Source organism: Homarus americanus, unplaced genomic scaffold, assembly GCF_018991925.1.
Source record: "Homarus americanus isolate GMGI-L3 unplaced genomic scaffold, GMGI_Hamer_2.0 scaffold46583, whole genome shotgun sequence".
Taxonomy (NCBI): domain Eukaryota; kingdom Metazoa; phylum Arthropoda; class Malacostraca; order Decapoda; family Nephropidae; genus Homarus; species Homarus americanus.
This window is the reverse complement of record NW_024731675.1, coordinates 103993-176081: the sequence shown is the minus strand read 5'-3', so window position 1 is coordinate 176081 and position 72089 is coordinate 103993. Positions and strand designations below refer to the sequence as shown.

At 41.6% G+C, this 72089-nt stretch overlaps 4 protein-coding genes and 2 long non-coding RNA genes across 12 annotated transcripts; 3 read left to right on the top strand and 3 right to left on the bottom strand.

Moving 5' to 3' along the window:
• Positions 1-12346: 12346 nt before the first annotated feature.
• Positions 12347-23683, top strand: LOC121867683 (S-adenosylmethionine synthase-like). Of its 2 annotated transcripts, none has more exons than XM_042367703.1 (7): positions 12347-12672; positions 13838-13905; positions 14714-14846; positions 16816-16928; positions 19062-19228; positions 19839-20217; positions 20864-23683. In XM_042367703.1, the coding sequence occupies exons 1-7, from the start codon at positions 12558-12560 to the stop codon at positions 21107-21109; spliced, it is 1221 nt and encodes a 406-aa protein (XP_042223637.1). In that variant the 5' UTR covers positions 12347-12557; the 3' UTR covers positions 21110-23683. The 2 variants fall into 2 exon arrangements, with proteins under 2 accessions (XP_042223637.1, XP_042223636.1); XM_042367702.1 differs by lacking the exon at positions 16816-16928 and adding an exon at positions 16260-16372.
• On the bottom strand, positions 17389-18732 carry LOC121867690. Its single transcript, XR_006089218.1, has 3 exons — positions 18363-18732; positions 18301-18324; positions 17389-18269 (listed from the first exon to the last, which is right to left on the bottom strand). It is a non-coding gene; the product is annotated as an uncharacterized LOC121867690 (long non-coding RNA).
• Positions 23684-28022: 4339 nt separating the features above from the next.
• On the bottom strand, positions 28023-44016 carry LOC121867685 (putative protein TPRXL). Its single transcript, XM_042367707.1, has 7 exons — positions 43613-44016; positions 41872-41933; positions 39347-39425; positions 38950-39063; positions 34148-34267; positions 29470-29538; positions 28023-29041 (listed from the first exon to the last, which is right to left on the bottom strand). The coding sequence occupies exons 5-7, from the start codon at positions 34173-34175 to the stop codon at positions 28278-28280; spliced, it is 861 nt and encodes a 286-aa protein (XP_042223641.1). The 5' UTR covers positions 34176-34267; positions 38950-39063; positions 39347-39425; positions 41872-41933; positions 43613-44016; the 3' UTR covers positions 28023-28277.
• A 3966-nt stretch (positions 44017-47982) lies between these two features.
• On the bottom strand, positions 47983-53636 carry LOC121867684 (uridine diphosphate glucose pyrophosphatase NUDT14-like). Of its 2 annotated transcripts, XM_042367706.1 has the most exons (6): positions 53619-53636; positions 51270-51627; positions 50309-50417; positions 49563-49773; positions 49307-49383; positions 47984-48645 (listed from the first exon to the last, which is right to left on the bottom strand). In XM_042367706.1, exons 2-6 carry the CDS (start codon positions 51348-51350, stop codon positions 48491-48493), a joined length of 633 nt encoding a protein of 210 aa, XP_042223640.1. In that variant the 5' UTR covers positions 51351-51627; positions 53619-53636; the 3' UTR covers positions 47984-48490. The 2 variants fall into 2 exon arrangements, with proteins under 2 accessions (XP_042223639.1, XP_042223640.1); XM_042367705.1 differs by lacking the exon at positions 53619-53636 and having other exon boundaries at positions 47983-48645; positions 51270-52404.
• A 373-nt stretch (positions 53637-54009) lies between these two features.
• LOC121867687 (dolichyl-diphosphooligosaccharide--protein glycosyltransferase subunit DAD1-like) lies at positions 54010-67524 on the top strand. The gene is made up of 3 exons (XM_042367709.1): positions 54010-54138; positions 64163-64385; positions 67213-67524. Exons 2-3 carry the CDS (start codon positions 64172-64174, stop codon positions 67341-67343), a joined length of 345 nt encoding a protein of 114 aa, XP_042223643.1. The 5' UTR covers positions 54010-54138; positions 64163-64171; the 3' UTR covers positions 67344-67524.
• Positions 67525-68500: 976 nt separating this feature from the next.
• On the top strand, positions 68501-70201 carry LOC121867688. 5 transcript variants are annotated; one of them, XR_006089216.1, is made up of 3 exons: positions 68501-69160; positions 69229-69324; positions 69361-70201. It is a non-coding gene; the product is annotated as an uncharacterized LOC121867688 (long non-coding RNA). The 5 variants fall into 5 exon arrangements; XR_006089217.1 differs by having other exon boundaries at positions 68501-69165; XR_006089214.1 differs by having other exon boundaries at positions 68501-69176.
• The last annotated feature ends 1888 nt before the right edge of the window (positions 70202-72089 follow it).

The window sequence follows — 72089 nt, the reverse complement described above, 5'->3', positions numbered from 1 at the left end:
TAAAGAGGGAGAGAGAGAGAGAGAGCAACTTCAGGAATTAAGTTTATCTGAAGCACCTTGACCACCACCACCTCTCTCTCTCTCTCTCTCTCTCTGTCTCTCTCTCTCTCAACTCTTCCCTTAAACTCTCCCCTACAGATGTTAACAGTTAACAGGAACCTAACCTAATCTAGTGTAATATTTAACCTAACCTTAGTCTGAATTAACTAACCTAACCGAACTTAACGAAACGTAGCCTTAATTAGTATCAACTTTAACCTAAACTACCGTAGTGTAACCTAACCTACCCTAACCTAGCTTAACCTAAACCTAACTATAACTAAACCTTCCGTAAAAGTTTTGCCCAGCTGAGCGATCTGTCACGTGAGGCGTTCGTGAATATTTTAATAGCATGTATCAGCTATCATCTACACGAACGCTACCTTCTTTTGTTTTGATGTTGTGTAGATGCAGTAGTAGGGTAGTGGTAGTAGTAGTAGTAGTAGTAGTAGGAACGAGAACGACAAGATAAGGGCATATGGGGAGAGAATTCAGAACGTTGATCAAGGCAGCTTCACTCTTCTAGTGTTCACAACCTCTGGTGGGATGGGACCAAGTGCAAGATGTTTCTACGCCAGACTCGCGGAGGTGATCTACGAACAGAAGCAGCAGCCCAGAAGTTATGTTACAGCCTGGATGAGATGTCGACTGTCCTTCTCTCTCCTTAGGTCGGCTTTGCTCTGCCTCAGGGGAACGAGAGCATCGGCCCCAAAGTCGACAACTGCTGCAGATATTGACTATGAGGCTACAGTCACTGAATGCCTCATAGATCTGCGGCTCAACACAGATAGGATAGCTTCTTATGTATTAGGATATTTAATATTAAGGTAAAATAATAATAATACAGTAATAATAATAATAATAATAATAATAATAATAAATTACCATAAATCAATACAAAAAAGATGAATAGTGAGTATGTTTGATAGCTGCCTACTACATACATACATACATACATACATACATACATACATACATACATACATACATACATACATACATACATACATACATACATACATACATACATACTAGATTTTGTTATGGTATTTTTTAAAAGTTTTCAGCAATAACTTGATTTAATTTCTTGATAACTAATGAATCTAGTTACCTGGAATTGACGACATTAGTTGTTGAAGCGAAGTAATACATTAAAATAACGTGGACAACACAGCAGAGAGATACGGGATCACTGCAGCCAACACAAGTCTCCAACCCCCTATTGTTTTGCTTCATTCTCAACCCACCCACCAGAGCTAACTGTGAGAGGTTAGGTTAGGTTAGAGAGTTACCATAACATATAACAAGAATACAGTGGTCACATTCTTCAACAAGCTCATCGTATGCACCAGTTCTTAGGTATATTGAAGACCACCTGAAAGCCCATAGTCTGGTGAGGGAAGCCACGCCTGCTGTTGACAAGATCTAAGATGAGCTGACAGCTAGTTATTTTAGAAGTGACCTGACTCAGAGGTTCAATGGAGGTAGCTATGACCTATGAAGATCTTCGTGCGTTGTGTGCATAAGCGTTCGTCCGCACCTCAGCACCCAGTCAGGTTAGGTTAGCAAGGGGGCTACGTTAGCTTAAGACAATCTCACTTTTGTATATCATCGTACGATCTTTTAACACGCAATTCACCGCTGATAATAACACCGTAAGATATATGAAAGTTTACCATACCTTCGTTACGTCACTACGACCATGTGAAGGAAGACTGTTTGTGATAAAGGTACAGATAATGAGAGGGTAGGGGTCACGTAGCCATCTAGTGATTATACACCTTATGTAAACTCCCCACCCAAAAAAAAAAAAAAATATATATATATACTAATTACATTATTATTAACTTTACATTGAATCAGAAAATTAACGTTTTAATCTTACCTGTAATTATTGTACGGGGTCATTATGGCTATGGGTTATGTAATGGTGAAATTATTACATCATTATTTTGGTGTTCCTTACGTTACATTTTAATGGTAGGTGTTAAGTTATTTTGTTATTTCACACGTTGATGAGGGTTTGGATAGGATGTGGTGTGTAGGTGTAGAACGATGCTGTGTGTGTTAGTGTGGGTGTACAGAGCATGGGCGTACACTCAAATCTCTCTTAAAGCTATCATGGGCTTGGTGTGAGCGTGGAGGCTGAGTCAGCTTACTCGTTCTGCACCAGGAAATGAAACAAGGTTCAAGCTGACTCACCATCTTCTCACGCATTACCACCACCACCGTCACTACTACTACTACTACTACTACTACTACTACTGCTACTACTACTACAACAACTACTACTACTACTACTACTACTGCTAATAATAATATACAGTAGGATATAACCTAACAGCCTCTCAGCCGGTATACACTCAAACAGAATTCACTGAACAGACAAACAGCAATGTTGTTACCGTGAACTAGTCAATATTACCATCACACAGACGCACAAAGTCTCTCGTCTTTAATCTTCACTACTTGTCCAATTCACCTATTAAAAATTATCCGGCATTAACATCAACAACAACAATGTTTAATATATACAAAATGATGGTAGGTGTGTGTTTATATTCTTTCACTTATGAGTAAAACAGGACAGTATTGGTTAGGTTAGGTTAGGGACGCAGCCACACACGGTACAACTATAGGTGGTGAATAATTAATGACAGAATCGATAGATAGATTGTGGAAATCTTACGCCAGACTACCACCACTATCACCACCACACACTACCACCACTACCACCACCACACACTACCACCACTATCACCACCACACAGAACCTTACCCTACCACCACCACTATCACCACTATCACCACCACACACTACCACCACTATCACCACCACACAGAACCTTACCCAACCACCACCACAGGTCCTCACCCTACCACCACCACAGGTCCTCACCCTACCACCACCACTAGCACCACCACAGGTCCTCACCACCACCACCAGGTCACCCTACCACCACCACTACCACCACCACCACCACCACCACCCTACCACCACTACCACCACCACAGGTCCACACCACCACTACCCACACAGGTCCTCACCCTACCACCACCACTACCACCACCACCCACCTACCACCACCACTACCACCACCACAGGTCCTCACCTACCACCACCACCACCACCACAGGTCCCTCACCCACCACCACCACTACCACCACCACCCTCACCCCACCACCACCACCAGGTCTCACCCCACCCACCACCACCACAGGTCCCACCCACCACCACCACTACCACCACCACCACAGGTCCACCCTACCACCACCACCACCACCACAGGTCCTCACCCTACCACCACCACCACAGGTCCCCACCCCACCCACCACAGGTCCTCACCCCTACCACCACCACAGGTCCCACCCTACCACCACCACAGGTCCTCACCCCACCACACCACCACCACAGGTCCCCACCCTACCACCACCACAGGTCCTCACCCTACCACCACCCAGGTCCTCACCACCACCACCACTACCACCACCACAGGTCCTCACCCTACCACCACCACCACCACCACCACCACTACCACCACAGGTCCTCACCCTACCACCTACCACCACCACTACCACCACCACAGGTCCTCACCCTACCACCACCACCACCACCACAGGTCCTCACCCCACCACCACCACCACCACCACAGGTCCTCACCCTACCACCACCACCACCACCCCACACACCCACCACCACCACTCTCACCCCACCCACCACCACTACACCACCACAGGTCACCACCACCACTACCACCACCACAGGTCCTGCCACCACCACCACCAGGGTCCTCACCCCACCACCACCACCACAGGTCCTCACCCTACCACCACCACCACAGGTCCTCACCCCACCACCACCACCCACCACCACAGGTCCTCACCTACCACCACCACCACCACCACCCTCACCCTACCACCACCACCCCACCACCACCACCACAGGTCCTCACCCCACCACCACCACTACACCACCACAGGTCCCACCCTACCACCACCACCACCACCACTACCACCACCACAGGTCCTCACCCTACCACCACCACCACCACCACCCCACAGGTCCTCACCCCACCACCACCACCACCACCACAGGTCCCACCCTACCACCACCACCCACCACCACAGGTCCTCACCCTACCACCACCACTCCCACCACACCACCACACCACCACCACCACCACAGGTCCACCCCACCACCACCACAGGTCCTCACCCCACCACCACCACTACCACCACCACAGGTCCTCACCCTACCACCACAGGTCCTCACCCTACCACCACCACCACACCACAGGTCCTCACCCTACCACCACCACAGGTCCTCACCCTACCACCACCACCAGGGTCCTCACCCTACCACCACCACTACCACCACCACCACAGGTCCTCACCCACCACCACCCACCACCACCAGGTCCTCACCCTACCACCACCACCACCACTACCACCACCACAGGTCCTCACCCTACCACCACCACTACACCACCACTCCTCACCACCACCACCACTACCACCACCACAGGTCCTCACCCTACCACCACCACTACCACCACCACAGGTCCTCACCCTACCACCACCACTACCACCACCACAGGTCCTTTGAAGAGTTAAAAGGAATAATTTCAATTTACTTTTTGCGAGAACATCGATTTATTGTCGTCGTAAGTACTTAGTGAGCATTCCGGCCGCCAGAGCAGCTGACGTCGACAGAGTTTTAAGAAAAATTAAAAGATAAAATTTATTTGTTTGATCTGAATTAAAATAGTTTTTAAAGAAGTGATTTCAAATTTATAATTGTTGGTACGATTAGACCTAGTTGTTGAAGCGTAGTAACATTTAAAACAATAATAGCCAATTAACTGAAGATATAAGATTCTACCTAACTCGTGAACTTTAGCTAAATTGCAAAAAAAAATAAAAAAAACAACAAAAGAAACAAGAAAATTAAAAACCGAGTCAGCCGTAGATACAATGATTAGACACTTGATAATCTACAGTATATTACAGTAGGTAGCTAGCCATTGTATACTTCGAAATTTGTCTCCTAACTACATGGCATATATTTAAAGGAGAGTTTTAGTTAAATTTTTAAGCCTTTTTATATGTAATTTTATGATATAATTTACTTACGTTCATTTTTACTGTTGGTGTTATAAATATTTTTATTCGACTCGCAAAAACCAGTTGTTTAAAATTTCAAACTGCGTACAGCAATAATGCCCTGAAACACGGATGAAAAAAATTCCAAAAAGATATCCGTTTAATACATGTGTTTACTATCCCACAGCTTCAAAACACATAAATAAGAAGAAAAATACGGATTCTGTATATAAAAGTTGATATGAGTGCGTGACGATAACTGCGGCGACGTGTGGCAGCGTTGGGCGGGAAACGTTTGGCCTTTGACTGGAGAACAATGACTGCCTGCATGTTGATGACGGGGAAGATTACCTATTTAATTAATTTCACACAATAACTAATTCATACTGTATATTTTATCGGTAATTAATATATATCTACATTGAAATCAACTCGGATGATTAATACTACTGATTAAAGCCTAGCCTGGCGCTACCTTACCTTAGAGGTATTAAGAACATAAGGAGTCTGCAATAGACTGGTTGACAGCTCCTGTCGAGAGTTACTACCACTCTCTATCATCCATGAATCTATCTAACTTCCTTTTAAAACTTTCCAGCACTTACTACAAAGTTGTTAAGCTTGTTCCACTCGTCCACCACCCTCTTTGTGAACCAGTTCCTTCCTATCTCCCTCCTAAGCCTAAACTTATCCAACTTAAATCCATTTTTTTAGTTTAACAACTTTATTGACAAAGCTTGTAGTACAGGTTGCCTACTGTGAGTAATTCAGTCAGGTGTTGACACTGAGGGTGGTATCACTGTTCACTGACACACAGGACAGAGGTTGTGTTTGTTCATTGGAGGGATTATAAATAAAAATATAATAAAGAAAAGTTGTTATCGGAGAAGTCTTGTGTTTTGTCTACTGGTGTTATCGTGGCGTTATCTATTCCTTGTAGATGAGGTTATTGACCCTTCTATTCTCCTATTGACTATTTCAATACATTAATAAATATATTTTTCGGGATTGCGTGTGAACCTAAGAACATAAGAATGGAGGAAACTGCAGCGGGCCTGTTGGTCCATACTGGGCAGTCCCGTTTACACCCAACCCCTATTGCTCGTAAGAACATAAGAAAATAAGGAGTCTGCAATAGGCCGGTTGACAGCTCCTGTCGAGAGTTACTACCACTCTCTATCATCCATGAATCTATCTAACTTCCTTTTAAAACTTTCCAGCACTTACTACAAAGTTGCTAAGCTTGTTCCACTCGTCCACCACCCTATTTGTGAACCAGTTCCTTCCTATCTCCCTCCTAAACCTAAACTTATCCAACTTGAATCCGTTGCTCTGAGTCCTATCCTGCTCGGATATTATAAGAACTTTATCTATATCCCCTTTATTGATTCCTTTCACCCACTTAAATACTTCTATCATATCTCCCCGCACTCTCCGTCTTTCTAGGGAATGCAAGTTTAGTTTCTTTAACCTATCTTGATATGGAAGGTTTCTAAGTCCCTGAATCATTTTCGTCATTCTTCGCTGCACCGACTCTAGTGAATTGATATCCATTCTATAATAGGGGCACCAGAACTGAACCGCATAATCGTGGTGCGGCCTGACTTGCGCAAGATATAGTTGCAATAAGACCTCTGCACTCTTATTACTTACACTTCTATATATAAAACCCAATACTCTGTTTGCCTTATTTCGAACATTAACGCACTGTTTTCTAGGCCGTAGGTCCGGGCTTACAAGTACCCCTAGGTCTCTTTCACAAGTCGACTTCTCCAGGTTGATGTTGTTAAGGCTGTATACATTGTCAGTATTTGTTCTTCCAATATTAAGTACGCTGCACTTGCTGGCGTTGAATTTCATTTGCCATTTTTCAGACCACCCCTGCAGTTTATTTAGATCCTCCTGTAATGCATTTGCATCCTGCCCTGAATTAATCTGCCGCCCTATTTTGGTGTCATCCGTAAACTTACTTATGTCACTGTTGATCCCAGTATCTAGATCGTTTATGTAGATTATGAACAAGAGTGGGCTCAGTACTGACCCCTGGGGAACCCCACTGGTTACACGGCCCCACTCAGATTTAACACCATCTACGCTGACCCTCTGTGTTCTATAGGTGAGCCATGATTTTATCCAATTTAAAACTTTCCCCTCGATACCATGAGCCTTAACTTTTCTCAGAAGCCTCTGATGCGGTACTCTGTCAAACGCTTTGCTAAAGTCTAAGTAAATAACATCGTAATTTTCGTCATTATCTACTACCTCGAACTGAAGACCTAACCTAACCACATCTGTCCAGAGAATTTTGTCTCCATCTATACGTAGACATGTTACAGTACAGTGACTTTATTAGGTTACATATATTAGTAGACGGCCCAGTATATAACAGCACCGATAATTGAATATTTCAATACCAAACAAACTTTTATAACGAGTAAATAAACTGAAGTAAATAACAACGAAAAATAACCTTTATAATTGGGAAAAATAAACTCGGTAAATATATGTATAAAAGATGGTTAAGTTAGGATAAAGTCAACGCCATATGGTACTACAGTGCTTTACATGTTACGTCAGTCACCGTGGGACGACCAGGTGTAGAGGTCGTGTACTCTGCTTGCTCTTATCACTAATAACGCTACGTGGGGGCAACTCTGGGAATCATATTAACAAGAAATAAATTAAGAATGTTATTTGATGAGTATAATAAATGATATTACAAACGATGCCGATAAATATATTTTTTTGGGGGGAGGGAAGAGATGCGTTACCATAGAAACATAATTACATACCATTTACGTAAATACACAACTTGTAAATACATTCAGGGTGATTATTACTAACTAAAGTTAATTCTTGCTATTATCATCATTAAGCTGCAGCCAGGAATATTAAATGGGTGTTATTAGATGCATATGAAACTGGTAACTCTGATGGCGGGAAATGCTTGCTGTCAGACGGGTTGCCATAGAAACCAGATTACGTTTCATTCGATTAAGTTTTAAATGTTTTATCAATAATTCTTTTCGTTCTTTTTATTTATTTTTTATCATGGGTTAGTGGGTCAAATTAGATTAGGCTTGTTTAAAGTTTGGTTTATCTTTGGCTGGGTTATGTTTGATTATCTTAGGGTAATTAATCTTAAGGTGGAATAAACTAAGGGTTTATTCTTCAGGTGAGCCAATTACCATCCCAAATATATATTAATAAAACAGCTGACGTAAATCTATTTAAATGGTTGATAAAATAACGACCCGCACTCTTCCCCTGACTTCACCAAATTTGCCCCGTCACCACAACCAGATACTGGAGTAACGTGTAGTAAATGACAGGTGTTACTGCTTCCTGTATCCAATGGTAACCCAATAACTGCTGAATGATGATGGAACAAGGTAGTGTAGTGGAGTAACCCTGTAGCCACCACATACGAGCGAATCAATACAAAATAAAACTTAAAATATCACCATTAACAGGTATATTCACACGTTTGTCAGATGAAAGTAAGATAATTCCCCGAGGTATGAACTTGAAGCTTCCAGCCCCCGGGCCTTATCGCCGACGCATATTGCAAAGGAACCAGTTGGGACTGGTTCGCGTAACGACTATCATTATTGTTATTACCCTGCAGTTCGTTATCCAAATAGACCCCAGCAGTAGAAGTGGGTAGACTGTGTGGATGTGGGTAGTAGACTTTGGGTGGTACAAGCAGAAAGGGGTGAAATATTACTATGAAAACCACATAATAACGCTGTCTTAAGTAATTTTTTAAATGATTAGTCTCATAAAAAATGTATCCTAACTTACTGATAAAATGATAAGAACTATTTCGTCATAATCTTCTGGTATTAAATCCTAAATACTAAAAGTTCACTGGTAACTGAACCTGGGCTGTAATGACGCAACTTTTCCCCGCGTTGCCTGAGTCTCCCGCGCTTTTCTCCACAACTCTTTACAACATTCTATCTACATATCTATAATTAGAATTTTCTCATAAATATTAATGCCAACGTGTATAAAAGGGTAACAAAATCATAGAAATAATTTACCAATATTGCGTCAGCACCACATTTATACATTACACCAACTACGGATATTTACTAATGACAATCAGGTGGTATAATTAAAACCACCTGATGATTAGCCCCTCCAGGTAGCGTTAAGGTGTGTCTAGGTCAATTATTTGTCTGTAGGTGTGTCAGAGTAGAGGTTGTTGAGGTGAGGAGAAAGGTGTTCACAGCAAAATGGTCAATGAAAGGAATTATGGGGGTGATGGAGATATTCCTTATGGGGAAACTGTTGGTATGTCAGATTCATTAATTTATCTACTGTTAATACGATGTAGTGGTGGTTTAAGAACCCTGACTGATTCAGCTAAGAGAACAGAGCTTCCATTTACGTACTTAATATTGGAAGAACAAATACTGTCAATGTATACAGCCTTAACAACATCAACCTAGAGAAGTCGACTTGTGAAAGAGACCTAGGGGTACTTGTAAGCCCGGACCTACGGCCTAGAAAACAGTGCGTTAATGTTCGAAATAAGGCAAACAGAGTATTGGGTTTTATATCTACAAGTGTAAGTAACAAGAGTGCAGAGGTCTTATTGCAACTATATCTTGCGGCGCTAGTCAGGCCGCACCTCGATTATGCGGTTCAGTTCTGGTGCCCCTTTATAGAATGGATATCAATTCACTAGAGTCGGTGCAGCGAAGAATGACAAAAATGATTCCGGGACTTAGAAACCTTCCATATCAAGATAGGTTAAAGAAACTAAACTTGCATTACCTAGAAAGACGAAGAGTGCGGGGAGATATGATAGAAGTATTTAAGTGGGTGAAAGGAATCAATAAAGGGGATATAGATAAAGTTCTTATAATATCCGAGCAGGATAGGACTCGGAACAACGGATTCAAGTTGGATAAGTTTAGGTTTAGGAGGAAGATAGGAAGGAACTGGTTCACAAATAGGGTGGTGGACGAGTGGAACAAGCTTAGCAACTTTGTAGTAAGTGCTGGAACTCTGGAAAGTTTCAAAAGGAGGCTGGATAGATTCATGGATGATAGAGAGTGGTAGTAACTCTCGACAGGAGCTGCCAACCGGCCTATTGCAGACTCCTTATGTTCTTATGTTATGTATCAAGTGTCACCACCCTCATCAGCGTCACTACCTATGTCAGCTCAGATAACACACACGCACACTATCTCCTGGCAGACCTGTAGATGTCAACACCGCATCCTTGAGAGCTTACACTTGGAGATGTTATGTAATCATGTGTATTGCGACACAGTAAATAACAGCAGAAATTGAGTCGAAGTACCATATGTCCTCGGATATATTTTATATAAATCCACTATCTTTAGCCGGGAACTATGAGCAAGCAAACAATCACTGGCGATTGGCTGAATACTTGAAAAAAATATGAACACGTGTGACGGTAACCAGTATAACCCAGAGCTTTTGAAACTGATGTAACTACAAGATTAATTAAACTACAAGATTGTACGTTAATTGTAGTGGGCTCAAGTCATTAATGGCGGTGGAAACTACATTATTTATACCATATTTCCTGCACCATCATCCTAACTACGCAACTTTAAGATCTGAAACACAACCACGATATTTTATAGTAATTTTGTGAACTAGTGTAGTATCATAGACTTTTCCTACCCTCAATAAAGTCCATAAAACCACCTCTAAATATTTTTTATTAAGATTAGTCGGTCATGGATATAATTTACACCACGGAGGCCATTCTAAATCCCTTTAAGCTTGTGTGTAGCGTTTATAGGGCATCAATGATACGTGGATTTGTAAATTATGCTTACTGTAAAATAATACTGCCAGGTCTTTATATATTGACCTATGTTTTAAGACCATGAAAATGTAAATGACTCAATACGCCGTTGATTTGGGCAGTACTTTATATTCGATTCATATGGAAGTCATTAAATACTAAATATATAATAAAACCAAGATATTTTGTAATTAATATATCAGGTACTTGATGTGTGAAGCATTAGATGTTTTAAGTAGGAAAAACTGTACACAAGTTGTCAACATCAAAAAAAAATATATAGATTATGATCAAGTATATTGTTGTTAAAATATTACTACGCTTTAGTAACTAACTGCGTATGTAGAGTAATATATGCACTATTCTTCAACAAAAAATAAATATTACTGTAAAATATATCGCTTCCATTTTTTATTTTACATTTTATTACTGTATAATTATTTACGTCATAGAAAACGGTCGTCGTGGGACACATTAAAAGGCGAATTTCCCCCTTTTAACGAAGTACTCAATGATAATAATAATCAATTTAAAACTAATTATAAAGGTAAGTTACTGTACCTGATTGTATGTATGGGTTAATATATATCTGAGGGACTTAACGCTTACAATTTTTTTTCTGAATTACGCTAAAACATAAAATATTTTGATTAATGGTAGTAAGATATATTGGCTATATTTCTAAATATTCCCCAATTGATGTTATTTTAGTGTTAATATTACGCAAAAAAGAACAACTAAGGTAATTTAGTGTCTTGTGTATTATAAATTAATGAACCTCTCTCTTTTTTTATTAATTCACGTATTGTTGTTACTTGGTGCAGTGAGAGACAAGGATACAATGACATTAGTCTCTTGGGGGCGATTTACACACTCACTCGCTAACAATACCAATAACTGTATAATTATGTCGAGTTCTTTAATTTCTAACTCATAATACATTGCTTTTGAGGTAAATAACGTGGTCCCGTGTGTGTGTTGGGTAGATCACATGTGTGGGACAGTGAGCCTTGTCCTTGAGTCTATCAGCTGACAAAACTCACCTCTCATTGGTTACTCTGGAGGGTCTTGGCTCACAGGCTCCTCCCATCCACCGATAATGACCACATTGAATAATTATTTCCTTTTACTGCAGTTAATTCCACAACTTTTCGTATCCAAACATAATTTACATAAATATTAAGAAAAATTATTTCGATAATTATTTTGCCAAAGAATATTAACTCTGTAAATGTGGTAAATTTTAGACACTATGGAGATACTGTATTTAAAATATGTTTAATTTTCTATAGGCTTGTACAGGTAAGTATTGTTCGGTATAAAGAGTGAAGTAATCGTAAATTATGGTCAAGAGGAGAGGATTATGGGTAGTGTTTTCCGAAAGTATTAATATGGAGGAGAAACAATAATGAATCACAGAACAAGACAGACCATCAACACACACCATCTAGGTCTGAGTGGTGGTGTCAACCCTCATTAACTCACCTGTTTTAGGGGTCGTTTTGAAGTTACCGGGTTGGGTGCGCACGACGGTGATCACGTGACTACTCCCAGGCTTATAAATACCGGCAGCGAGTTATATTCTGCCTCTTTTCCACTCAGCGTTGACGAGACCCACACGATGCCCGAGTCCGCCTCCTCGTACACGAATGGCTACGCTCCTGGCACGGGGGCGGAGTGTGAAGACATGGAGACGTTTCTTTTTACTAGTGAGAGTGTAGGAGAGGGACATCCAGGTACGTGATGCACTGGATATGTTATTTTTTTTATATATATTGTTGTGTTAGTTGTAAGATTTTTATTAGTGATTTATAGTGAATATTTTACCCCTCTCCACTACATTGTCTGCTTATACGACGCCACCTGCCAACCCCCCCCCCCCAAGTATCTTATTTTCGTACCTAATTAAGTTTTTCAACGTTTATTAACTCCATTTTCAAGCTTATTTAATTATTTTACGCTAAATCTTAATATGTTAATGAGGTACAGTGGTATTTAGTTGAGTGATAAGTGTTGTTGAAGGTGATCGTACGTGTGACAGCGGGGTGTGTTGGTACCTTAGTCTACTACAAGTGTCTGCCTCTATAAATACTTCACACACGTGTTTTAACTTTTCATAACATGTGTGATGTAATGGACTGTAATGGCAACATAACGACCATTAAATAATTCCTTATAGTTATGTAGTTTATTTGTGTGAGAATGATGTCGACTGTTATTGATTATTATACGAATATCTTGGAATTTATTGATAATTTTAGTGTCTGATGAATGAAAGATTGTTTATTTTGATGTATTTGGGAGGTTTATACACCTGTTAATGTAAATGGAGTTGGGTGAGAGGACCAATAGGTGTAGTTACTTCACATTGAGGTTAACGAACATTAAGACCCGGTGACTCCTCCTGAAGAGCGAAATAAGAGGAATCATTTATTTTAAGGATAATACCGTAATTGTTTATACATTTAGTAGTTCCTTATAAACATTAATCTAAAAGTGGAAAAAAAAGTTAAATGGAATATAACAATTTAAATTATATAATTTTTTTTGCTCTTGAACAATGAGAAAATAAAATTATAAAACATTGATAATTGTCTTCGGAATATAACTTAGATTAATATTCAGATTAATATTATCTTTAAATGGTGTTTTCATTTTTCAGAAGTCACGGACATTAGTTATGATACATATATAGGTTATAAAGTAATTTACCTGTGGTGGGGGTTCAATTGATAAGCCTGAACCCAATGACTGACACAACCTACGGAATTAATCTATAAAGACTTTGGTTTTAAATCTAATATTCTTTTACGACCATGTGAAGATTAGACCCCTACCAGGAACTATTATTAAAGAAGAAATTATTATTTTTTATTGTTAGTTATTTTGTTTTTGTTACAGACAAAATATGTGACCAAGTCAGTGATGCAGTGCTGGACGCTCACCTCACCCAAGACCCCGATGCTAAAGTGAGTCCTAATTTATTACGTATAATTCCTTAGGGTAGATAACTGGGACTGTCACCACATTATATAGATAACTGGGATTTGTTTCACCACATTTTATATAGATAACTGGGATTTGTTTCACCACATTATATATAGATAACTGGGACTGTTTCACCACATTTTATATAGATAACTGGGACTGTTTCACCACATTATATATAGATAACTGGGACTGTTTCACCACATTTTATATAGATAACTGGGACTGTTTCACCTCATTATATAAATAACTGGGACTGTTTCACCACATTATATAGATAACTGGGACTGTTTCACCTCATACATAGATAACTGGAACTGTCACCACATTATATAGATAACTGGGACTGTTTCACCACATTTTATATAGATAACTGGAACTGTCACCACATTATATAGATAACTGGGACTGTTTCACCACATTTTATATAGATAACTGGAACTGTCACCACATTATATAGATAACTGGGAGTCACCACATTTTATATAGATAACTAGGACTTTAACCACATTTTATATAGATAACTGGGACTTTCACCACATTTTATATAGATAACTGGGAGTCACCACATTTTATATAGATAACTAGGACTTTAACCACATTTTATATAGATAACTGGGACTGTTTCACCACATTTTATATAGATAGCTGGGACTGTTTCACCACATTATATAGATAACTGGGACTGTTTCACCACATACTGTATTGTGTGACAAACCTTATCACCTGTGCAGCCTGATCCAACTTTGTCAGGTAGGTTTTGACTAACTAATAAATGCTAATCGACAGGTTGCTTGCGAAACATGTACAAAGACTGGAATGATCCTTATTTGTGGGGAGATCACATCCAAGGCACAAGTCGACTATCAGAAGATTGTTAGAGACACAATAAAGAAAATTGGTTATGACGATTCTGGCAAGGGTAAGTATTATTGTTGTAGTGTTGTGTGTGAGGTGGTTAGTGGAAGCCATTGTTAATCTTGTGTAATATATTGATAGATTTATGTGGTAATAATAGTTGATGGATAATATTAATATAAACTAGATGATTATATAGATGATAATGATATAGTATTGAATATATTTATGTAGGTAATCCTAATAGATGTAAGTATAGTAATTATATTTATATGTCATAGGTAATAATTGATTATAGTTGTATAGGTAATGACAAGATAACACTGGACCCTGCATTACGGAATGAATGTATTCTTGAGAAAGTTGCCGTATAGATTTACGTAACGCGAACCAGTTTTTCTTATCTACTGTACTGTATTGTATTGTCCTCCCATGCTAAACGTCAAGATGCGTTCACACGGCTACTCTAATGAAAAAGCTTGTAACAACTTAACAAATACATTAAGTTTTAACAGTGACGGTAAAATTCCTAATTCAACAACGGGTGTAGTTCCTTTACTCGTTATGGTACAGTACACTCGATAGTTCTGGCACTTGCTCGCTTCTCTGCGGACAATAAAAACAAAAAAGAAACCACAACAGCTAGAAGCAGAGGCAGACTGTAACCGACGCGTTCCAAGATTAAAAACGAATCCGATTGGAATTTCGTAAAATAAACCTAAAGTTTATCTAAATTTTCTTTTTTTGCATTTGGTCATTTAAATAATATTAGTTTTTGTAAATGTTCCGTAAGAGGCAAATTTACTTAGTATCCTGATTTAAGTGGTGGTGATATACAGTGTCTGTAAGGGTGAATTCCCGTAACGCTTGGGTCTAGTTTAATTATATTTACATAGGTAATGATAATACAGTATATATAATTTATTATATATAGGTAATAATAATAATTTGTGTAGGTAATAATATATATATATATATAATTTATTATATTTCTGTAGGTAATAATAGTGTTGTGGACATAATGTGTATATCTTACTGTATGGTGACAAGATGGTCAGCAAGTACTGTACTAATACAAGGTTTTAGTTGCACCATTTTTGGCTACATTTTCTTCCATATCTCACTAGTACATAATACTATACAGAACAGAGCAGTATATATATAACTTGGCTTCAGCTTCACTTTACAACTGGTTCAGAAGTTTAATCTCATCCGGGCCACAAGCCCTGCTCAATAATGCTCTGGGAGTCATTAATGTAAATTTAAAACTAATTTACTTAATGAATATACTGTAAATAATTTTATAAAATTGGATCTTTTGTACACTGAAAAAGGACCTTTGTAGTTATTATTGTATTGAGTTTTAAGGATGTGATTGAATTTGTGAGGTAACAGCAGTATTGTTAAGATTGCATGTGTAAAGGGTAGACCTATAAGGGTGTGGTGCACAAAGCAAATAGTTATTCCCTGCACTCAGGCTTCGACTTCATGACGTGTAATCTCCTTGTTGCCATTGAGCAGCAGTCGCCAAATATTGCCGATGGCGTTCATATAAACAGAGCCGAAGAAGATGTTGGAGCAGGCGACCAGGTACTTATGTCATTCACTTGTCACCGTGGCTTGCACCTCGGGTGTGGGTGTTGCTCGGGCGTACACACTTCTCTCTACTTCTCTGTCTACATTAACCCCCGATGAAACCCGCTGTATATTCTCTGTTGTTGGATGTTGAGAAAAAACTCGACACGCCATAAATTAAGACGTTGTACATAATTTCAATGCACAGATCAGACGACGAAAAAACTTGACTCGTCTAAACATGTTCAGAGACTGTACAGCTTGGGTTCCATTTCTGTTTTCCCACGAAGAAAATTTGTCTTTACAGCTGCAATTTGTAGTACAGTAGTATCATCGTTATGGGGTACTGTATTGGTTGAGGCGTTTATACTTGTTGTGATGCACTTGGCACCATACTGTACTGTACTCTAGTTGTGTGTGTAAATTTGCTTACTTGTGGTTGGGTCTTTGCCTCACAGGCTTTGACTACAAGACTTGCAATGTTCTCCTGGCCCTGGAGCAACAGTGTGCTGAAATTGCTAAAGGGGTTCACATTGGGCGCAGTGACGACGACATTGGCGCAGGCGACCAGGTGATGATGAGTTATGGTATTTTATATTTCAGCTGTAGGTTGATGTTCTTGTGAAGCACCTGAGCCTTGTATTGCCTAAAATTTCTACAAGTTATTCATTTATTTATTTTTATTAAGGAATATTAGGCAAATCTTACTGTTGCAAACCTAAATCATAGCTATTTGAGGTTTGTAAAGCTGGAGGGTTTCTATAAAGAATGTTACACCAGTCTTACTCTGGTTTTGACCCTGGTTTAACCGAGGACAATTCTACTTTGATGTAATTTGGCTAAAGAAATATCAGGACTTCACTTTAAAATCTAAAAGTTAATTAAACACATGAGGGGCACCCCAGCTCTTTAGCTTGGCTTAGTATTGCATGACGTTCACCTTCCTGCAGTCTTCTCATTATTAGAGCAGTGTACTGTAGTAGGATTGTAAATGACCACAACAAAGGTCATTTTAGGTGGCCTGTGTATGTTACTGTGTGTGAAAATATGTAATTGGTTTTATAAGTGTTTGTGTCTTTGAAAAGTTGAGACACTGTTCACTTGGATCAGGTAAGACCATGTCAATATCTCTTGATGGCTTCAGTGTACTGTACTGTACTGCGTATTTGGCAGTTTCTTGGCTCTTCTCTAATTTGAGTTTGTGCCCAGCTTAGATGTATCTTATTTTTGTCTTTTTTTCTCTCTTAATGCTGCATAACTCCCTGCTTTAGTACTAAATTAAGTTCTTTATATCTGAATAAGTATTTATAAAAATCTCCCAATGATATACAGTACGAATTATTCACAGTACGTTGTTTATAGTGTATCGAGAGATGTTCAACAGAGACAGTGATGGACTAAGGTAATACTGCATAGATGCAAGATGAAGCTTGATATCATGGGCCATTTAACAAGCGAAATGCATCTTGTATGGCAAAAACTGTATGTATTCGGATCTTCAGTGTACTGTAGGTGAAATCTTGTCGAGAGTACAGATTTATGACCACTCGAAACCTGACAAACACCCCCCCCCCACCCAGAAAGAAGAACTGGATACTATACTGTACCTCCTTCAGTAGAGGTCACAGCCAAAAGTATACAAGATACAGTAAGAGTTGTTGACTTGTAATAAATAATCTGAGTAGTTATGGTACCAAGTTTAGGCTCCTTTAAGACCAGAATTTTACAACACTTGCTACATTAAAGATCCAATACTACTTGTAAACAGTGTAGTGGAGAATTGAAGAGGACCTGAAAGTGATGACTGCTGGGAGACCTAAAGTGACGACTGCTGGGAGACCTAAAGTGACGACTGCTGGGAGACCTAAAGTGACGACTGCTGGGAGACCTAAAGTGACGACTGCTGGGAGACCTGACTGGAGACCTAATGACTGCTGGGAGACCTAAAGTGACGACTGCTGGGAGACCTAATGACTGCTGGGAGACCTAAAAACTGCTGGGAGACCTAAAGTGACGACTGCTGGGAGACCTAAAGTGACGACTGCTGGGAGACCTAAAGTGATGGGTCATATAACTGAACCACATAGACGGCGAATGATGTGATTAAGGTGTCGACTGGGTTTAAAATCGGTACAGTTGTAGAGAAACGGAATTACTTGCCCACAGACCTCGTCGGTAGGTTACATTGCTGTGAGCTCGTTAATGCAGTTACATTGGTCCCACAGTTATGGAGTTTAATTGCTATATAGGAGCTTTTTCTCTTGTCTATATACACGGTAGTAGTCCACTATTAATGTGCTAAACTGTTTCTTGTTAACCACATTTTTCACTCGAGATATCGTTACCATTCTCATGTTTTTGTCATATTTATATAAGTTTCTCGTTGGTGTTTTATGTTTTGAATTCAGCATTTTTATCTGCATTGCTTTGTTAATTTATCAAAGATTTTGGTTTTCATTAATTAAAAACTTGGGTAATTGTCCGTTTTTTTGTGTTTTGTTGATTTACTAAAACTGTTCACTATAATCTCACTTTACTTGTAACTCTTAAGGAATTAACTAAACCTTCAGTGTATGATCATTCATTTTGATAGATGATCAATTTTACTTTGCTATAAATATTTAATAAATGTTGATCAGGTAATTATGATGGTGATAACATAATGTGGTTGATGTTGTCATCTTATGTTGATGTTTTCTCTCAGGGATTGATGTTTGGTTATGCCACTGATGAGACGGATGTGTGTATGCCCCTGACAGTGGTCTTGGCACACCGTCTGAATCAAAAGATAGCGGAGTTGAGGAGAGACGGAACCTTATGGTGGGCACGACCCGACAGCAAGACACAAGTCACCTGCGAATATACCTTTGAGTAAGTCTGTCTGTGAGCCGCTGGTTGTTTAAGATAGTCACTGTATGGCCTGTGTAGTGTTACAGCACTTAGTTTTTTTTTAAGGTTTTGGTGTGTTTAACTACCTTAATTTGGTTCACTGTCATTGTTATATGTACAGTAATGTCTCCATTAACTGGTCTCCCTCGCACCCGGAAGTCTGATGGCCGGAATTTAAATTTTCTCGGATGATCGTTTGGTAATGATTTTACAAAAATTCAGATAAAATTTTACCGATACCCGGAAAATTCCAGCGATGGGAGAGTTTTTCCCGGGTTCTAGAGATGATGTGATGGGCAGTTTCTGGAACTTCCGAGATTGTTTTTTCCGTTACCTGGAAAATTCCTGGGATGAGGAATTTTGTCTGGCTTTGAGTCTTCTCATTACCCAGAAATCTGTCATTCCCAGAAGCGCTCTGCACCATTTGTTCTGGTTAACGGAGATGTACCTTTTACTAGAGAGTAATCATGAATATAATGAAGCCTTTTCTTTCCTAAATTATCTAGTTCTTTTTTACTTCTTGCTATCATTAAAGTGTACATAAACAGAAACCTCACTTTGAGTAGGACTCATAATTTTCTCGACCTTACAGTCATGGAGCTGCCATCCCCAGACGTGTACACACAATCGTTGCTTCTGTACAACATTCGGAAAAGATAACGGTAGAAGCACTGCGTGAAGAAATCATGGAGAAGGCCATTAAAGCTGTCATCCCTGCAGAATATCTCGATGATGAGACAAAGTATCACATTAACCCCTGCGGAGAGTTCAACGTGGGTGGACCTCAGGGTGACGCCGGGCTTACTGGCAGGAAGATCATCGTCGACACATACGGTGGGTGGGGAGCGCACGGAGGTGGAGCTTTCTCGGGCAAGGACTACACTAAGGTGGACCGCTCGGCTGCCTACGCTGCCAGATGGGTCGCCAAGTCTCTAGTGAAGAACGGAATTTGCAGACGTTGTTTAGTACAGGTGAGTTGACCTTTAATGTCCACACAAAATAGGTTGGAGGTTATCCGACGAGTTGTGTCGACTCGGTAACCAGAATTATTGTCGGGAGAAGCGTAAAAATTATACAAACTGATTCTTCATATATAAATGGTCACTTGTGATTAAATAGGGTCATCACCAGTAAACATTGTAGAACTTGTTGACATCAAATTTGAAGCTGTGAGTAGAGGAAACTCTTCAGGACACTTAAAGACACCAAACCATAATGACCTTGTTGACCCTTGAGACCATAATTGAAGGTAACTGTTTACATAGCTTTATAGTTTCTTGTTTTGGGTCCAGTGAATAATATGCTTTCATGGTAAAACCTTTATTGTATTGAGAAGATCATTGTGTGCACGTATAATTATTTACTTATGGCTGAAACAATTTCTTTTAAATAATCTAACATATTTGGTTGAAGACTGTTCACATAACTGAACAGATTAGAGGCAGAATACCCTAAGAGGTGGACAGTGTTGTAGGAGCTTGAGGATGGCAAGTGTAATAATGTACAGTTTGCATGGTAGTGATTATCTGGAACTGTATTAGTAGCAACAGCTGTGTTCCAGGTATAGTAAATTTTTGAACACATTTACAGAATTTATAAGGATTGTATCATTTTCAGGTGTCATATGCCATCGGCGTGGCCGAGCCAGTAAGCATCAGCATTTTCCACTACGGAACCTCAAAGTACACTTCCCAGCAGCTACTGAAGATTGTAAAGCACAACTTTGATCTACGGCCAGGACGCATTGTTAAAGAACTAGGCTTGAAGAGGCCCATCTACAGCGAAACTTCGTGCTACGGACATTTTGGACGAGAACAGTTCCCGTGGGAACAGTCCAAGAAATTGATCATTCCAAAACTTTAAGAATTGTTAGGAGTCCATAAAGCCATTATTAATGGGATAGTCGGTCCTGCCGGGCTTAGGCTGTACTGTACTGGACAGTCTACTCTGGCAGTACAGGCTGGCATATATATAATCGTAGAGATAGACGAGTCGGTCTGCTTATATTTAATCATTTAAATTTCATTATAATACTGTAATTGCACTTTTGTGTCGGGCAGGCACGCGGGCTTGTGCGTTCTTGTGCACTCGGGCATGTGTGTGTGTGCTTGTGCATCCTGGTGACGAATATGGTGCTCAATTGGGGGTGCCTTATGCGACACCTGACCTGTACCAGCCCCAACCGTGAGGACCCCTGCGAGGCGACCACAGTTTTAGGATGGCACAGGCGATGGCTCTCGGCCAGGCTGCACCCCTCGTCTGTGTTATACTTGAAGCTGCAAATGTGTAGGAAGAGCAAGATTTCCCCTAGAGTTTTTTATATAAGATCTACGCATTTGTGTTGTGTTTACGAAAATTCTAATGGAAAAGAGCATTTCCTTAAACACTCCGGCCGCCTTCCTCGGAGGAAACTGAAAAAATTACCAAATCCTCATGTGTTGGGAGTCATCTTAGCTTTTAATTTTTGATCAAGACTGTTGTAAAAGATATGTATGTATGATGTACATTGTATTTATTATGATCAGGCTATTGTATACAATGTTACTTGTATCATGGCAAATAAAAGTGAGAAAGGTAATATATTTAGCTGTTCTCACCTCCTGTGTGGTTGTGCTTCAGCTGATTATGGGAACCTGTTGTGTTTTCCCTGTTGGCTTCTGTACATCAATGGTTTCCTTTACTTGTCTTAACACATTTTAAGATAAATCTACTAAAGTTGAAACTATTAACAAAAAAGTTTTCCCCGAACAAATGGAAAATTAGTGATGGTCAAGTTGCAAAATACATTAACAAGAAAGTCTGTTGACATGAATTTAAAACTATGAATTGGTTGAAGATCTATAATCATTTAGTGTTAATGAATTCAAGGTAACCTTTTGACCCAATACTCCTAATGGGAACCTGACAATTATGTGCTGCGTGAATGATTGTGTGTATTTTATATATTTTGTTTTGTCCTTTGAGAAAATGCCTTGATATTGGCAGTGCAAGAAGGATAAATCTTGAAGACATGACCTTGACAAACATACTGAACACCTGCCCTCAAACAGTCCACCCACCCATATTAAACCTAGCCAAGAAATCTGTTTAAACTCCACTAATAATATTATAAAGTAAATTACAGTCCTTTATGGATGTACTGAAGTTCTGTTGCCATTTGGATGTTTGTTTTGAGTTTAGACATGACTCGTGAAGAAATTAAATTCATAGTAGACAAGTAGTCCCCTTTACAGAGTACGTAGTTAGCACATCACGATACTGTTGGGTGTTTTTTGTTTTAATATGCTGGAATTCTCTGTATGGTACTGTATTGTGGTGTTGTCACTGAAAACAGGAGGAGGATGATATAGTTGACATCCTGGGTGTATCGATTCTACCAAGATTACGTTTACTGGATTGTGCTTAGTTGTGACTGATAACGAACACTGATATTACAAGAACCGATGGTCATTTGTGAGTGGAGTAGGTGCCCAAGAAAATAATCTAATGAAATGTCATCCACCGTCCTAACTTTTGAAGAGATCCGTATACCCCGTATACCAAATGTTGACGAGTTTGTCAGGGATATCAAAGTGCCACGAAAATGTAAAATATAATAATAACATGTATTAACACTTGTCACATAAGCCGACAGGCACTGTGGGTGATGAGTGGAAGGGCTGATTTATGATCATTGCAACGCCTACTGATAGATTACCCTCCTTACAATAACCCAGTGGGATAACAAGAAATAACAGTGAAAGGAAGAATGAATATGGAAAAATAACATTGCTAATAAGTTAATACAGTAGATGTTACTGAAAGATCAATGTGGAATTAACGAAAATTAATTTTTTTTAACCAAAAAGATAAAATGCTGGACAGGTATAAGATAAAATGTGGGATAATGTTATTTAGAGATCAACTTGATGTTGGTAGGGATTAAGGCACAATGAAAATAAATAGTGAAATAGAGCTGCACTGGGCAGTCTGAGTAAGAAACAATTTACTGTAGATTAAATGTATTGCTTAAAGAGGATGTCATTAGCCCTTAATACAAAACAAGTAATACAAATTTTTAACTTTGTATTTTATATTACTAACAATGTGAAGTAAAGTATATTGACCCTAAAATAATGAAACTGTTGACAATATGGTTTGGACACAAGTTTTATCATTCCATTTTACCTGTAATAACAAAGTTGTCTCCCCGTGTAGATGCCAGTGTATAACAGTTTGACACAGTGTGATGGTTTGTTATGGCGTTATAATATACTGTGCATTAAAGATACGACCATAATAATTAATGTGAATTGACCATGTATCGTCCCTAACCCCGCAGGACTCAACACACCCTTAAGCTACTTGTAATGTTTTAATGTTAACTTGTAATTACTGTATACTAATCACACTTGTTTCTGTATCTCTGTGTGTGGAATAAAAGTATATAATGTTTGATGAACTGACCATTTATGAAGACCCGTAGCTGTATTGCCATTATCAGCTTACCGGCCGAGAAAAAGATTGACAGGTACTGGATGTATCAGGTACTAGAACAGGTAATTATGTTCCATGTACTGGTCGCCTCTAGTTCACTCTTGGTAGCACTTGCCGCCGTAAAACTCAACAATGACATGAAAGTTTTCGAGTTTTAATTTGAGGCTGATGCTTGGATTAGAATGGCCCTTCATCAAGCTCATATATATTGTACATCCATTTAACTTGTGTCAATTAATCCTTGGACAGAGGTTAAGTTAAATGTGGGGACGGTGGCCATCATCAGTGGAAGTTAGCTCGTAAGGACGACTAAAAATTAACGGCAGTAAAAATGGGACCGTAATAATAAACGAGTGAAATCAAACGGCAGTAATAATGAACGCTACACTTATACTTTACTTTATTCCTCTTCACCACTGATCATCTCTATCCACTAGGGCGGTCGGTCACATCTCTGTTAAACACTGTTGGTAAGTACCGGGCATGTACTGGTTACTGGATGTACCTGAACCTGCTCCAGTGTTGGTCAAGTCTGGTCTTGAAACAGCTCACACTCGGTGCCGTCACAACACTCTCTGGCAGGTTGTTCCAACAGTTCACAATTCTCACTCCGAAAAAGTTTGCCCTCACAGTTTTCTGGACTTGTGGCTTCTTCAACCCTGAGCTGTGACCCCTTGTGGGGCGAGCGTCCGCCAGCTCCAGGTCAGGACACTCAACTGAGTAGTGCCCCTTGAGATGTTTATACACCTCAGGTCACCCCTTGCCCGTCTGTAGTATAAGCTAGGCGCTCTAATCTCTGGGTGACCGCCAGTGAAAATAAACTCCTGTGAGGTTGAGGTAAATATTTAGTAGTTGCCAACACCTAACTGACTTTCGAGGAAAATAAGTGAAAGGTTAAACAGCGTAAAAACCTATAAAAAAAAACCCTACTCTAACCTAACCCCTAGTACGTAATAAACTTACCGTAGATACCCGAGGATAGTGGTGAGACTTAAGTCACTTAACACAGTACCAGGCATAGTACTGACACTCTTAGTAACATCTCCCACACTACAGAAACACCGTCAGCCCTAAAGATGTCAACGGCTGCTGCTTCATTGTCGAAAATGTGCTGAATAATGCGGCAGCTAATGTACTACAACATCCTAATATTTATCCATTAAGTTTGTACTGCAGACACTACTCACTCGTAGCTCTAATATTGGACTAACAACAAAACTATTTATATATACTCTAGATACACCTCTTGTCTCATGAACTACTAGAAATATTATTATTTATAGATATCACTTCTACTGTTACAAGATAACCAAAATGAAGAAATCAATTTGTCCTTCGTAGTTCTCATAAAATGATTAACGTTAGCAACAAATAGTTTCTTTACATATTAATATTATTTGTATCTGCCAGAGTGTGATGACGGCACCGAGTGTGAGCTGTTTCAAGACCAGACTTGACCAACACTGGAACAGGTCATCTTTAAGGAAATTTTCTCTCAGTTTTAAGGTAATTTTGATAAATCTGTGTTAAAAATCAGTCAGCATCTAAGGTAATCCTTGCTGCTACTAGCGGGAGCCCTGCTCACTGCGCAGGCCAAGCTCTTGCTCAGTTACTGTAGTTTATCACAAATTAAAAACAGGTGATATAACTTTCCATCGCTCTCCGAAGGATAAAGAACTAAACAAGGATTCACTTAATAAATGCTGCAAATGCTGCAAATACTGTATGTAGCTGCTACAACTCATATATTTAAAAGCAGCAGCGAAATAGTACACACAGCTTATTTGAAGGAGTGTCAGTTTTACATTTTCTGTAATTACTTGGAGTGATCGTCCGTTAGTTTTTATTGAAATTTATTTCAAAATACCCAGTTTTCCCTGATTTTATTAGAGGATGCTGTATTATGTTGTGGAAAAATATTAAAATGGCTGAAATCAGGTGCTAATCTAACCAAACTTAAGAAACCCTAAGGTAACGTTTCTTCACTAGTTTATAAGTGACCATTAATAGACCACGGTGTAGGGAGGTGTAAGCTGCCGCGCGGGAAAGCAACACATATCATGTTTGTAGTCGTAATTTTCGTGCACTCATTGTCACATCAGTTGGCTATCACTGGGCGAGGAGGCAGCCAAACCTCTCGTCTTGTAATATAATCTCTCACATTGTGGTTGTTTTACCGCCAAGACTTTGATAGTATAGGTGTTTTTAGCTCACCCTGGCAGTGGCCCCCATCTACACCTTTCCTTCGACGAATCACACGAAGCAACGTTGCTCGAATGAGATTTAAATTCATTATTATTAGTGGTCTCAGTAGTTACAGGGGCAGCATAAAATATAATTGCTACAATAAAACAGTGTGAAAAGGTTCTAAGTCATGGAACTTCTGGTGTGTCTGCGGTCAATACAGTGCATTTGGATTTCACAAAATTAACTTGACAACAACAGCCCATTGCCACCCAAAACTCTGTCAAGCTCTCCTCTTTCATCGTACAGTACTAGGAATTCACCTTGATACTCCCCACAAGAAGGTTGATTCCTCACAATTCTTACCTCATTGTCGTCTAGCCGAGCTTAATAAGAACAGGACCCAATCCCAGTAAGTACTAATTGTCAAGTGTTTTAAAATAGTTTAAACTTATAAATTTGGTAGAAGTAAAGATGAATTAGTTAATAATTTTACTCTTATTACAGTCAAAACCCTGACATATTACTCATGGTTGCTATTTAATAAAGTCTATACACTATTTCAATGGCGTATTTTGGTATAAGCAGATCAAGGGATTATTATAAGTTTCAGCCTGAACAACACAGCAAACATTAGTGGGTGACAGACTGTGATAAACAAGGGACCCTAAGATGATGTGACTAACTACAGTATATTACACAAAAACACCGGCATCTACACACAGTTAAACAATAAGTTTGGTGGATAAACCGTCCTGGACAGACAGTGTTACTAAATAACAAGGAAACATTACATAAGACTGGCAGTGTTACCAAACAGGTATATTATCATCACGATATAAACAGTGTTACAAATGTAGATACTCCTCATGACACCAGTAGTGATGCCAATTGCAGCGAGGTTTACTTGACACGACACAGGTAGTCACGAGACCCACCCCGCCCCGCCCCACCCCAGCCCGCCCCGCCCCGCCCCGCCCCGCCTTCCTGCCGCAGTCATGGTTTTCATAGCTTGGAGGTGACCCATGTGTACGTTTGTTTGTAATAATAACAATGCATTTATCTAAGGTAACTCACCTGAAGATTTGACACCCCCTTGTCTTACTCCCTATCTAACTGTGAACCAATTAGTGCGTTCATTATTATTAACACTCAGCCTCCTGTTGCCAGTAAATATTGTTTTTATAATTATTTTATCTCCTTCATTAATGCATATTTTTTTTCCAAGTTTATTGTGTTTTTTACCTTATCAAGTTTTGTTCTATATGAGCTGTACAATTTTCTCCGGACCTCTAAAGATTTAAAATGTATAAAATAAACTATCATTGGACGGAGTATTATTATATTGTTATAATCTCGTCGTTATTCACACGTCATGGTAAAAATTAAGAAGAAACATTAGGCTAATAATTACAGTTGTATTCAAAACATCTCTACCGAACACCACATCACAAGTGTATTATTAACAGTATTACGTGACATTAACAGCAATGAAAAATATAGAAATATAGAAAATATGGTCATAAATATATAGCTTATTTAGTATATCTATCGAGTGCCACCGAAATAACCACGAACAAGAACCAGCGATCATAATGCTTACTTTGGTTTGACTCATTTTTTGTTCGTCTTAGTCTCAATTATAACTTTAATTTGTTCATTTAGAGAATTTTACCATAGATTACCAAGTCATTTTGTTCAAGTTCTTATTGTTGTTATTTAGATTAATTTTCGTTGGAGGAAACCGTATTGTACAACTGATCGTAAAGTCCCTGGTTTAATATAACTTCAGTTCTTCTTTGTTATGCAGCTTATACTTACACTGTCATATACCTTGTCATACCTACTCTGTTATATACCTTGTCATACCTACATTATACCCTACAGAGCTGTACTGTAGATATAAGGTATATAATGATGTAGGTATATGCTGTACAGGGACTTACCGATCACCAAGTCTGGGGGGAGAGTGAATTAGTTGAAGATTACTCCCCTTGTTGACTTCACCTTATTAAACACACTAACGCTATCTGGGGGTAGGTTATGTTAAGGAAGGTTGGGATAGCGTAGGGTTAAGTTAACGTTAGGGTGGTGTTTAATATTCATGTGATCATCAGTTTCTGAAGCTTTTATTATCAGTTTCCCTTCCCCGAGTGATTGTGTGTCCCTCTCTGGATGGTCATTACACTTATGGACATAATGCAGTGTTTATTTCTTATTGATAACGTGGCGTTGTGTTGTGCTGGTGGGAGACACTCAGACGTGACCAACAGTGTCCGCCATGGGTGAGTTACTAGGGTTGACAGCAGGACGGATTTTTTGCATCACAGCGGTGCTTTGTTGTGTGTGTAGGAGAATCATGGCTGATCCTTTATTTGTCCCCGTCGTTCTCCAGCACCGCCCCTGGCAGGCTGGTCTTCCTCACTAGTTGGGGAGGGGGAGGGAGGGTGCGGGTGCTTATAGAGGTAGTAGGCCGGGAGAGAACTGAGCGTCCTGTACAGGGACGTGAGGTTCCGGCGTGATCCAGCGTCGGGGGCTCCTCCGTGTGTGTTGCCGGGTCTTGGGGGTCTGGGTTTATGACGTCGACTGATCTGGGGGTAGAAGGGGGGAAGTATTCAGGGGGAGGCGGCGTCACTAGCGATCTGCCGGCGGAGGAAGGACTAGAGATGAAGGACGAGGAGTAGTCTGAGTGTGACGAGGACCCCACGCTGGAGGGTGACGATGTGTTACGGGCAATACCTAACGACTGTGGATGACTTGACGACGATGACGCCCGGTTGTAAAACTCCTGAGAGGGGAGACTTTCCCTACTGATGGTGAAGAGTCCTGACGGTGTAGTGTTGGAGGAGGAGAAGTTGGTTGGGACGTAAGCCTCGAGGGCGGGAGGCTGCGACTCTGGGGTAGTTGTGTATGGCCTCACCCGCCCTAAGATGTTCCGTATTTTACTCCTTGCACTATTAACGCTCTCCAGTTGTTCCTCCACGTTTATCTCTCGCTGTAACTGCACCTCCCGCTTCTTGAGGTCTAGTACCATCTCGTAGCTGGGTGGAGGGACAGACATTTGGCAGTTGAGGATGGAGGCCGTCACATGAGGTGCACTAGGTAATATCCCATCACCGCCAGCGTCTTCCGTCCCTGTAACACAAGACAAGCCTTCAATAACACATATTTTAATGATCACCTCACAGATGGGGTGTTAAATCTTTAGGTGAATCAATATACTACTGTACTGTAGCGGACATTAATAGGTTAGGTTAAGGTTAGGTTAGGTTAAGGTTAAATTAGGTTAAGGTTAGGTTAGGTTAAGGTTAAATTAGGTTAAGGTTAGGTTAGCGATGGGGTGATTAATCTTCAGGTGAATAAACTATTGTAGCAGACATCAATAGTGAAGCCAGATGAAAGATACTACACGTACTACACTACAGTGCTTGTAAAGACTGGTGACTGTCGCGTACATAAGATATTGGTAACTGTTGTATTATAAACAGTGTAAAGACTATAGTTTAAACTACAGTGTGTAAAGACTAACTGTGCCAGGAAATTCACTGTCATGACCCACACACCTCCACTCTCTGCACCTGCTCGCGGGAACTGACTAAGGTGGGAGATAACTTCGTTGTAAGATGGCGGATCTGTAAACAAAAACACATTCTTTGTTATTTTCATATTTATCCACAAAAACATTATTTATAACGTTTATATTTACCATGTATACGTTTATTATTATTTATTACATTATGTTTGGGATTTTAATTATAATTGTTGTTGGGTAATACGCTCACTAAATGACTTATATAAATTTAGATTCACAGGGGAAAAACTCCCACGGTTTGTTTTGGGTCTTGGTTCCGGGTGAGAATATAAGCTAAGGATTATTTCTTCAGTTGTATTTCCTGAAGATTAGGATACCGTCTCAGACTTAACCCCTTGAGGACGATGACTTAACCCCTTGAGGACGATGACTTAACCCCTTGAGGACGATGACTTAACCCCTTGAGGACGATGACTTGACCCCTTGAGGACGATGACTTAACCCCTTGAGGACATGACTTAACCCTTGAGGACGATGACTTAACCGTTGAAGACGATGACTTGAGCCCTTGAGGACTATAACTTTAATCCCTTGAGGACGATGACTTAACCCATTGAGGACAATGACTTAACCCATTGAGGACGATGAATTAACCCCTTGAGGACGATGACTTAATCCCTTGAGGACGATGACTTAATCCCTTGAGGACGATGACTTAATCCCTTGAGGACGATGACTTAACCCCTTGAGGACGATGACTTAACCCCTTGAGGACGATGACTTAACCCCTTGAGGACGATGACTTAACCCCTTGAGGACGATGACTTAACCCTTGAGGACGACGACTTGAGCCCATGAGGTCTATAACTTTAACCCCTTGAGGACGATGACTTAACCCCTTGAGAACGATGACTTAACCCCTTGAGGACGACGACGACGACGACTTAACCCCATGAGAACGATGACTTAACCCCTTGAGGACGACGATTTAACCCCTTGAGAACGACGACTTGACCCCTTGGGACGATGACTTAATCCCTTGAGGACGATGACATGAGCCCTTGAGGACGATGACTTAACCCTTGAGGACGATGACTTAACCCTTGAGGACGATGACTTAACCCCTTGAGGACGATGACTTAACCCCTTGAGGACGATGACTTAACCCCTTGAGAACGTAACCCCTTGAGAACGATGACTTAACCCCTTGAGGACGACGACGACGACGACTTAACCCCATGAGAACGATGACTTAACCCCTTGAGGACGACGATTTAACCCCTGAGGAGATGACTTGACCCCTTGAGGACGAGATGACTTAACCCCTTGAGACGATGACTTGACCCCTTGAGGACGATGACTTAACCCCTTTGAGGACGACGACTTAACCCCTTGAGGACGATGACTTAACCCTTGAGGACGATGACTTTAATCTCTTTGAGGACGATGACTTAACCCCTTGAGGACGATGACTTGACTCCTTGAGGACGATGACTTAACTCCTTGAGGACGATGACTTAACCCCTTGAGGACGATGACTTAACCCCTTGAGGACGATGACTTAACCCCTTGAGGACGATGACTTAACCCCTTGAGGACGATGACTTAACCCCTTGAGGACGATGACTTAACCCCTTGAGGACGATGAATTTAACCCCTTGAGGACGATGAATTTAACCCCTTGAGTACGATGACTTAACCCCTTGAGGACGATAACTTAACCCCTTCAATAGGATGACTTAACCCCTTGAGGACGATGACTTAACCTCTTGAGGACGATGACTTAACCCTGAGGACGATAACTTAACCCTTCAATAGATGACTTAACCTCTGAGGACGATGACTTAACCCCTTGAGGACGATAACTAACCCCTTGAGGACGATAACTTAACCCCGAGGACGATGGACCCTTCAATAGATGACTTAACCTCTTGAGGACGATGACTTGACCCCTGAGGACGATAACTTAACCCCTTCAATAGGATGAATTAACCCTTGAGGACGATAACTTAACCCTTCAATAGGATGACTTAACCTCTTGAGGACGATGACTTGACCCCTTGAGGACGATAACTTAACCCCTTGAGGACGATAACTTAACCCCTTCAATAGGATGACTTAATCTTGAGGACGATGACGCCCCTTGAGGACGATAACAACCCAGACGATGACTTAAACTACTTCGCAGGACGATGACTTGACCCTTGAGGACGATGACTGAACTCTTGAGGACGATAACTTATGAGGACGATGACTTGACCCTTGAGGACGATGACTGAACTCCTTGAGGACGATGACAACCCTTGAGGACGATAATAACCCCTTCAATAGGATGACTTAACCTCTTGAGGACGATGACTTGACCTTGAGGACGATGACTGACCCCTTGAGGACGATGACAACCCTTGAGGACGATGACAACCCTTGAGGACGATGACTGAACTCCTAGAGGACGATGACTTAACCCTTGAGGACGATGACTTAACCCGAGGACGATGAAGTAACCCGAGGACGATGACTGAACTCCTTGAGGACGATGACTAACCCACTCGAGTAAGGTTACACCATCGTCCACCAGGGCTAGGTTCGGTGGTAGGCTGGGTTAGGTTGAGTTAGGTTGGGGTGGGTTGGGTTAGGTTGAGTTAGGTTAGGTCAGGTTAGGTTTGGTTAGGTTGGGTTAGGTTAGGTCAGGTTAGGTTAGGTCAGTATTCCTACGCATTATGACCGCCACATGAGGCTGCCATCCACCTGACTCTTCCTTTTGCGTCGTTATCTGCTGTTAAGGTCAGGTCTTTGTGTTAGAGGCGCCGCTAAATGTCAGGTGAAATATCATTGTCTGACATTCACCTTGTGTGTGTGTGTGTGTGTGTCTCGTAACATAATAATTAATTTACCTGTTGGAAGCATCGTAGTGTCTTTATCTGAGCTCTTATATAACCTAACCTAACCTAACCTAACCAAACCTAACCTAACCAAACCTAATTTAACATAACTTAACATAACTTATCTGTATATATATTCTCTACTATTGGGGATAAAACTGATATTTAACAGATATAACTTAATTATCACTCGTATGACAGTTATATAACAGTCATTATCACTCGTATGACAGTTATATAACAGTCATTATCACTCGTATGACAGTTATATAACAGTCATTATCACTCGTATGACAGTTATATAACAGTCATTATCACTCGTATGAGTTATATAACAGTCATTATCACTCGTATGACAGTTATATAACAGTCATTATCACTCGTATGACAGTTATATAACAATCATTATCACTCGTATGACAGTTATATAACAGTCATTATCACTCGTATGACAGTTATATAACAGTCATTATCACTCGTATGACAGTTATATAACAGTCATTATCACTCGTATGACAGTTATATAACAATCATTATCACTCGTATGACAGTTATATAACAGTCATTATCCTCGTATGACAGTTATATAACAGTCATTATCACTCATGTAATGGTTATATAACAGTCATTATCACTCGTATGACAGTTATATAACGGTCATTATCACTCGTCTGACAGTTATATAACGGTCATTATCACTCGTATGACGGTTATATAACAGTCGTATCACTCAAATATGACAGTTATATAACAGTCATTATCACTCATATGACGGTTATATAACAGTGTTATCACTCGTATGACAGTTATATAACAGTCATTATCACTCAATATGACAGTTATATAGCAGTCATTATTTATCACTCGTATGACGGTTATATAACAGTCGGTATCACTCGTATGACAGTTATATAAGCAGTCATTATCACTCATATGACAGTTATATAACCCAGTCGTATCGCTCGTATGACGGTTATATAACGATCGTATCACTCGTATGACGGTTATATAACAGTCATTATCACTCGTATGACAGTTATATAACAGTCATTATCGCTCGTATGACGGTTATATAACGGTCATTATCACTCGTATGACGGTTATATAACGGTCATTATCACTCGTATGACAGTTATACTTAACCCGGTCATTATCACTAAACCTTGACAGTTATATAACAGTCATTATCACTCGTATGACAGTTATATAACAGTCATTATCACTCGTATGACAGTTATATAACAGTCATTATCACTCGTATGACAGTTATATAACAGTCATTATCACTCGTATGACAGTTATATAACAGTCATTATCACTCGTATGACAGTTATATAACAGTCATTATCACTCGTATGACAGTTATATAACAGTCATTATCACTCGTATGACAGTTATATAACAGTCATTATCACTCGTATGACAGTTATATAACAGTCATATAACTGTTTGTATGTCAGTCTTCACCTATATCCAGTCATTTGTATATATGTGACGTCACGACCCAACTATGTCATGACGTGGATGTGTGACGTCACGACTAGGGTACGATTCAGGCGATGACGTCACTGATATTTATTTATTGACCACTGGTTAGGAGGTGTGTGTGTGTGTGTGTGTGTGTGGTCTTTACGTATAAGTACTCACCGCCCCACAACGAGGACCCACGTTCGATACAATAGTTAGTTCCTTCTTTACCTGCACACACACACACACACACACACACACACACCTATCAATCTAACCTGGTCTTCGTTATTTAAAGCATTATATATGAAAAACAAACTAACAAACAACAAACAGATAGTCAAAATAGTAAACAATTACCTTTATCATAACCCGGAGGTGTAGTCATCAGGTGGAGCTCCTTGGCCTGTGTAGTAGCTGTGTGGATGAGGGTACACTCTGACCCCACTGTGTCCCTGTGTTCTGGCTGCCCTGTGACGTCTGGTAAATATAATGTAAGTCATATGATCGCATTTTAGGTAAGTTAAGTTATATTAGGTTAGGTTAGGTTAGGTTAGGTAGACCCTCAGTGATGAGAATCTAAATGAGAATAAAGGCTGACATAATTTTTTTTTAAATTTCCACAGAACTACATTACCTAGGTACAGTCCCCTTCACTAGTGTGTTTACAGGAGCTGGTCATATAGCCTAGGTACAGTCCCCTTCACTAGTGTGTTTACAGGGGCCGTCATATAGCCATCCCCTTCACTAGTCCTTCACTGAGTGTGTTTACAGGAGCTGGTCATGTAGCTGGGTACAGTCCTCTTCACTGGTGGCTTGTTTTACAGGCTCGTCATACTTATAGCCTAGGTACACTCCTTCACTAGTGTGTTTTACAGGGGCTGGTCATATAGCCTAGGTGATCCCCTTCACTGGTGTGTTTACAGGGCGTCTAGCCATCAAGCCCCTGGGTACAGTCCTCTTCACTAGTGTGTTTACAGGGGCTCGTCATATAGCACAAATTACGTCCTTCACTAGTGTGTTTACAGGGGCTCGTCATATTGCCTGGGTGCAGTCCTTCACTGAGTGTGTTTTACAGGGGCTGTGGTCATATAGCCCTAAGTCCAGTCACCACAAGGTGTGTTTTACAGGGGCTGGTCATATAGCCTAGGTACAGTCCTTCACTGAGTGTGTTTACAGGGGCTGGTCATATAGCCTAGGTACAGTCCCTTCACTGGAGTGTGTTTACAGGGGCTGGTCATATAGCCTAGGTGATCCCTTCACCCCTGTGGAGTGATGTGTTTACAGGGGCTGGTCATATGGTCTGGAAGTACAGTCCCTTCACTGGTGTGTTTACAGGGGCTCGTCATATAAGCCTAGGTACAGTCAGCATACTGGTGTGTTTACAGGGCTGGTCATATAGCCTAGAGTACAGTCCTTCACTGAGTGTGTTTACAGGGGCTGGTCATATAGCCCAAGTACAGTCCTTCACTAATGTGTTTACAGGGGCTCGTCATATAACCTAGGTACACTCCTTCACTAGTGTGTTTACAGGGGCTGGTCATATAGCCTGAGTACACAGTCCCTTACTGGTGTGTTTACAGGGAGCTCGTCATATAGCCCTGGGCAGTCCTTCACTAGTGTGTTTACAGGGGCTGGTCATATAGCTAGGTACAGTCCTTCACTAGTGTGTTTACAGGGCACAATCATATGGCTACGTGCAGTCCCCTTCACTAGTGTTTACAGGGGCTGGTCATATATGGCCTAGAGTACCAATCCTTCACTAGTGTGTTTACAGGGCTGGTCATATAACTAGGTACCAGTCCTTCACTAGTGTGTTTGGGGGCTCGTCATGGCTTCGTGCAGTCGCTTCACTATAGTGTGTTTGAGGGGCTCATCATATAGCCTACGTACAGTCCCCTTCACTGAGTGTGTTTACAGGGGCTCGTCATATAGCCTAGGTACAGTCCCCTTCACTAGTGTGTTTACAGGGGCTCATACTTGTATAGCTAGTACAGTCCACCTTCACTGTAGATGTGTTTACAGGGGCTGGTCATATAGCTAGGTACAGTCCCCTTCACCCTAGTGTGTTTACAGGGGCTCGTCATATAGCCCAGGTACAGTCCTTCACTGAGTGTGTTTACAGGGCTGGTCATATGGCCCCTGCAGTACAGTCCTTCACTGGTGTGTTTACAGGCTCGTCATGGCTAGTACAGTCCCTTCACTGGAGTGTGTTTTACAGGGCTGGTCGCCTGCTTCGTGCAGTCCTTCTTTAGTGTGTTTACATGCTCGTCATATAACCTAGAGTACAGTCCTTCACTAGTGTGTTTACAGGGGCTGGTCATATAGCTAGTACCAGTCCCCTTCACTGTAGTGTGTTTACAGAGCTCATCATATAGCCTAGGTACAGTCCTTCACTGAATGTGTTTTACAGGGGCTGGTCTGTATAGCCTAGGTACAGTCCCTTCAATGGTGTGTTTACAGGGGCTGCGTCCGCCCCGCCAGCCTAGGTACCTCCTTCACTAGTGTGTTTAGGGGCTCGTCATATGGCCTAGGTACGATTACATAGATCGTGTGTTTACAGGGGCTGGTCATATATTCGTGCAGTCCTTCACTGGAGTGATGCGTTTACAGGGCTCGTCCTTAGCCACGGTACACTCCCTTCACTAGCAGGTGTGTTTTACAGGGGCTGGTCACATATAGCCTAGAGTGCAGTCCCTTCACTAGTGTGTGTTTACAGGAGCTGTCATATAGCCTAGTACACTCCCTTCCTCTAGTGTGTTTGGGGGAGCTGGTCATATAGCTAAGGTACTCCCCTTCACTGAATGTATTTTTACAGGGCTCGTCATATGGCCTAGAGTACAGTCCACTTCACTGGTGTATTTGCAGGGGCTCGTCATATAGCCTAGTACCAGTCCCCTTCACTGAGTGTGTTTTACAGGAGGCTGGTCATATAGCCTAGGAGTGCAGTCCCTTCTCACTGGGGTGTGTTTACAGGGCTCGTCATAGCCTAGAGTACTCCCCTTCACTAGTGTGTTTACAGGGAAACATCATATGGCCTAGTACAGTCCTTCACTGGTGTGTTTACAGGGAAGCTCGTCATATAGCCTAGTACAGTCCCCTTCATAGTGTGTTTACAGGGGGCTCGTCTCATATAGTCTAGGTACAGTCCTTCACTGAGTGTGTTTACAGGGGGCTGGTCATTATAGCTAGAGTACCTCCCCTTCACTAGTGTGTTTACAGGGGCTGGTCATATAGCCTAGGTACAGTCACTACTGGAGTGTGTTTGGGGAGGCTGGTCATATAATAGCCCTCATTACACTCCTTCACTAGATGTGTTTACAGGGAGGCTGGTCATATAGCCTGGGTACACTCCCTTCACTAGTGTGTTTGGGGCTGGTCATATAGCCTAGGTACAGTCCCCTTCACTGAGTGTGTTTACAGGGCTGGTCGCCTTGGCCTGGTACAGTCCCTTCACTGAATGTGTTTACAGGGGCTGGAATCATATGGCTAGAGTACGGTCCTTCACTGAGTGTGTTTACAGGGCCTAGTCATATAGCCTAGAGTACAGTCCCCTTCGCTAGTCTGTGTTTACAGGGCTCGTCATATAGCCTAGGTACCAGTCCTTCACTAGTGTGTTGTTTTACAGGGAGCTGGTCATATGGCCTAGGTACAGTCCTTCACTAATTCGCGTTTACAGGGGCTCATCCTTATGCTTCGTACAGTCCCTTCACTAGTGTGTGTTTGAGGGCTAGTCATGCAGCACAAGTACAGTCCCTTCACTAGTGTGTTTACAGGGGCTCGTCATGTATAGCCTGGGTACACTCCCTTCTGAATTATTTTACAGGGGCTCGTCACTTGCAGCTTCGTGCAGTCCTTCACTGAGTGTGTTTAGGGGCTGGTCATATAGCCTAGGTACAGTCAGCCTTCACTAGTGCGTTTACAGGGGCTCGTCATATAGCCCGCGGTGCACTCCCTTCACTAGTGTGTTTACAGGGGCTGGTCATATAGCCTAGGTACAGTCCCTTCACTAGTAATTGCAGGGGCTCGTCATATAGCCTAGAGCCTCCTTCACTAGTGTGTTTCTGGGGCTGGTCGCCTGCTTCAAGTACACTCTCCCTTCACTAGTGTGTTTACAGGGGCTCGTCATATAGCCTAAGTGATCCCTTCACTGGGCCATGTTACAGGGGCTCATCATATAGCCTAGGTGATCCCCTTCACTAGTGTGTTTACAGAGGCTGGTCATATAGCCCTAGGTACGAAGTCCCCTTCACTGGTGTGTTTACAGAGGCTCGTCGCCTCCTTCATTGCTCCTTCACTAGTGTTGTGTTTGGGGCTCAAATCATATAGCCTAGGTACAGTCCTTCACTGGTGTGTTGCAGGGGCTCGTCACTTCTGCTTCATTACAGTCCTTCACTAGTGTGTTTACGGGGCTCGTCTCGCTATAGTCTGAGTACAGTCCTTCACTGTGTGTTTTACAGGGGCTGGTCATATGGCCTAGGTACACTCCCCTTCACTAGTGTGTTTACAGGGCTGGTCATATAGCCTGCGTGCAATCCCCTTCACTAGTGTGTTTACAGGGGCTGGTCATAGCTGGTACTCCCTTCACTAGTGTGTTTACAGGGGCTGGTCATATGGCCTAAGGCGCACTCACTTCACTGGTGTGTTTCACAGGGCTGGTCATACTCCTTCGTGCAGTCCTCTTCACTAGTGTGTTTACAGGGGCTAGTCCGCCCATAGCCTGGGCACTCCTTCACTAGTGTGTTTACAGGGGCTGGTCCTTATAGCCTAGGTACAGTCCTTCACTGAGTGTGTTTACAGGGGCTAGTCATATAGCCTCGTGCACTCCTTCACTAGTGTGTTTACAGGGGCTGGTCATATAGCCTGAGTACAGTCCCTTCACTGAGTCATGTTTACAGGGGCTGATCATATAGCCTAGGTACACTCCCTTCACTGAGTGTGTTTACGTCTATAGCCTAGGTACCTCCCTTCACTAGTGTGTTTACAGGGGCTCATCATATAGCCTAAGTACACTCCCCTTCACTATATACTAAACACAGCGCTGCCACGCTCACAAAACCTGACAAGCTCCTGTAAATGCACTAATAGGAGGTGTACCTTGTTCTGGTGTCGATTTGGTTAGGTTAAGTCGGATTAAGTTTGGATTAAGTTAGGTTAGTTACCTTGCTCTGATGTGGTTACTAGAGGGAGTGTTGTGGTTACTGAAGCCACCGTGACGCCACCTAAACCACCAGCCTCCACCTGAACACACCAATATTATCAACAGTACCAGCAACCTGTAGCAGAGAATATGGTGGTTATTAGTAGTAGTAGTGGTAGTAGTAGTAGTGGTAGTAGTAGTAGTAGTGGTAGTGGTAGTAGTAGTGGTAGTGGTAGTGGTAGTGGTAGTAGTGGTAGTGGTAGTGGTAGTATTAGTAGTAGTGGTAGTAGTAGTATTAGTAGTAGTGGTAGTATTAGTAGTAGTATTAGTAGTAGTATTAGTAGTAGTGGTAGTAGGTGACAAAAGCCAAGTGACAAACGCTGATAATGGTAAATACAAAACAGCTGATATAAACGTACCAGAAATACCACAGCTGATAGAAGGAGAACGGAGTAGAGACGCAACAGCCGAGCACAGCAGGTCTTGGGGTGACCGCAGCTGTGGAGAAGACGAATGCTGTTAGGAAGCTTGCAGTTAAGTTTGGGAGTAGGTTAGGGTAGGTTTGGTTAGCGTTAGGGTAGGTTTGGTTGGTGGGTTTGAGTTAGGTTAGGTGGGTTTAGGGTAGGTTTGGTTAGCGTTGGGTAGGTTTGGCGTTAGGTGCAGTTAGGGTTGGTAATTTGGTTTGGTTAGCGTTAGGAGTGGTTTGGTTAGCGTTAGGTCAGAGGCGTCTAATTAACGTGGTCTCAGTGTAATTTTGTCCTCGTCATTTAATAGACATATCTGGTTAGATGTATCTTTTGTGGAAGTTTGGTAGTAATTGGTAGAGGTGTGTTTGTTAGGGTTGGTAGTGGTGTGGTGGTGGGGTGTGGTGTGGTGTGGTGGGGAGTTAAAGTAAGTGTGTTAGTGGGTGTGGTGGTAGAGGTGTGGTGTGGTGTGTGATAGGGTGTGGTTGTGGTGTGGTGTTTGTGGAAGGTGTGGTAGTGGTGTGGTGTGGTATGGGTGTGTGGTGTGGTGTTGGGGTGTGGTAGTGGTGTGGTATGGGTAGGTTGAGTTGTGGTGGAGGTTGGGGTGGTGTTGTATGGTGAGGGTGTGGTGGGTTGGTGGTGGGGAGTGGTGGTGTGTTATGGGTGTGGTGGTGGTGTGGTAGGGGTGTGGGGTGGGGTGTGGTGGGGTGTCGTGGTGGTTGGTGGTGGGGGTGTGGTAGTGTTGGGGTGTGGTGGTGAGGTGTGGTGGGGTGTGAGTGGTGTAGTGGTGGTGTGGTAGTGGTGAGGTGTGGTGGTAGTGGTGGTAGTGGTGGGGTGTGGTGTAGAGGTGTGAGTTAGTGGTAGAGGTGTGTAGTGGTGAGAGGTGTGGTGTGGTAGGTGATTGATGTTTGCACAATGGCTACACTGGAAGCCTTTACATAGTAACTATATCAGTTCTCTAATACACAATGTGCCTTCTCACAATGTGAATAACAGAGTGTGTGGCCATGCCTCACGCGCCTGTACTCAGTAGTGGTGTGGTGGTGGTGGTGTGGTAGTGTGGTGTGGTGGTGTGGTGGGGGTAGTGGTGTGGCACCAACCCGATACATAATAAATTCGTCAGACACATGACGTTACTCTTGACATTAACGAGAGAGAGAGATTCATGCAGCGTTATGGACAGGTAGTCACTAGAAACAGAGCGAATCATCATGCAACCATTACATCAACAATGGTGCAGCCCCATAACCTGCACCATTAGTCAACCATCACACCTTCAACACCTGTAATTTATCATCCCTCATTACACCTGTCCTTCGTAGGTTTGGTTAGGTTAGGGTTAGGGTTAGGTTAAGTTTCTTTATAAATGTATTTACAGGTTTTGTTAAAGGACATTTGCCTCATATTTAACCTCCTCTCTCCTCCTCTCCTCCTCTCTCTCTCTCTCTCTCTCTCTCTCTCTCTCTCACCTGCGGACAGAGATTGTTGTCAGAATCAATAACCAGAATATTGTTCTTTCTGACCCGCATCTGAACTGATACAACACTGGTACCTTGTTATAACATTGGTACCTTGTTACCACTGATACCTTGTTACACTGGTACATTTACCTTACTGAGTACCTTGTTCAACACTGGTACATTTTATTTACATTTACCATTATTACCACTTTACAATTTTCCACTAACTTACTGATACTACTATTTGCTGCTACCTTGTTATAACACACTTTGTTTCTTACTAGTACCTTGTTACCTTTTGGTACCTTAGTTACAACTACTAGTACCTTGTTCAACACTGATGCATATTTACTCTGGTACCTTATTTAACACCTAGTCCCTTGTTACAACACTCCTTTTATTACTACTGGTACCTTGTTATAACACTGGTACCTTGTTCTTACTAGTACCTTGTTATAACATTAATTTTTATTATTTACTTTCTTTTTGTTACAACACTGGTACCTTGTTACTCATTGGTACCTTATTTACAACACGCCTGATACCTTTACTGGTACCTTGTTACAACACTGGTACCTTGTTACAACAATAGTACCTTTATTTTAATTATTACCTGACCTTGTTACAACTTGACTATTTTCTTATTTACCTAATTACCTTTTACCTTTTCAAGTACCATTTACATTACTTCATGCCTTGTTACAACATTGGTACCTTGTTACAACACTGGTACCTTGTTACAACACTGGTACCTTGTTACAACACTGGTACCTTGTTACAACACTGGTACCTTGTTACAACACTGGTACCTTGTTACAACAGAACATCACACACACACACACACACACACACACACACACACACACACACATACACACACACACACACTGTAAAGAAATTAAAATAACAATATGCCCCAGTAATTATGTTAGGTTAGGTTAGGCTAGGTTAGGTTAAGGTAGCACTATAGTAAGTTAAAATTAACATTAAAATAACCCCCAGAAGACCATTAATACTTACATATAATGGCGCCTGAGACCACCGTAATTCTCCCAAGTACAGAACCGCATCTGACTGTCGATCTGAGGAAGAAAAAATGCAATTATATCAATACGTCACAAGTTGTCTAAGGTCTGGTTTAATACACAATATACTGGTCTGTGTATAAGGTCTGGTTTAATACACAATATACTGGTCTGTGTATAAGGTCTGGTTTAATACACAATATACTGGTCTGTGTATAAGGTCTGGTTTAATACACAATATACTGGTCTGTGTATAAGGTCTGGTTTAATACACAATATACTGGTCTGTGTATGAGGTCTGGTTTAATACACAATATACTGGTCTGTGTATAAGGTCTGGTTTATTACACCGTATACTGGTCTGTGTATAAGGTCTGGTTTAATACACAATATACTGGTCTGTGTATGAGGTCTGGTTTAATACACAATATACTGGTCTGTGTATAAGGTCTGGTTTAATACACAATATACTGGTCTGTGTATAAGGTCTGGTTTAATACACAATATACTGGTCTGTGTATAAGGTCTGGTTTAATACACAATATACTGGTCTGTGTATAAGGTCTGGTTTAATACACAATATACTGGTCTGTGTATGAGGTCTGGTTTAATACACAATATACTGGTCTGTGTATAAGGTCTGGTTTAATACACAATATACTGGTCTGTGTATAAGGTCTGGTTTAATACACAATATACTGGTCTGTGTATGAGGTCTGGTTTAATACACAATATACTGGTCTGTGTATAAGGTCTGGTTTTAATACACACAATATACTGGTCTGTGTATAAGGTCTGGTTTGTACACACAATATACAGTCTGTGTATAAGGTCTGGTTTAATACACAATATACTGATGTGTATAGGTCTGGTTTAATACACAATATACTGGTCTGTGTATGAGGTCTGGTTTAATACACAATATACTGGTCTGTGTATAAGGTCTGGTTTAATACACAATATACTGGTCTGTGTATAAGGTCTGGTTTAATACACAATATACTGGTCTGTGTATGAGGTCTGGTTTAATACACAATATACTGGTCTGTGTCTAAGGTCTGGTTTAATACACAATATACTGGTCTGTGTATGAATTTTTTATTCACCGCCACTCTCTGTGTTGTTCATATGTAAAGGTTATATGTGTGTGTGTGTGTGTGTGTGTGTGTGTATATGTGATGTAGTGTATGTGTGTGTGTATGATGTAGGCATATGGTGTATAATGTATAACCTCTGTGTATTATTATTATTATTATTATTATTATTATTATTATTATTATTATTATTATTATTATTGTTATTATTATTATTATTATTATTATTATTATTATTATTATTATTATTATTATTATTATTATTATTATTATTATTATTACTGGTATTATTATTATTATTATTATTATTATTATTATTATTATTATTATTATTATTATTATTATTGTTATTATTATTATTATTATTATTATTATTATTATTATTATTATTATTATTATTATTATTATTATTGTTTCTTGAAAATTAGTGAGACAGGTGTTAACTAATTTACGCAGGTGACAACTAATCTATGCAGGTGTTAACTTAGTATACTGATATGTGATAATACTAACGTTAAATTAGTTATACTGGTGTTAAATTATTGACACACCTGTACAGTTATCGTACATGTGTTGAATTATGGAGAGAGAGAGAGAGAGAGAGAGAGAGAGAGAGAGAGAGAGAGAGAGAGAGCCACCCACCTTGGTAATGTCCATGAGTCTTGACTACCGTCGAGGTTTGTTGTGTTATCGTTCTGACGTCACACTTCCCCTCAACATACTCACTTCCCCTTTTCTTACAGCCTTAATCACCAATTATCTCCCTCTTTTACGATGGTAGATAATCATTTTAACCATTTTGATGACGTGTGGATCACATAATCAGTTACGGAAAAAAAAATCCCAGTAAATAAATTTTTCACTGTTAGTCCAATTCTGATTTTTGTTGAGATTAAACTTCACCAGGAATTCACATCGCTAATCTCTTAATCACGATTGGAATATGGGTTTATAGATCACTATATCACCTAAGATCAGGTCAGGGAGAGATAACGATACACGTGTGGTCAGCCCCAAGCACAGGTAAGGTCTGTCAGGCAGGTAAGTTGGCCCCAGCATCATGTGTGCCCCGCTGCCACCCGCACGATCAATGTTATTTTATGTAACGTTGTAATACTGTAAACTGCACTGCAATTGATTTGGGATTCAGGATTAATTCAGTTAACAGAGACAAACACACAGATACAATGACGTCAATTAAGTAAGAATTCTACAGTTTATGATCGGTGATAATTTTAATGTATTGCAGTTTCCTACTGTACTAACCATTGAGGATGATACTACCTAACATGGCAGGTTTACTCCAAGTACTACAGTAACCAAACTAAGCCTAGTTAAACCACACCTAATTTAACCAAACGTATCCTAACAAAAATTAACTTAATCTAATCTTCTAAGCTGAATGACAAAAATTACCTCAAACAGATGGTAGTTTTGGTGGGAATTGTTCAGGTGGGAATCATTTATGTGGTAATTGTTTAGGTGGGAATCATTCAATTGAGAATCATGCTTCAGTCAATTCGGTCACCATTGCCACACCTATAGTATTATCCGGTACTTCCAACAGCCTTTCCATTCTTCATTTTGCCATTTGATTTCTCCACCCAGTCCTTTATCGTGGTCACTTTTGTTACACCTAGGCTGCTCCTGCCCCCATTAGTACTTCTCACTGAATAGTCACTCGTAGTATTACCTCGTTATCAACACCCACGTCACCATGGTCACACTGCCTACTAGTTATCGGTTTATTCTTCGCCTCTTGTGTCTACACTATTCACCAGACCCTCAAGTGAATCCTGTTGCTGCCTCTCCTCTTCTAGGCCTTAAACAATCTTCTTTTCTCCTCTATCCACTTCGTTTCACCACCTTGTTGCACCCAGCTTCTCACATTTCCTCTCTTCTCTGCATAAAAAAAGGTTCTCAGGCTGTAGTAATGTAAGTTTCGTCAGGGTTAACAGGGAGTGACCGAGAGCTTTGAACACTCCCTGTGACCTGTACATCCCCGAACAAGTACAGTCGTGAATCTGGGATTTGTCTCACCTGACTCGCACGAAACATACAACTATGATCAGATCTTTCCATCCCCAAACTGTAGTGTTGACCTTCATAAACCTGTGTGTGTTCGAGTGTACATCAATATGGCCATACAGATGAGCAGCCACAACTTGTCCTCCTCCTCCATCACTGAGCACAGCCGATGGAGTGTGTGTGTTGATAAGTCACCAGATTCTTGCCTGCTTCATAACCAGAGTCCTCTCATCCCTGGCACTTTCTCTGCTCACTTCTCAAGGTCTCTACATCATCCTTCTCATCCACATTGATATTCCTTATCATTTTGTGGTTCAATGTGTGTGTGTGATGATGCTGTGTTGGAGAGAAACACATACACAGTAATTATAGCTTTTAATATTGGTGTTAAGGAAGGCAGGCAGACATAAAACTGTGTAGGGGTATCGAGATATTAATGTTGTCTAGCACTCAGGATGGAAGGAAACTCTAATGTGGTTTTCTTGTATAATATAGTTATATGATAGACAGTCTGGTGCTGGAGGTGCCGTGTGGTGAGGAGCTGGTCAGTAGAGACGTTCGGTGAGTAGCCTGTTGAAGGAGGTAGATGTGCAGGAGCTTCGTTAGATAAGATGTTGCCTGTTGCTGGCCTCCTGGTTGAATGAATGCTGGACAGCTAGGAGCTTGCTGGGAGGAGGTGTTGCGTGTTCAGGAAGATGGGCCAGAATGAGAGTTGGTTGGTGAGGAAGCTCAGAGAAGGACATGCTCGCTGGCGGGAGCGAGGACCGCCAGGCAGGCGGAGGGAGGAGCTAAGGCAGCCAGGCAGCGGAGGAGGAGGAGGTGTTGCTTGTTCAAGAAGAATGGTCAGAATGAATCTCAATGGAGAGACAGAGCTTATATACCCAGCAGCAGCCGCTATGAGTCATGTTGGGAAAACCCAGAAAGTCGCCGGTGAGTCGTTTCGTTGCTAAGATACGGTAACATCTGGTTGGTTGCTAGGGAAGGCGGCACATTGGAATGCGATACGCAGTTTGTAGGGGAGACGTCCACTACAACTGCTTCACCATGCCTGATGACAGCTGTGTCTGCCACGTGTTCTGGGCTGGCAGTGATGCGAGGAGGTTTTACTCAACATCTGCCATCAGGTGTATGTGTAAGGTTTGCCTCCATAAGCTTGGCTGTATGATGGAGGCTAGTTTATTGTGCACCCCATAACTATCCCGAGAGCAGCAGCACCACAAGAGTACAGGCATTCCCCGGGTTACGGAAATTCGCTCTTACTGATTTTGTAACTTATGACCAATAAATTCGGGATACAGACAAAAAATTCGCCGTTACGGAAATTGGGTAAATTTTTAAGTTAAATAATTTTTTTTCAATATTATAAGGGGAAAAATTCACGGAAGTTATACACTTTATTTTGTGTGTAACTCTGATAGAACCACCTTAACTCACTGTCTCACCTAACTCAGCACTCAACATCATTTGTGTTAAGTTAAATCAAGTGTTTTGTATATTTATTATTATATTGTATCATAAAATAAGCAATGTAGTTTGTGTTAAAAAAATAGTTTTTCATTCATAAATGTGTTTGTAATATGTCCTTTTGCCTGCAATATTTCTTTGGGAACGCATCTCCAATTATAAAATGGAAGTCAATGGGGAAATTGGTTTTGTGTTCCGGATAAATTTTCAAGGACACTTACCTTCTGTAACCTGGGGGCTGCCTGTATTACATAGCACAGTACACGTGACAATGGGTGTTTATCAGACCCCAGTAGTCAGAACATTGTGGGACTGGATGTGTAGTGTAGATACAACTTTAGTAAACAGTATTGACTCTTGCATCAGAGATAAAGTGCTGTGCCTTTATACAGTGTGCTTGGATCTGTTCCTACAAGGTTCTATGGTCTCACAGTGTAAGATATAATGTGAGGTCCGGTATTGTTATAGGAGCCTCACAACTCCACGACCAACCTTACAACAACTTTTGCTCATAACAAAACAATATTCAAAATAACATCTTTATTACACACGACTTTACTATATATTGTGTTCATATTGGAATAAATTGTTTATATATTTAAAATGAAAGTTAACTACTATAATAATTGTATAATATAAAACATATTAGGTGATCTTTAAATAAAATACAGAACATAACAATAAGTTAATATAGTCAAATATTTGTTAAGTTGGACACCAAGATGTTTCCTGGTGATGAATAATTACATATACAGAGACATTACAGTACAGTACAGTGAGTTCTGCTATAACGCGTGTTTTGATAACGCGAATTTGCTCTAACGCGATTTATGAATTAGGAACGATATTTGTATAACGCGAACGCTTGTTTGCTATAACGCGATTTTTGCTTACTATTTCTCCAATTTTGTGGTACAGTGGGGTATCCTATAACGAATCTAATTGGTTCTAGAACCTTGTTCGTTATAGCATTCGTTCGTTATAGGATTAATCCGTTCCAGGCCCCCAAATACAACCACTTAACACTGAAAAATATAATATAAAATTGTAAAAATTGTAAAAAAGTGCATAAATATGCATCTAAACCCCTGAAATAAAGAATATCATTAATATTTGTAATAAAAAAACAATAAATTAGAAAAAAAATTTTTTTTTTTAAATAATGTGAATATATTAAAGAAGAATATCAACAAGAAGCGTTCTGGTGATAGAATTCCTGGTGATGATCGTAAAAGAAAGGATATAACACTTGAAGAGAAGCTCGATTTTATCAACCTCAAAATCACCCTTCTCCCCCATCAAGTAAAGTGTTACATTTACTGTATGATTTCATTATTAGATATGAATGTAACATTTATTTAGACTGTGCTATCCTTTGTGTTAGGCTAACTACTAAATTTTTTCGATTTCGAGTAATCTGCACCTAACCCTATTTTCTCCATAAGCCCTGTTATTTCTATTACGCGATTTTCTATAACACGATATTTTACAAGAACACAATTATCGCGTTATAGCAGAACTACCTGTACTGTACACTCCTCGGTACAGTACAGTACAGTACACTCCTCGGTACAGTACAGTACTGTACACTCCTCGGTACAGTACAATACAGTGTGGCCACAACCACCAAAGTTTCTCATAAATACAATATTTCAATTGTGATTACATTAATTATTCTCAATATGTAGTTTATTGTGATCCAGAATAAACTGTCCTTAACCACTTGTGTACAGTCCCCATTGTACTGAATAAACTTGTATCACGTTATTCAAATATTATATTAAAGTGGCGTCCCTGTAGTGAAGGTGTAAGTAGGTGCCCAGTGGCACTTTATCATGAAGTGTTGGGCAAAATTGTTCACTTGTAACCATCACCATTTTGGATCCATTTACTACACTTGAAATAATTAGTTTCACTCTATGAGTCTACAATTAAAACAGTTTTCAGGAGCAGGATATATTTTGATAGCATTAAGGTCCAGTAGTTCCATCACTGCACAAGATAACAGCCTCATACATCCACATGATGTTAGTCTTTGGGCGCCTTGTGTTGTAGAAACCACATGAGGCCAAACAGAAGACCTCCAGGGCAGTTCACTTCCGACTGTTTGATGAAAACTTGCAGCTCAGCCATAGACAACTCCACTACCTCTATCATCTCACCCTCCTCAGCCACACCACCTCCTGTAACACACAAAACACATCATGAGACGCATTATGACAACTATATTACAACAAAGGTAAGATCCAGTCATGTAGTTACTGTATGATGCTGTAACACTCTGGTTTAAGAGGTAAATGGATACAGCACTTGCTTGGCTCCGAGGCGATGTGTCTTGATATAGAAAAAATGGGGTGAAAAATGATGGGTTATTACAGTTTTTAAATGGTCATGACCTCGAAAGATAGCAAAAGGGAATTTAATGTTGCTGTTGGAGGTTTTATAGACAGACATACAGACAGTTTTAGTGGGTTTGGGAATTATTTATCGTCATTCATTGATTATTTCACCAGTTTAATACAGTAGCCACTCAGGTAGTTGGTCTGTAACACTGGTAACAGCCTTCACTATCTGTTCCTGGCTGGGACACAGTGGTGGGAGATACACATCACCACTACATCACCGACACTCCACAACATCATAATTACATACTAATTTTTAAAAGCCTTAAGTTATATATCAACAAATTATTATAAAGATTATGTACAAATTTCTGTGATTCAGGAACGCTCACTTAAATTTTCACAAGACCTCAATGAAACACAGACCACACGAGAAGGGAAGTCACTCACCCGTAAGTTTTCTCGTAAATAATAAAAATAAAACAAGGCAGCAGCGACTCACCGTCGGACACCTTCATGCTGTCAGTCACCTCCACGTAGAACATAGTCTGCCGGTCACCCGACACTCCCACACCAGATCTGCGGAGAAATATTTATTAACATAACGTACGGCAACATTAACCGCATCACCTCAAGATTAGCCCCTAGCTTATTTTACCTGATGATTAAACACTCGAATGTTAACTTAACCTAACATAACCCCAGGTAGTGACCCTAACCTAACCCCAAGCCTCCATAGCAGCCCACAATAAACTCACCTGTACGTTATCACCTTCTCAAACTTCTCCAGAGGTGCGTCATATCCACACTCCTCCAACACCTCCTCCTTGGCAATCTCCACGAGGTCTTTGCGTTTGTCCACGATGCCGGCACACAGCTCCAGGGTCAGACCTCTGATACCCGGGTATTTGGTCGTGTCGATGGTGACGTCTACCCGGTCCTCTGGTGGTATGCCATTGTAGTAGACGGCTGGTGGGGGGAGGGGGAGGGGACAACAGACCCGGGTGTATCAGAAACAGTACTGGCAGTCTGACTTACAAACACCTACACACACGAACTGGTCCAATATATCCCTAACCTATAAATCTATATTACTTAATTTTATATAACCACTTTATTTACAGTGTTTACATTATTACGTACGAGGTATTATTGTTACGTTAATATGGACAGGAATGTATTTTAACCTAACCTAACCCACGGAATCAATACTGTTTTGACTTACGAACAAGGTCCAGGAACATACTCCGGTCGTAACTCGGAGACTGCCTGTATTGGGATCATGCGAACATTAGTCCATTTTACCACATCATTAAACACCAAGTCTCCACCAGAGAAGATTAACTAGGGTGATTAATCTTAAGGTAGACAGACGCAAATGGCATAAAGATACTTACTCATATTTACATCCTGCCCGGGGATCGAACCATCGACCAATCAATTGTAAAGAGAAAGTATAGTACTGACTGGTAACCCCTCCCCCCAAACAATAATAATAACATACCTGGCCTAAACTGCCGCACCAGTATTAATTTTTTCTTATCCGTGTTATATATAATGACTGAGACGCTTTCATGGAGAGTAACTAGATCCCAGATTTTTTTAACATCATTCTGAAAAATAAATAAATATAAAAAATCAATAAAAAGTAATCAATTTATATACTGTACACAAATTTGAAATCATTTAACTACAGATAATAAATGAACAGATAGAGGCACTTGAAGATTAGACACCCCAGTTTATTTTACTTAAAGATGTGCAATTTTGATGGCAGTAGGTGGGTGCGGGGCGTTGAAGTAGAGAGCAAATGTGGGGTAAAAACTCATAAATAATAGACTAATTAAACCTAATGTATACAGATCTAACCTAACCTAATGTATACAGGTCTAACAACTTAACTATTAGTCTACTGCACATGCCTAACCTAACCTAACCTAAACCTGAAATTTTAAAACAATAAATAAAAAAATTCCAAATAAACGCTATAAAGTAATATTATTATTTTCTGGTCGATCTTCCTACATAAAAGTCAATATATTTAATACTGTAAATAACAATACAAATAATCAAATATAACAAAGGCTGGTATGAAGTTTAGCCACCCCAGAAGATTAAACACTCTAACCTAATCTAATCTAACCTAACCTAACCTAACCTAACCTAACCTAACCTAACTCCATAAGGTAGTATTAAGGTGTTTAAATTAGGTGAAATAAGTTGGCCAGGGAGGAGGAGTAACCTTCACCTGAACCCTTCAAAGTAATCCAAACACAGACAGATATATTGATGGCCAGATAGACAGAGGGATAGAGAGACAGATAGAGGGATAGAGAGACAGATAGAGGGATAGAGAGACAGATAGATGGATAGAGACACAGATAGATACATAGAAAGACAAAGATATAGACAAATTAATATATGTATAGACTGACAGATACCAGACAGACAGACAGATTACCAACCTGTTTATAGTGTAGACGGTAAGGCTTAACAAACTGTGAGGTTAAGAGAGGCTCCACAGTGACCTCATCTATCACATCCATTACCACAGTCACCCTACAACCTCTTCTTCTCTCCTCCTCACAACCTTCCTCCTTCACTAGCTGGAGACTTGGGTTAGTAATACTCCTCTTCTCAATATATCCCTCCTGCTGTTGTAAGGTCTTCTTATCAACAGTGGGTAAAGTTCTTTTTTGTGTGGCAAGTTTAAAAAATCCTTGAGCACCTTTACGACTACCTGAGCATCTTATAAGCTTGCCACTCCTTACAGCTTTCTTTATATAGTTGTTAATTAATATTTCTGTCTTCCTGTCATCTAGTCTGTAGGTAGAGAAGATGTATTTCTTAATCTTCTGGACTGATGCTCCTTTTTCCTTTGATCCCACGTTAATTATAGCATCATGGACTATCCTAGAGGTTGGTGGTCTGTTGTACTTCTTCTTTAATGGTGGTTTAATCTCTTCCTCATTTATCTCTTGTTTAATCTGTACAGCCACTCCTTCCATGGTGGTTAATGCATCAGTTAAGACAGGTTAATATACACCACACTATACAGCCACTCCTTCCATGGTGGTTAATGCATCAGTTAAAATAGGTTAATATACACTACACTATACAGCCACGTCTTCCATGGTGGTTAATGCATCAGTTAAGACAGGTTAATGAGGTACACTACACTATATAGCCACGCCTTCCATGGTGGTTAATGCATCAGTTAAGACAGGTTAATGAGATACACCACACTATACAGCCACCCTTCCACGGTGGTTAATGCATCAGTTAAGATAGGTTAATATACACCAACTATACAGCCACGCCTTCCATGGTGGTTAATGCATCAGTTAAGACAGGTTAATGAGTACACCACACTATACAGCCACTCCTTCCATGGTGGTTAATGCATCAGTTAAGTCAGGTTAATGAGATACACCACACTATACAGCCACGCCTTCCATGGTGGTTAATGCATCAGTTAAGACAGGTTAATGAGATACACCACACTATACAGCCACGCCTTCCATGGTGGTTAATGCATCAGTTAAGTCAGGTTAATGAGATACACCACACTATACAGCCACGTCTTCCATGGTGGTTAATGCATCAGTTAAGACAGGTTAATGAGATACACCACACTATACAGCCACTCCTTCCATGGTGGTTAATGCATCAGTTAAGTCAGGTTAATGAGATACACCACACTATACAGCCACGCCTTCCATGGTGGTTAATGCATCAGTTAAGACAGGTTAATGAGATACACCACACTATACAGCCACGCCTTCCATGGTGGTTAATGCATCAGTTAAGACAGGTTAATGAGATACACCACACTATACAGCCACTCCTTCCATGGTGGTTAATGCATCAGTTAAGACAGGTTAATGAGTTACACCACACTATACAGCCACGCCTTCCATGGTGGTTAATGCATCAGTTAAGACAGGTTAATGAGTTACACCACACTATACAGCCACCCCTTCCATGGTAATACCGCATCAGTTAAGACAGGTTACGAGACACACCACACCATATGTTTTCACCTTCCATGGTGGTTACTTTACTGCTAAGATACAGGTTAATGAGGCACCACACCACAGCCACGCCTCTCTTCCATGGTGGTTACAATGCATCAGTTAAGACAGGGTTATCGAGGTACACCACACCTACAGCCACGCCCATGGTGGTTAATGCACCGAAGCAAGACAGGTTATCGAGGCACACCACACCATGTACAGCCACCTTCCATGGCAGGTTAATGCATCAGCAGACAGGTTAATGAGGCAATCACACTATACAGCCACTCCTTCCATGGTGGTTAATGCATCAGTTAAGACAGGTTAATGAGGTACACCACACTATACAGCCACGCCTTCCATGGTGGTTAATGCATCAGTTAAGTCAGGTTAATGATATACACCACACTATACAGCCACACCTTCCATGGTGGTTAATGCATCAGTTAAGTCAGGTTAATGAGGTACACCACACTATACAGCCACGCCTTCCATGGTGGTTAATGCATCAGTTAAGTCAGGTTAATGAGGTACACCACACTATACAGCCACGCCTTCCATGGTGGTTAATGCATCAGTTAAGTCAGGTTAATGAGATACACCACACTATACAGCCACGCCTTCCATGGTGGTTAATGCATCAGTTAAGACAGGTTAATGAGGTACACCACACTATACAGCCACTCCTTCCATGGTGGTTAATGCATCAGTTAAGACAGGTTAATGAGGTACACCACACTATACAGCCACTCCTTCCATGGTGGTTAATGCATCAGTTAAGACAGGTTAATGAGGTACACTGAACTAGGGGACGAAAATGGCGAGGTTAACAAGGTGATCGCTTACACTAACAACCACCATTTATTATTATCATTAATTTCTCTTATAACTTTAAACAATTTCATGATATTTATTAATTATTTATTCATTTTATTAATTATTTAACTCTAATACATTTATATTTGTCTAAAAGATAAAGATTAATTAATTATATTTTAATTGGGAATGAATGATAATGTTAACTACACCCGATGGTCATTTGTTCCTTGTTTACATCATCAGCCAATCACAGGCCACCAACGTAGAGGATTCTGGGTCTCTTCGGGAACTTATAGTATTCCTTCTCTGATTGGTCAATGATAAAAAATACTAAATTCTGATTGGTCAATGATATAAAATACTAAATTCTGATTGGTTGACGTAGTGTAGTGTTCCCTGAGGCGTTAGTTCCCGAGTGGCGAGGATAACACGGTGACTGTCAGCGTTAAGAGCCGCCTCTGGGTGACCACGTCTTAGGTGTTATATTGTGTTGTTACAGGTGAGTTGTGGGGTCTAGGGGTTGTGGGGTCTAGGTGTTGTGGGGTCTAGGGGTTGTGGCAGGTGAGTTGTGGGGTCTAGGTGTTGTGGCAGGAGTTGTGGGGTCTAGGGCTGTAACAGGTGAGTTGTGGCGTCTAGGGGTTGCAGGAGAGTTGTGGGGTCTAGGGGTTGTGGGGTCTAGGTGTTGTAACAGGTGAGTTGTGGCGTCTAGGTGTTGTAACAGGTGAGTTGGGGTCTAGGTGTTGTAACAGGTGAGTTGTGGCGTCTAGGGTTGTAACAGGTGAGTTGTGGGGTCTAGGGGTTGTAACAGGTGAGTTGTGGGGTCTAGGTGAGGGGGTCTAGGGGTTGTGGGGTCTAAGGGTTGTGGGGTCTAGGGTTGTAACAGGTGAGTTGTGGCGTCTAGGGTGTTGTGGCAGGTGAGTTGTGGCGTCTAGGGGTTGTAACAGGTGAGTTGGGGTCTAGGTGTTGTAACAGGTGAGTTGTGGGTCTAGGTGTTGTAACAGGTGAGTTGTGGCGTCTAGGGTTTGTGGCAGGTGAGTTGTAGGGTCTAGGGGTTGTGGCAGGTGAGCTGGGGTCTAGGGGTTGTGGCAGGTGAGTTGGGGGGTCTAGGGTTGTGGCAGGTGAGTTGTGGGGTCTAGGTGTTGTAACAGGTGAGTTGTGTCTAGGGGTTGTGGCAGGTGAGTTGTGGGGTCTAGGGTTGTGGCAGGTGAGTTGTGGCGTCTAGGGGTCAGGCAGGTGAGTTGTGGGGTCTAGGGGTTGTGGCAGGTGAGTTGTGGGGTCTAGGTGTTGTAACAGGTGAGTTGTGTCTAGGGTTGTAACAGGTGAGTTGTGGGGTCTAGGGTTTGTGGCAGGTGAGTTGTGGGGTCTGGGTGTTGTAACAGGTGAGTTGTGGGGTCTAGGTGTTGTAACAGGTGAGTGTAGGCATCTAGGTGTTGTAACAGGTGAGTTGTGGCGTTTAGGTGTTGTGGCGCCTAGGGGTTGTGTGGGGTCTAGGTGTTGTGGGGTCTAGGTGTTGTGGCCTAAGGGTTGTGGGGTCTAGGTGTTGTACGTCTAGGGTTGTGAGCGTCTAGGGGTTGTGGGGGTCTAGGGGTTGGGGTCTAGGTGTTGTGGGGTCAAGGGGTTGTGGCGTCTAGGTGTTGTGGGGTCAAGGGTGTGGCGTCTAGGTGTTGTGGGGTCAAGGGTTGTTGCCTAGGTGTTGTAGTGTCAGCTCTGAGGTCAGGAACGTCTTCAGTAGAGGGCTGACGGGATATGTCTCAACCTAACCAAACCTTGCAGGGGTGATCAACCAACTCCTACCCATGATATTGGTCACAAGAAATTGGAAAACTTAATTTAATCTGAGTTGAGTTGAGTTGTGTTAGGTTAGGTTAGGTTAGGTTAGGTTAGATTAGGTTAGGTTAAATTAAGTTAGGTTAGGTACATGCACTTGATCTATTAACTCAGATTAAATTAAGTTTACCAATTTTTTTGTGACTTTGTGACACCAAACACTAGTCGAGAAGTGATTGGCAGTCCGATTTATTCATCTAGGACCATTATTTGACTTCATTCCGGCTATATTTGGCTACGTTTGGGTAATTAGTTGGACCCGTGTTAACCATGTCCCCCCCCCCCCTTTTGATACTCCTGGCTCTGGCCCTGGAGAGCGTATGGTGTACAGTAAACACAAGCTCCTGGGCAACTACGGGAAAACACGACCACAAACCATGACTCGTCGAACCTCATGCCCAGGAACGGTGAGCAAGTATGTAATGTTTGTTCTCGTGAGTCATCTAATCCGTCAAAGTTAAACTCGTGGATTTATAATCTTGTATGTTGGATTAGGTTAACTTAATTGGATTCTTTTAAAAATGTATTTATGAAATTAACTTTGATCAATAACAAACATGGTGGACACGAGGAACCTGTTGTTATTTACCCAACGTAAATACAGTATTGTTTACAGGTACGGTGATTTAATGCAATCTGATATAACGAACTGGATTTAGCTCAATGAATTTTTATCATTATTTTCCACTCGATTTAGTGAACCAGTTCGCTCAATCGAGATTAATTCCGTTAATACGCTCACACCTACGGACACGCCTCAGACGCTTGGTATGAACATAGAAACAATATTCACGGCTGACCTTAAACTAGGGGTTAGATGTTTGTTTACAATTTGTCTTATTTCCAAACTTTTTTCTCCCCAACACAGGCAGAGCGGATGTAAACAAACCCCACTCACGAATGGCAAAATTTAACGGAATCACGCACTTGGTTTTGTGAATTCGCTAAATTGAGCAAAAATAATGGAAATTCGATTTAGTGGAAATTTTGTTTAATGGGAAGGGACGGCTTGAATTAGTTCGCTAAATGAGAAAATATTGTAACTGTAAAAGTGGTGTTATGAAAATTGTGTTATTTTTACAGTGTTGGTAATTTTTTTCAAAGTGAGAATCCACCCAAATAATTTATTTAATTTTTTTGTTTTGCTTTTTTAAGGGTAACAGCCCACCCGGACACAGGTTATCGACCCACAATGGGGCCTAGGGGGCGAAAAAATAAAATTAGAAGGAAATTAAAAATAGACAAGAATAAGGTTATATTTATTTACACCACGAAGATGCCGGAAAACCAGCTTTTTAAAGTGAGACAGATTTTATGAGTGTGGAAACACAGAAGAAGGCAGAGCATTCCACACTTTGGCTGTGTGAGGAAAGAAGGATGTACTGTAACGGGTTATTCTTGTGTGACTGACATCCACAGAGAAATGGTGTGCACCGCGGGCAAGACGTGTGTTACGAGCCCACGGCCTTGCTGGCGGTACACAGGATGCCAAATCCAGCGATCATTGCCCGATAAAGTACCTGTAAAAGAGAGAGAGTGAAGCAACATTGTGGTGAAGAGAAAGGGAAGAAAGATTGTCGACTAAAGGAGGAGAGTTAATAAGACGAAATGCCTTTGATTCCACCCTATCTAACAGTTGAAGAGCCACCCCAGATATGAGAGCAGTACTCCAAGTTAGGACGAATGAATCTCTTATATACTTGAAGCAACTGCTCAGGAGTGAAGTAGCTACGGCACCTGTACAGCATTCCCAGCTATCGGTAGGCAGCTTTAGCAATGTTGAGGATGTGTGGCTTCCATGACATATTAGAGGAAATGGTGAGGCCTAGCATATCTGTTTTAGAATTGGTAAATACTGAGTTTCATTACTCTTGAATTTAACCAAGTTTCTACCTCCCCATTAGGAGATGCTGCACAGATGTAATGAAAGAGTTGTGGGTAATAGAAGGAGATAGTTTCATAGCTTGATATGGCCTACCTCTCTCCCTGCAGGAGCGATCAACCATCATGTAAAGTGAAAGGATGGGATAAATGACCTCATACCACCTTGTATAACCCCACCAATGCTGTCAGCACATACCGAGGCGTCCCCAGTGGAAAGGCAACATTCATCCCAAGGAAAGTCGGTGTAGAATTCTCGCAAGGATTGCCAGTTTGTCCTCCGATAGTGCCATAGTTGACGTTTAGAGGGGGATGGGGGAGGTGGTTGTGCCCAGTTTAATTTAATAGATATAAGATTGTGATCAGAAGACCCTAAGGGGGCAGAAATTGAGCATGAATAGTGTGAGGGGTTAGAGGTAAAACAAAGATCATGAATGTTAGCAAGTTGATCGTGTTGATCAGGAACACGTGTAGGGTGTTTGATTATTTGTTCCAGATCATTAAGTAAGGAAAAAGAGAGTGCCTCAGCTCCACCTGGGTCATCCCTTGCAGGGCCAAGCCACTCTCTGTGATGTACATTGAAATCCCCTAGGTAGAGGATCTCGGTGTTGGGGCGTGTGGATAGCAACGACTCGTGGCAAGAAGTGAGATGGTCAAAGAGTTCCAAATAGTTGGTAGAGTTGGGAGAACAGTTTAGGAAACAAAGAAAAATAGTCACAGTAGGTAGAGATATTTTGAACCAGATGACATCATAAAGGGATGATTCAAGATCCGTGAGTCGAGCTATAGGTGTACGTGTGTTGTAGTAGGCGCATACACCTCCCTTAGAACGGAAGGAGGTATAAAGGTGGTAGTTAGAGACTTGAAAAGGTTTGGGTGAAGCTGCTTTGGTCAGTTGAAGTTCAGATACAAGTAAGAGATCGGGGGAAGAGGAAAGTTGGATCTCAGGCCGCGAATGTTGGAAAAATGAAGTGTGAAAAAAGCCGATCGTCCGGCAACCGCGGTGAGTTGAGGCCCCAGTAGTTTGATGATCAGCCTTCCCGACCAGTGGGGTCCATCAGAGAAGATCCCGGTTTAATATTATTGTCAACTGATAACATGGGTGAATAAATTAGGAGAAAGAATTGAACAGATCAAGAGTGAGTACGGTTATATTTGTTGTGTTGTCAGGGAAACATTTGAGACCCTGTGTGTAAATGAGGCAGAAAGTCAGATCATCAACTTGGTCACATATGGCAGCAGGGTCTACCATTACACAACACATTATGCTTCCTATATCTTCCTCCCTGTTTGATAGCTGCCTACTACCTCTCTATATGACTATCTAATCCATCTGTATATCTGTCTATCTATCTATCTATCTATCTATCCATCCATCTATCCATCTACTGTGAGACCACTATATAATAGACTTCTCTCACTATATACTCCTTTAGATGGAGGTTTCACATGTAATGGACCCTTGATATAGTGGTCTTTCACCTCTATATAGTTTGTTAAATACAGGTTTCACTACAGTATATATCTACCTAATTTTTTTATTACTTTTTATTGAAAGGTGAATTTATTATATTAATACCCCGAAGAACATAAGGAAAATCAGCTTAGAATATTCTCAACACAATAGTTAACCCCTACGCCCCGGTGGGAGTTCCGTAACAAGCGTTTTTTAATGCCATTGTGTGAAAGCCCAGCGCGGGTTATAAGGCTCTAGCGTGACTCTGGTGGTCACGCAGGGTAGTGTGGGTGGGCTGAGTGTGGTTAGTACCCAGCGCAGGTTATAAGGCTCTAGCGTGACTCTGGTGGTCACGCAGGGTAGTGTGGGTGGGCTGAGTGTGGTTAGTACCCAGCGCAGGTTATAAGGCTCCAGCGTGACTCTGGTGGTCACGCAGGGTAGTGTGGGTGGGCTGAGTGTGGTTAGTACCCAGCACAGGTTATAAGGCTCCAACGTGACTCTGGTGGTCACGCAGGGTAGTGTGGGTGGGCTGAGTGTGGTTAGTACCCAGCGCAGGTTATAAGGCTCCAGCGTGACTCTGGTGGTCACGCAGGGTAGTGTGGGTGGGCTGGTGTGGTTAGTACCCAGCGCGGAGTTACTCGGCTCAGCGTGACTGGTGGTCCCCGCAGGAAGGTGTCAGGTGGGCTGAGTGTGGATTTAGTACCCAAGCGCGGGTTATAAGGCTCCAGCGTGACTCTGGTGGTCACGCAGGGTAGTGTGGGTGGGCTGAGTGTGGTTAGTACCCAGCGCAGGTTATAAGGCTCCAGCGTGACTCTGGTGGTCACGCAGGGTAGTGTGGGTGGGCTGAGTGTGGTTAGTACCCAGCGCAGGTTATAAGGCTCCAGCGTGACTCTGGTGGTCACGCAGGGTAGTGGAGTGGGCTGAGTGTGGTTGGTACCCAGCAGGTTATAGGCTCCAGCGTGACTCTGGTGGTCACGCCGAGGTAGTGTAGGTGGGCTGGTGTGGTTAGTACCCAGGGTTATAAGGCTCCAGCGTGACTCTGGTGGTCACGCGGGGTAGTATGGTGGGCTGGGTGTGGTTGGTACCCAGCGCCAGGTTATAAGGCTCAGCGTGACTCTGGTGGTCACATGAGGTAGTGTGGGTGGGCTGAGTGTGGTTAGTACCCAGCGCAGGTTATAAGGCTCCAGCGTGACTCTGGTGGTCCGCAGGGAGTAGTGTGGGTGGGCTGAGTGTGGTTGGTACCCAGCGCAGGTTATAAGGCTCCAAGCGTGACTCTGGTGGTCACGCGGGAGTAGTCAATGAATTGGGCTGAGTGTGGTTGGTACCCAGCGCGGGTTATAAGGCTCCAGCGTGACTCTGGTGGTCACGCGAGGGTAGTGGGTGGGCTGAGTGTGGTTAGTACCCAGCGCAGGTTATAAGAGCTCCAGCGTGACTCTGGTGGTCACGCGGGTAGTGTGGTGGGCTGGTGTGGTTAGTACTAGCGCGGGTTATAAGGCTCCAGCGTGACTCTGGTGGTCACGCGGGGTAGTATGGTGGGCTGGTGGTTGGTACCCAGCGCAGGTTATAAGGCTCCAGCGTGACTCTGGTGGTCACGCGGGGTAGTTTGGTGGGCTGAGTGGTTAGTACCCAGCGCAGGTTATAAGCTCCAGCGTGACTCTGGTGGTCACGCAGGAAGTAGTGTGGTGGGCTGGTGTGGTTGGTACCCGCGGGTTATAAGGCTCCAGCGTGACTCTGTGGTCACGCGGGGTAGGTGTGGTGGGCTGAGTGTGGTTAGTACCCAGCGCGGGTTATAAGGCTCCAGCGTGACTCTGGTGGTCGCGGGGTAGTGTGGGTGGGCTGAGTGTGGTTAGTACCCAGCGCAGGTTATAAGGCTCCAGCGTGACCTGGTGGTCACGCAGGGAGTAGTATGTGGGCTGGGTGTGGTTGGTACCCAGCGCAGGTTATAAGGCTCAGCGTGACTCTGGTCACTTGAGGTAGTGTGGTGGGCTGAGTGTGGTTGGTACCCAGCGCAGGTTATAAGGCTCCAGCGTGACTCTGGTGGTCAGGGGGCAGTGTGGGTGGGCTGAGTGTGGTTAGTACCCAGCGCAGGTTATAAGGCTCCAGCGTGACTCTGGTGGTCACGCAGGAGGTAGTGTGGTGGGCTGAGTGTGGTTAGTACCCAGCGCAGGTTATAAGGCTCCAGCGTGACTCTGGTGGTCACGCAGGAGTGTGGGTGGGCTGAGTGTGGTTAGTACCCAGCCAGGTTGCTCCCAGCGTGACTCTGGTGGTCACGCAGGGGTAGTGTGGTGGGCTGAGTGTGGTTAGTACCCAGCGCAGGTTATAAGGCTCCAGCGTGACTGGTGGTCACGCAGGGAGTAGTGTGGGTGGGCTGAGTGTGGTTGGTACCCAGCGCAGGTTATAAGGCTCCAGCGTGACTCTGGTGGTCACGCAGGGTAGTGTGGTGGGCTGAGTGTGGTTAGTACCCAGCGCAGGTTATAAGGCTCCAGCGTGACTCTGGTGGTCACGCAGGGGTAGTGTGGGTGGGCTGAGTGTGGTTGAGTACCCAGGCGCGGGTTATAAGGCTCCAGCGTGACTCTGGTGGTCACGCGGGAGTAGTGGAGTGGGCTGAGTGTGGTTAGTACCAGCGCAGGTTATAAGGCTCCAGCGTGACTCTGGTGGTCACGCAGGGGTGTGTGGGTGGGCTGAGTGTGGTTGGTACCCAGCGCAGGTTATAAGGCTCCAGCGTGACTCTGGTGGTCACACAGGGGTAGTGTGGGTGGGCTGAGTGTGGTTAGTACCCAGGCAGGTTATAAGGCTCCAGCGTGACTCTGGTGGTCACGCGGAGGTAGTGTGGGTGGGCTGAGTGTGGTTGGTACCCAGCGCAGGTTATAAGGCTCCAGCGTGACTGGTGGTCACGCAGGAGGTAGTGGGGTGGGCTGGTGTGGTTAGTACCCAGCGCAGGTTATAAGGCTCAGCGTGACTCTGGTGGTCACGCAGGGTAGTGTGGGTGGGCTGAGTGTGGTTAGTACCCAGCAGCGGGTTATAAGGCTCCAGCGTGACTCTGGTGGTCACGCAGGGTAGTGTGGGTGGGCTGAGTGTGGTTAGTACCCAGCGCAGGTTATAAGGCTCCAGCGTGACTCTGGTGGTCACGCAGGGTAGTGTGGGTGGGCTGAGTGTGGTTAGTACGCCATGGAGAGTCGTCCCTCGACCTCTCATGCTAAAAGTAGTGTACGGTAATATCCCCGTTAACCGCAACAATTGGTGCAGAACACTTCCGGGAATGACAGATTTCCGGGTAGCGCAATGACTCTCAAAGCTGGAAAAAATCACCCATCCCCGGAATTTTCCGGAAAATTCCTGCTTTGGGAACAATTTGTTGAGAAATTTTCAATTCCGGCCATGGGAGAGTTGAGGCGATTGAGGGATTCCGGCTAATGGAGATATTACTGGAGCTGTAGTGTGTTACTGGAAAATGTTGCTATGTTTATGTTATGAACGTATTTATTTGTGGAATTATTACAGTATTCAGATAATTGTATATATGACATACTGTACTGTGCTGTACTGTACTGTGCTCTACTGTACTGCACTCTATTGTACTGTACACTGTACTGTACTGTACACACTGTACTGTACTGTACACACTGTACTGTACATACTACACTGTACTGTACACACTGTACTGCACTCTATTGTACTGTACACACTGTACTGTACTGTACACACTGTACTGTACTGTACATACTGTACTGTACATACTACACTACTGTACACACTGTACTGCACTCTATTGTACTGTACACACTGTACTGTCCTGCACTCTATTGTACTGTACTGTACACACTGTACTGTACATACTACACTGTACTGTACACACTGTACTGCACTCTATTGTACTGTACACACTGTACTGCACTCTATTGTACTGTACACACTGTACTGTACTGTACATACTGTACTGTGTAAGTTTGTCACACAAAAGAGTTGATCAGTAGCCAAGAGTATAAAGGTCACAGCACACCGGTGGTCAACACATCAGTGACTAATCCACCGTGCATAGTCCCGTTACTGTTTGAAAGACGTTCTTCTGGCGTGGATATTGTTAGGCGAGATATTTGACTAGTGTCATCCGACTAAGCTCTCCATCACCACCAACAGGAATAGTCAGGACAATTTGTGTCATTATCACTCCATTGGGAAAGGCATGGAGTAAATACCTTGGGTAGATGTAAAGGCCGCAGCAATTCTTCCACTAATTCGAAGGTTTGTTTCACACTTAACTCATTGACTAATCAGGTACTGTATTTAATATTATTGTGTGTTTCTGCGTCGCTAAACTCATGGTGCATTAATATCGAGACATTACCAGTGATAATAGCGGAGGTGTACCGAGTAAGTCCACCCGACGACTTTGTTCTTCTTCGAGTTCCTGCACAACTGACGTCCGTAGATGAAGCTTTAAAATAAATTCCACACGATTTATGACAGTATTCCGTTAGCTGCAATAATAACCTCACGTTGTCTGTCTGTGTTGATTTTATTTTAAAGTCTGGGTTAAAGTTGGATATAGTGAACTGTTCTGCTCGATGGTGACAATGATAATGTGGAGTCCAACTTATCATTTACAGTGTCTTGAAAGATATCTGAAACACACCGAGGTCCTTACCTGACTGTGTGTAAAGTGAGACTATGTTTACTGTGATGGTAGAATATTTGTCTGCTATTGGGCCAGAGAAATTAGTGTCACCATTTCATTACATTTAGTACACGAGTCAACTAGGCTGTTACGTGTAAAGACCCGGGCATAAGTGAATGGGTTATGGATATTATTACAGGTTATATCTTTTATTTTATATGTATTTTACCTTAACACAATTAATGTACTGTATACCTTTCCATTTTGGCGTCCAATTACAACACAACAAATTGTTTCTGAATGACCCGGGTAATACTCTAGTACTTTACGCTGTGTCATTGTTTAATTTCATGATGCAGTTTACGTACTGACGTTTTGACTACAGGAATTATTCTTACGATATTATTATGAAAAACTGTTTTAGCTTTTATTAATTAATTTGTTATTATTTCACAAAATTGTTTTCCACCTCGAGAAAAACAATTAGTGAAAATATAATGAGTCATATATTTTTACCTCAAGATCAGTTGTATTTAATTAACCTCACATAACCTGGAGTGATCTGACTACCTACCCTAACCCTAGAGAGCATTAAATCAGGTGAAGTAAACTGGTGGGTGGGGGGGGGGGTTACTCTTCAGGTGATCTCGATATAATAATTCCTAGACCTTCACACAAGACCCGAACACCGTCGGGGAAATTCATCCTTTGTGTATTAATTATCTCACGGGTGTTTGTTTACAGAGATCGGTCATGTCGTCTACCACGCTGACCGTCGTGCTCAAGAACTTCTACGACGAGTATATGAAGAATACCCCCAAGAAGCTGAAGATCGTGGACGCGTACCTGACCTACATCCTGGTGACGGGCGTGCTGCAGTTTGTGTATTGTTGTCTGGTCGGCACCTTCCCCTTCAACTCCTTCCTCTCGGGATTCATATGTACAATTGGCTGCTTTGTGCTGGGGGGTGAGTCGCCCTCGAGTACTGTTCTATTGTTTGTTTATTTTTGAGCTGATACCCCACTCCTCCTCCCTCCACCCCTCCTCCTCCTTCCTCCTTCCCCTCCCTTATTTTCCCCTTTCCTCCCCTCTTTCCCTCCTCCACCCACTCCCTCCTCCTCCTTCCCTCCTTATTTTCCCCTTTCCTCCCCCCTTTCCCTCCACCTCCTCCTCCCTCCTCCTTCCCCTCCCTTATTTTCCCCCTTTCCCTCCCCCTCTTTCCCTCCTCCACCCCACTCCCTCCTACCCATCCTTCTCTTCCTCTCCACTAAAGTCTCAATGGACTAGTTGACGGTCAGAGTTTTTTCCTAAGATGGCAGGTCAATGGGTAAAGATGACGCTTAAATTCACGATGGTGATGATATTTATAAATAAATTGGGCCAAAAAGTGTCAGAAATAAGGGTTACAGTTGGTAAAAAGTCCCGTGACTGTGAAAAGCTCTGTGATTGGTTGTGACGTTACTGACTGCGGTAAGCTTCCCAACGGGAGGCAGCCAGCTGTTGTTGTCCAACCTTCTCGGCTGATTGGCTCTGTAAATAAACATTATTAGCAGTGTTGTACGTTGACGGCTTCAATGGATGGCGGCAACTTTTTGTTAACGCTGACGCCATCAATTTTTTGGGCAGGTGACGCTACAGGTGACGCAGTCAACTTTTCACCCGAGCGGAGCGTCAAGTGTCAATTTGTTCGTCGACTTTTAAAATTTTCAATTTTTTCAAGTTTGATTTTCAATTATCTTGTTATAAAGACGACCAACAAGGCCATGAGGGAGTTGTTCATCAAATACAACACCTCCATCCCCTCTAGAGGAGCGCATGTTCTCCATGGTCAAGGACGTCTTGAGGCCCAAGCGCAACAGAATGAGCGACAAGCATTTTGAGATGCTAGTATTCTTGAGGGGGAACAAATGAATAATTAAAATGATATAATATAAATCATAATAAATGATTAAAAATGAATGAATATTTTTTTATTTTGCATACAGTTTGTTACTCCCATACACAGGAGAATACCACGTTTCGGGGCTGCATTTGTACTTCACTGAAAACTCGTTGACGCTAGGTGTTGATGCTGACGCTGACGGCATCAAATTTTTCGGCTGTTTACGCTGACGCTGGCTCGGCACTTTTTTTGTTGACGCGTACAACACTGATTATTAGATAATTAATTGTGCTTTATTGTGCAACACAGTAATACTATTTTGAATATACAGTATTAATATTACTAAGCACATTAACTAATTCAATGGATACTTGCTGCCCATACAACAAATTTCATAGTATAAACATTCCAAACAATATTGATATTATTTTGGTTTAGGTCATCTGGGGAACCTTAAGATTCTTTATATGGTATTAAGTACTTTAAACAGTAAGACACATTACCTCTACAGGATTTCAGTCACAAAAAATTTTTCGATCGCATTAGACAATACACATCATAGGTTAGGTTAGGTTAGGGTGAGTTACAAGGATAACTTATCATACATCGGTAACTCAAGACTAGTGATTTACGATAAAAATTAATGTCCAAATCGTTCATAACACATCGCAAACAACCAGGAAAAAACATCTAAGCACAAGGGTGACCAACTTTACCCACTATAGCCTATCTAGAATCTAAACAAACAAATACTTATGGTAGTTAAAGTAAATTATACCCATTAATTAGTATAAATGATGATATATCCCAGTGGTTCATTAGTGAATCATCAAAACAATAACAGCACTATGTTGTCATGTTAACTAGCATCAGGCATTATCAAAACAATAACTCGTCCATTACAAGAGATTAGGCTCCCCAGTTTATTTCACTTGATAATGAACCACCCTAATGCTAACCTTACCTTACCTTCACGTGATCTCCACACATTATTTTTTATAAGTGAAAGTTGAGAAGGGTAGGAGTTTGTGTGGGGGGGGGGGGAAAGGAGGAGGTGCTGAATTAGGTATTAGAACTTTGACCCTTGACCCATCTTGACCCCTGTTTTGACCTTACAGTCTTCCTCAGGCAAATGATTCACCAGAAATATAACTCCTAATACCTGGTTGTTGTTCCTCTGCCACACTCCATGTCATAAAGGATCTGGTCAATGATTATCTGCTGTGTGTGGTATTGTGCGATGCTACCAGATTATTGAGTAAGAACAATATATATTTGAGGCGGAAACTCCCATTCAGAGTGAAGAATCAACCAATGGCGTGCAAATCAGTTTCTTGTATTGGGTAGAAATAAGAATCTAATTTGGGTCCCATTGGTTGGTTCTTGAGTATCAATAGGTGTGCCTCATATAGTCAGTAGGTTAATGACGTCCAACTTTAGATGTCCAGGAATAACATCAAAACAACACATTGGTTATTTTGCCGTAAAAGATAATTATTTCTTCGGTAATAGTGGTGGTGGTAGCTACAGTTTTACATCAGTTAATATGAACAAAAGGTAACTCAGGTAGTATTTTATTATAGTAGTTTTAATCAAGAGGTAGCTACAGGTGTTAGAGTACAGTAGTGGTATAAAAACATCGCTCTTTTTTACAAGTTGGTAACAGTTGGTAGTCACACATTTTTTTTTCACGTGTTATTTTGTACTAGCTAGTTTATTGATGATCGGCGCTTAAAGGTACATTACGGCTTACAAGCTACACAACTACAGTACCAATATATCGTTGAGAGTTGAAGACCTATTGTTTTAAGATTACGCTCCCACGGTGGATAAGGTTTGAAGATGAGGCTACATGTGGACATATTATAAACCTCTTCATTATTAAAACCAATATATCTTTGACCCCCCACAGTGAGTCTGAGGCTACAAGCTAACCCCCAGAACAAGATACACTTCCGAGGGATCTCCCCAGAACGCGGCTTCGCTGACTTCATCTTCGCCCACATCATCCTGCACTTGGTCACCATGAACTTCATAGGATAAATTACATACCGTACCGTCCATCATCTACGATATTTCTCTTTTTGCGGAAAATTATTTTTATAGAGAGAAACAACAACAACAACTTGTCTTTCAGTGAGCCGAGAGTTTGATGACTTTTGTTTTGTCGTCGGTGTAGTTGGTGCCGACATAATGGGAACGTGAAATAAAGCCGTTACATTCCTTTTGATGTATTGTCCTTACCAGTGTATATGTTGTCTCAGTGTAATAATAGTGATAACAATGTAGGATCACCTTGCTATTAGGCCTCGCAGTTAGGTTATGTTAGTATTAGTGTGTTTAATCATCAGGTAAAATAAGCTGGGATCCCTAACAGGTGATCCACTATAATAATAATAAACTGCGTGGCTGAGTTATATTGAGGCAGTATTGTTGCTCTTAAGAAAACACATGACTGAAAATATACAAAAGTTATTATCTTGGTAAATTTCAGTTCACTTCACCCTGAGCCAAGTGTTTGCTGTTTAATTTGGATCCTGTATATGGTTATTGATGGTTAAGGGGAGGTGTGGTTAATGGTCATATAATTCTCTGGCAAAAAGGATCAGAGTTAAAAAATCTAATTACTCCTGTATTCAGCAGAGACAAAGGAAGAATTCAATTTCTATTATATAAAATCATCCTTCAGATACAGTTTACAAAATAAATCCAGAGGGAAGCCCCACTACGGGAGAAATGTGTGTGTTAATAGGAGGTCCCTAATGCAGGTAGGAAGTGCTGTATAAGTACATCATTCTAGTGACTCTGGCTCGGTAGCAATAAGGTGCGATGCAGTTCCAAGTATAACAGTACATATTGGCCATTTTTACAACTACAGTACTATGTAACAACGATTGTGTTCTTGAGTGTTGGAAATGTTCATAATGTAAGAAATGAACACAAATTTGATATTTTCTCAACCCAAATCAGTTAGAACATAACATTCTCAGACAGCTTCACCCAAACCTTTTCAAGTCTCCAACTACAACCTTTATACCTCCTTCCGTTCTAAGGGAGGTGTATGTGCCTACTACAACACACGTACACCTATAGCTCGACTCACGGATCTTGAATCATCCCTTTATGATGTCATCTGGTTCAAAATATCTCTACCAACTGTGACTATTTTTCTTTGTTTCCTAAACTGTTCTCCCAACTCTACCAACTATTTGGAACTCTTTGACCATCTCACTTCTTGCCACGAGTCGTTGCTATCCACACGCCCCAACACCGAGATCCTCTACCTGGGGGACTTCAATTTACATCACAGAGAGTGGCTTGGCCCTGCAAGGGGTCATCACCATCAATGAGTCATCCCTCAAGGTGTAGTACAAGACCTTCCATTTTTACCTTGTATATTTGGTTCAGATTGTGCCCTGTGAACCTTGCCCTTCCTGTGTTGTTAAGATTGGTACTTTAACTTTGGTATGGCATCACCCAGGGCGTCTTCACCACTCTTATAACCAATGGAGAAACTGACTTGTTTTTATTGGTCTAAAAAAATACTCTACTTTAAGGTAGATGAAGGGAATTTAAAAATGGCTCTTTTTAATACATTGGACCTTTATTCGTTCAGCCGGAGAATTGTGATAGGTGCAGTGGTTATGGGTGATGCTGGTGGTTAAGTTAATGTGAGGTTAATGTTCTTGTGAGTCTGGTGGTTAAGTTAATGTGAGGTTAATGTTCTTGTGAGTGGTGGTTAAGTTAATGTTCTTGTGAGTCTGGTGGTTAAGTTAATGTGAGGTTAATGTTCTTGTGAGTCTGGTGGTTAGGTTAATGTTCTTGTGAGTCTGGTGGTTAATGTTCTTGTGAGTCTGGTGGTTAAGTTGATGTTAGGTTAATGTTCTTGTAATGTTCTTGTGAGTCTGAGTGGTTAAGGTAATGTGAGGTTAATGTTCTTGTGAGTCTGGTGGTTAGGTTAATGTTCTTATGAGTGATGGTTAAGTTAATGTGAGGTTAATGTTCTTGTGAGTCTGGTGGTTAGGTTAATGTTCTTGTGTGGTTAAGGTAATGTGGTTAGGTTAATGTTCTTGTGAGTCTGGTGGTTAAGGTAATGTGAGGTTAATGTTCTTGTGAGTGGTGGTTAAGGTAATGTGAGGTTAATGTTCTTGTGATTGGTGGTTAAGTTAGGTGTAGTTAATATTGAGGTGTGTGTAGGTTAATGAGCTGTGTAGTGTGGTAATGGGTTAAATAATTAAACGGTGTTAAATTTGTTGCAGAGTAGTACAAGAATGTATCACCTGAAGATTAGACACCCCAGCATATTAATGTTAACCTAACGTAACGTAACACCGACCTAATCTGACCCACCAGGTAGTGTTAAGGTGAGTTGGTGTAGGTAATTATCGGGGAGTGTAAGGAAAGTGGTTAAAGGAATTACACCGTTATGTCCTGGGTTCATTCCTCAGTTTGGGACAAGTGAGAAGGATGTTAGTGTGACCTTCATTACTAAACATGGCAGGTTATCTCCAGGTACTGCAGTTTCCTCCTGTGTTAACACTGGACCTTAGAGGAGGAGAGCATTTTCATTGATGCTAAAACAGTATAGTCTACCCTCCTCTTTAGACGTTTTCTTTGGTAAGTTCGTCATTCTACCATCAGGTAGCGCCACGGTCTCACCTTGACAACTCTGTAGAAACAAAGGTTATCAGGGAGAGTTATATTGTCTTATTATATATTCCTTGGTTTGGGTGTATAGTTGACACCTCCATTACAGTCAACGTTACAGATTATGGTGACGCTTATGGCTGACCTATTAGATAATTCACGATAATATATATTATAATAGAGCTTTGTTACTATATATGCTGTACCATTAGAAATAAAAAATATTACATATACAAAATAGAACCAACGAACAAGTCTTGTGTTTGAATTACCTCAGCCAATCAACGCCTTCAACGCTCACTGGGCGGGAACAGTCGGTGCTAACGGCTTCCTCCACAAAGATCGAGTCATATTCTCAGTTGTGTTTTTCGTAATTTTTTTTTATCCTGTTAGTGTTATAGTGAACATTGTATCGCCATTATGCGGGGAAAATGTCCATCAAGTGATAGTGTCGGTGAAGGAGCCAAGAGAGTCGCTAATATGGTCCTTAAATACAAGTTGACGATGGAAGGCTCGACTAGACTAAGAGGTGGAGTGATAACATCTCTCTTAACTTACCACTAACTTACCTACACTAACTTACCTACACTAACTTACCTACACTAACTTACCACTAACTTACCAACACTAACTTACCAACACTAACTTACCTTGAAATACATGTACGCAGGTATATTTACTAGTGTATGTAGTTTTTAATTTGGTAAACTGGATGTTTCAATAATTAGGAGTAGAAATATATACCAAATGTTATCAACACCTTGAGTGATGTTTGTTTGAACGGTGTTGAGCATCTTTAATACTTAATGAACTACGGCACATCAGAAAAAATACGCAAAGTCTGTTTATCATTAACATTAAATGGAATTGTTGAAGGAAAAATGTGAAAATAATTTGAATTGTATATATTTGTCTTAGTAAACATTTGGTCAAAACTTGGAGGAAAATATAAAAGAAAAATAAACAAGCCAATAAAATTCGAGATATGTTATTCAGATGCCACTTCACAAAGCTTGTTTTTCCGTAATTTTGATTGAGGTGAATAATCCGCTGTAAAGTGTCCCAGTTGCGTATATAGTTACTGGCTTTGTAGTGAGTGAGTGACACATTGCAGCTGAGGCACAAAGGTTTACCCCCTTTAACAGTAAATGTAAAATCATCATCCCACTTTGGCTTAAAATTTCTGTTTTCATGCTCATACTTTTGCGTCATAACAAATATTTCAAAACAACTTATTTTTATGAACTGTAAACGCAACTTGTGTCCGGAGCGTACCAGTTAGATCTGGACGGTTCCTCGTCTTGTTAATGTGTCAGGCTGGGCCCCCTTCCCTGCCCCTCCCTCCAACTTTCCTCCGTAATCCCTGACCTGAAATTTACTGTCCTGACTCAACACTGATGAACGACACCTGACTAAATTCTAGCATTAAAATTAAGATTTAAATTCTTAGATGTTTATACTCGCCTTGAATATTTAACTTAAGTTTTAATCCAGTGGCCTCAGGAAGAAGTTTGTTTAGGAGGACTCGGGTGATAATCTTGCCAGCTACAGACAGCAGCGAGATCCCATGGTAGTTGCCACAGTCTGACTGGTCTCCTTTGTTCTTATAAATATTGACAATGGAGGCGTCTTTAAGAGCTTGGGGGATTTGCTCCTTTTCCCATATATTCTCCAGGAGAGAGTGGAGACGGCTGGTAAGCAGAGGTCCTCCTGCTTTATACACCTCGGCTGGGATTCCATCAGGACCTGAGGCTTTGTTATTTTTCATCTGTTTGATGGCAGTAGCTACCTCATCCAGGGATGGAGGATAGCTGAGGTGGGTCAGCTCTGGATGCTGAGGGACCTGCTGGGTAGTCAGGACATCCACAGCAGTGTTTCGGTTGAGCAATGAATGGTAGTGCTTCTTCCAGCACTGAAAGAGGCCTTCACAGTCTTTAATTATGAGGTTACCGTCAGATGAGCGGAGGGGGGCTGCTCCACGAGTGATTGGCCCATAAAATGTTTTAGTGGAAATGAAATATTCGTGCATCTTGTGTTGATGTGCACATTTTTGTGCTTCACATGCTTTATTTTTAAGCCAGTCGTTCTTTAGATTGCGAAGTTCCTGCTGGGCTGCCGCTTTCTTCTTGCGGAAGGTATCAG

What these genes read in the sequence shown, in the direction of transcription:
- LOC121867683 (XM_042367703.1), top strand. Translation starts at nt 12,558, where the DNA reads ATGCCCGAGTCCGCCTCCTCGTACACGAATGGCTACGCTCCTGGCACG. An exon ending in TTATGACGATTCTGGCAAGG is followed by an intron (nt 14,847 to 16,815) that starts GTAAGTATTATT and finishes TTTGCCTCACAG; the next exon opens with GCTTTGACTACAAGACTTGC. An exon ending in GCAGACGTTGTTTAGTACAG is followed by an intron (nt 20,218 to 20,863) that starts GTGAGTTGACCT and finishes TATCATTTTCAG; the next exon opens with GTGTCATATGCCATCGGCGT.
- LOC121867685 (XM_042367707.1), bottom strand. Translation starts at nt 34,175, where the DNA reads ATGACTACACCTCCGGGTTATGATAAAG. An exon ending in ACCTCCGGGTTATGATAAAG is followed by an intron (nt 29,539 to 34,147) that starts GTAATTGTTTAC and finishes TTTTGTTTACAG; the next exon opens with ATCCGCCATCTTACAACGAA. An exon ending in AGCAGGTGCAGAGAGTGGAG is followed by an intron (nt 29,042 to 29,469) that starts GTGTGTGGGTCA and finishes CTTGTGTTACAG; the next exon opens with GGACGGAAGACGCTGGCGGT.
- LOC121867684 (XM_042367705.1), bottom strand. Translation starts at nt 51,812, where the DNA reads ATGGAAGGAGTGGCTGTACAGATTAAACAAGAGATAAATGAGGAAGAG. An exon ending in GAGAAGGTGATAACGTACAG is followed by an intron (nt 49,384 to 49,562) that starts GTGAGTTTATTG and finishes ATTTCTCCGCAG; the next exon opens with ATCTGGTGTGGGAGTGTCGG. An exon ending in CAGCATGAAGGTGTCCGACG is followed by an intron (nt 48,646 to 49,306) that starts GTGAGTCGCTGC and finishes TGTGTGTTACAG; the next exon opens with GAGGTGGTGTGGCTGAGGAG.
- LOC121867687 (XM_042367709.1), top strand. Translation starts at nt 64,172, where the DNA reads ATGTCGTCTACCACGCTGACCGTCGTGCTCAAGAACTTCTACGACGAG. An exon ending in TGGCTGCTTTGTGCTGGGGG is followed by an intron (nt 64,386 to 67,212) that starts GTGAGTCGCCCT and finishes GACCCCCCACAG; the next exon opens with TGAGTCTGAGGCTACAAGCT.